Source organism: Corvus cornix, chromosome 13, assembly GCF_000738735.6.
Source record: "Corvus cornix cornix isolate S_Up_H32 chromosome 13, ASM73873v5, whole genome shotgun sequence".
NCBI lineage: Eukaryota > Metazoa > Chordata > Aves > Passeriformes > Corvidae > Corvus > Corvus cornix.
This window is the reverse complement of record NC_046343.1, coordinates 7,139,409-7,208,760: the sequence shown is the minus strand read 5'-3', so window position 1 is coordinate 7,208,760 and position 69,352 is coordinate 7,139,409. Positions and strand designations below refer to the sequence as shown.

At 47.7% G+C, this 69,352-nt stretch overlaps 3 protein-coding genes and 1 pseudogene across 5 annotated transcripts; 3 read left to right on the top strand and 1 right to left on the bottom strand.

The window, feature by feature from the left end:
* The first annotated feature begins 2,589 nt into the window (after window positions 1-2,589).
* On the top strand, window positions 2,590-10,226 carry LOC104689584 (neuropeptide Y receptor type 2-like). Its single transcript, XM_010399767.3, has 2 exons — window positions 2,590-2,845; window positions 8,563-10,226. Exon 2 carries the CDS (start codon window positions 8,584-8,586, stop codon window positions 9,766-9,768), a length of 1,185 nt encoding a protein of 394 aa, XP_010398069.2. The 5' UTR covers window positions 2,590-2,845; window positions 8,563-8,583; the 3' UTR covers window positions 9,769-10,226.
* Window positions 10,227-17,570: 7,344 nt separating this feature from the next.
* LOC104689583 lies at window positions 17,571-22,064 on the top strand (annotated as a pseudogene).
* Window positions 22,065-28,590: 6,526 nt separating this feature from the next.
* HMGXB3 (HMG-box containing 3) lies at window positions 28,591-48,633 on the top strand. 3 transcript variants are annotated; one of them, XM_039559412.1, is made up of 20 exons: window positions 28,591-28,697; window positions 29,342-29,489; window positions 29,909-30,083; window positions 30,529-31,092; window positions 31,764-31,862; window positions 33,400-33,531; window positions 35,577-35,992; window positions 36,344-36,513; window positions 36,816-36,913; window positions 37,490-37,588; window positions 38,128-38,277; window positions 39,923-40,224; window positions 41,586-41,713; window positions 42,272-42,403; window positions 42,671-42,855; window positions 43,440-43,659; window positions 44,728-44,861; window positions 45,248-45,364; window positions 45,773-45,982; window positions 46,692-48,633. In XM_039559412.1, exons 2-20 carry the CDS (start codon window positions 29,344-29,346, stop codon window positions 47,160-47,162), a joined length of 3,948 nt encoding a protein of 1,315 aa, XP_039415346.1. In that variant the 5' UTR covers window positions 28,591-28,697; window positions 29,342-29,343; the 3' UTR covers window positions 47,163-48,633. The 3 variants fall into 3 exon arrangements, with proteins under 3 accessions (XP_039415346.1, XP_039415345.1, XP_039415344.1); XM_039559411.1 differs by having other exon boundaries at window positions 36,344-36,519; window positions 39,926-40,224; XM_039559410.1 differs by having other exon boundaries at window positions 36,344-36,519.
* Window positions 48,634-48,832: 199 nt separating this feature from the next.
* On the bottom strand, window positions 48,833-68,757 carry CSF1R (colony stimulating factor 1 receptor). Its single transcript, XM_010399764.4, has 21 exons — window positions 68,563-68,757; window positions 63,662-63,907; window positions 62,561-62,845; window positions 61,685-61,821; window positions 60,849-61,008; window positions 59,900-60,089; window positions 58,801-58,916; window positions 58,426-58,546; window positions 57,549-57,739; window positions 56,846-56,958; window positions 55,292-55,418; window positions 54,712-54,816; window positions 54,279-54,389; window positions 53,953-54,115; window positions 53,315-53,415; window positions 53,052-53,170; window positions 52,178-52,300; window positions 51,943-52,054; window positions 51,533-51,632; window positions 50,842-50,947; window positions 48,833-50,403 (listed from the first exon to the last, which is right to left on the bottom strand). The coding sequence occupies exons 1-21, from the start codon at window positions 68,609-68,611 to the stop codon at window positions 50,272-50,274; spliced, it is 2,907 nt and encodes a 968-aa protein (XP_010398066.3). The 5' UTR covers window positions 68,612-68,757; the 3' UTR covers window positions 48,833-50,271.
* Between the last annotated feature and the right edge of the window lie 595 nt (window positions 68,758-69,352).

Below are 69,352 nucleotides of genomic sequence, written 5' to 3'. Positions count from 1 at the left end.
GCCCTCTTCTCTGCCCCATTTCTCAGCCTTTTGACATCATTTTTGCTCCCTGGAGTACAAAATTCATTGTTGTATTTCTCAGAAGCACGGGTGAGCAGACTCGCTTTTGCCTAATCAAAGCCCAGCCACTGGGAAAGGCTTTTGAGCTGCAAAGATCCTTTGAATGATCCCATCATGTCTGGAAGGACACGAGGCTCCTGGGACACCTGTGCAGGCATTTGTGTGTGAAAATACCCCAGGCTTGAGGTTACAACAGTGCATGCAGTGGGCCCTGGCATCTCTGCTCGGGGCTGCACAGCCTTCCACACCCCAGGACAATGTCAGGCACCATCTTTGTATTCTCCCGTCCTCCTCCTTTAGAGTGTTGCTGATTGGGGCTTGGAAGACCCTCAGCTGCTTTGGGATCTGTAAGCTGTGTGGGGAGGTTGTTTCACACCTTGGTGTTCAGACTGCTGCAGTTTGTGCCACGATTGCTCCTCTCAACCCACCAGGAGTGTGAGGGGTCTGGCACTGCAGCCCCTGGGTGTCCCTTCCCTGTGGAGGAGCCAAGGCTATGCTGCACTCGCTGCTGGCTGTAATTCTGTTGTAGCTGGGTGAGATTAGGCAGACTGGCAGGGAGCCTGTGTGTGTGGTGATGTAAGAAGAGCCTGGCTCCCAGGGACAGGGCTGGGGAGCACCAAGGGACCGGGAACCAAACTCCAGGTCGGTGGGTGCCAGTTGGGGTGACAGCCCAGGTGTGCTGAGAGCTCAAGTGTACCTTTCTGCACGGCTCTGTCTGGTCAAAGAGCTGAGCTGATGTTTTGGAGCACAGCAGGTTTTGGTGCTCCACTGGACCCCTTAGACCGTGGGAGAGGACATCTTGGGGACTTGCACTGACTAATCCATGATTTAAGAGTTTGCATTTGCTGTCATCCAGCAAACACCACGTGCCAAAAATGACTGGAATTCACCCCATCGTCCTGCTGAAGGTTCACAGCCTAGGGCTGCACAAATTTCTCTCCTGTCAATCACTGCCTTCTCCCCAGGCATCTTGTATCAGCCTGGGAAGGGAGGAGTGGGGAGCGGTAGCAAAGGAATCTGCGAACAAGCAAAAAAAAAAAATCTTACAAAGAAGAGAAAGGAGGAAAAAAATAATCTTGAGCAGAAATCAACCATCCACTGCTGTCAAGGACCCTGGAGAGGAGGAGTGTCCATCCACCAGGAACAGAGGGAATAACAAGCACCACTGATTTCCTCTTAGCCGCTCTTTGCCTCTCTCTGCAGACCACTGGGAGACAGCAATGGCTCTTTCCGAGCAGTTTTGTCATGTCCTGCTTCCCTCCACTCCCAGCTTTCCCAAGCAGCTAAATCAACAGCCTTAGGGAAAATGAAGGGGGAGAAGACATGAAACTCCCACAAAAATCCAGTTAGCACAGCTGGTGGATTTAATGCGTAGTCCTTTCCTTTCTGAAGGGGACACAGGGAGAGGAAGGATGGGACTTGTGAGGACTCTTGTCCAAATCTTGGGTTCAAGTGTCACTTTCCGTGTGATTTCAGGAATGTTCTCATTCCTCTTTTTCTGCTGAGCCATTGGAGTGTTTTCTTTTTCCTGGTGTATTGTGATTTTTTGGCACAAAAGGGTGGTTGAAAAGCCTCCCTGTTTCCGTTCTCACAAAGAAAAGGAGACCAAAGTTCACTGTGGGGGTAAAGAGCAAGACCCTGATAAAATTCCAGCTGTAGGTTCTCGAAGCCAAGGAGAGCTGTCCTTCTCCCCAGCCTGTGGGAGCATCTCCTAGCCCAAGTAAGCTACAAATTCACACCTTGCCCGAGTTAGAAATCCTATGCTAAGAACACATGACTTCTCCTTGAAGGCAATATCTTTGAACAGGTAGGACATATCTGTGCTTCTCTGCTTCCCTGTGTTGCCTTTAGAGTGCTTTCCTGGGCTCCAGAGAGCTTGGATTTTGCAGATTAGGACATGAGGATGCTGCTTTTGTGTCTTTCCCTCTTTCTTGCTTCAGGTGTGTGCACAGTGCTGAGCATCCTAAAATTGAGTCACTCAGTTTCCATATCCACAATGCATCAGACTCTGGAATCTGGCTCTGGAGCAGACCAAGCTCCTGCCAAGTGGCTAAAACTTTTCAGCATTACTTTTATCTGCATCTCAGTAGTCCCTGAAGTCCCATCCCACAGCTGAAGATTGCTCTGTGCACTGTGCAAACACGGAGGCAGAGGAGGGTGGAGGTTGGTCGGTGAAAGCTCTGCTGAGCTGCATGACCTGCAGGCCTCTTGCTGCAGGGGAGATCCCCCTCTGGACATGACAGTGCCAGTCCCAATGAGTTTAAAGCCTGAGGGGATGGGACAGCTGTGGAGTGAGGGCAGATAACACTTGCCCAGGTCCGTGGTATGGACGAGGAGCCTGCAGAGCTCCAGCTCCCAGCACTTCTCCCTGGAGGGGAAACTGGATGTGGTGGAAAAGCTTCTCTCTGCTCGGTGCAAGAAGCCCCTCAGTGGCTGAACACTGTATAAACAGCAGCAGCACGCTCCCTCCCCCTTTCCATTGCTGTTTGTTAAACACACGCTCTCTGCCTTTCTCTCATTCAGAAGCGAAGGCAGCATCCAGCTTCGTGAGACAGGGCTGTCAGTCACCCTGCGAGAGGGGGCTCTCCGGGTGCTCAGGGAGGGGTTCCAAAGCTACTCCCGGCGATGAAGCACTCTCCAGCAGCCCAGATCCTCACCTGACTTCCTCTCTTCTCCGAGGACAGTTGCAGAAAAGTGCTTTTCACCCCTTTGCCACAGGTTGACTTCCAGAGAGTGGAGAGGACCAAGCGCTCCGTCCTGGCCAGCGATGAGGCAGTAACTGGAGGTGAGCAGCTCGGTTCCTGGAGGAGGAGGATGCTCTGGCCTTTGCAGGTGGGTCAGGGAGGGCTCATCTCAGCAGCAGGGCTGAGATGGGGCCAGGTCTTGTCCATGCCATATGGTTCAGGCAAAAAAGGTCCGAGCATCTTTGGGAAACTGTATTTGGACTGACAGCCCTGAGAGCTGGAATAGAGAAAGCAAACAAGAAATACTGGCAGGAGAGTTTTGAAAGGTCCCTGAGCAGAAGCAGGGAGTGTGGAAAGCAGGATGCTGAGTGAGAGTAATCAGGGGAGCAGGTTGCTCCAGGGTGCTGCAGAACCTGGCCACATACAGCTCCAGAGGTGCAGGTGTGGGGCTGAGGTGCACGGCTGTCTGAGAAATCCTGATCTCTCCTGCAGTCTGCCTCCTCGTGGCTTCGTACAAACCTCTGTCAGCTCCTCCGTGCCGGGACTGCACACGCTGCTGGCACTCGGCTCTCTGCCACAGATCGGTGTCCTTAGAGAGGGAGATGAAAGAGGGATACGGGATACAGGAGGAAAATCGGTGCTTGCCTTCTCTCAGCACCAACTGTATGTTAGTCCTTGAACAGGGAAATCCTCCTATAGTCCTGCTGCAGCTGCATTTCACCTACAGAGTTTCTGGTCTGTCCCAAAGCAGGATACTGGGTTTTCTCCCTGTTTGTTCTGTTAGTGAGTTGTTATTTCCCTCTGCTTCGCTGTCTCACCTGTCCCAGACTCCATAAATTTCAGGAGGTAACAGATTCCCCAGGTTAACCAGGATCCATCCACCACGCTGTCTCTTCCTTTCCGCAGCCCCAGAAACTGGTGTGTCTCCATTGCCGTGTCACCCCTTGATCCCTGTGTCCCAGCCAGCCTTGCTCTGCTCCCATGGCACGTCACACAGGGCAGAGGGCCCTGCACTGCTCCCCCTGCGTTCTGTAAGATAAATTCCCATGACAAATCAAGTATCCCTGCCAAACAGATCTCTTCTCACCACCTCCTTTTTCATCCTGTCCTGAGCTGACTGACCACGGCATCCTCATTGGCCCCTTCAGAGTCTTCCATGGCTCCAGCCTAGGCAGGGACATGAAAATATTTAGTGTGAGGAACCACAAGAAATCCCTGGTGTATCTCCTCCTCCTTGCACTTTGTCTCCAAGTGCCAGTTCTATGCTGGGGTCCCCCAGGAGCAGTTCTGGGTGGCAATGAGCATCTGATGCCATGAGGTTTCTGCACCAGTGGCCCTGAGCTGGATAGATAACTTAAAAAGCTGCAGCAGATGGTGGGCAGGTCAGAGAGTCTTCCCTTTTGCCAGAGTGTCACAGCAAGGCAGTCACACCTTCACTGGAGATGGAAGGACCTGGGATAATTTCTATCTGTTCTTTGGCTTCAGAAAATCCTCCAGAGCTGCTGTTTGTCCTGAAACCTGCCCATTCCACAGAGAAGACAAAATTCATTCCACTCCATCAGTCACGGTTTGCATTTTCATGCAGTTCCTGAGATCTATGTTCAGGTGTTGTGCTGAGATGCAGAGTCCTCTCTGGTGGTGAATGCAGGTGGCTGGAGTTAGAAAACTTGGGCTCTGTCCAAGCCCTGCTGTGGATGTGCAGTGTGGTCTCTGGTGGGCTGGTTAGCCTCCATATCTCCATTTATTGTGTTCTCCTCCCTTAAGTGTGTGCTGTGGGGTGCAGGGACACTGAACACTGCTGCCTCTTGAGTGTTGGAAGGGAATGAAGGTGGTAGAAGGTGGCTTGGCCCAGGGTGACCACTGGTGATGAGGGATGGTCTCAGACTTCCTTGTCACGGACATCTGTCTGGATATGGGTCTGGGAATGGGATGAGTCAGTGCTCCTGACTGGGCTGCTGGAGATTAAGGGATTTGGTGGAGTTGAGCTGCTTTGGAGGAAGGACAAGCATGGAATAAATCAATGAGCCAAGCCATGGAAGTATCCATCAGCCTTAGCCCTCACACTCCAGCACTGCTGTAGAAAGAGTTTGTCATTAACCAAAGAGCAGAGACTGGCCCAAGTCCCTGCATTCCCTCCTTTTGAATCCATGGACTCCAGTCCCACTGCTTGGACAAAAAGAGAAATTCTAATTAACAAGCTCTGTTTTCTCCAGCCCTCTGCCCACCCCTCCAGCCCTGCTTTCTGAACCATGCCAGGCTTTATGGATGGCTTTTCCAGGTCTGAATGTGCCTCTTCCAGTCTGGCTGACTGCCTGGGGCTGCAGCAGGGACATGGAGGGAGCTGGAGTGTCCCCAGGAAGCAGAGGTGGGTGAGTCCCAGGGCACCTGGTCTAGGTCCTCTGTAGGAATGGATTTTGGAGCTGTCATTTTGGTCACTGTCCCAGTCATTGACAGCAGTGTGCGGAGTGAAGGGCTCCTCTGTGCTTCCCTACTTCCCAAAGGCTGAAGCCTGCTGGCACAGGGAACAGCTCTCTGTCTCACTGAGAGCCATCCCTGGGTTCCAGCCCTGCTTCAGGCTGAACCTCAGCTGGAGGAGAGGGTGAGGGTTAAGGTTATCTTGGTATGGGCAGCGCCCTGTTTCTGAATCCCTTCATGACAACTCAGCACAGAAGAAAGGACCTGGATAGTATTTCTACCTCCTCCTGGTCTCTCCTGCTGCTTTATTGTCCCAAAAGCAGTTGGCTCTCAACTCCAAGGATTTTTTCATCTAGTCTGGCAGACCAGTTAGGCACAGGGCCTGACAGCAGCCTACACATATGCCAGCACTTCCATTACTTGCTGGAACAGACCTCAGTCCACTCCTAGCAGCATCCCAGCGATGTCCAGGCAGCCCCTGGAGTGGGAACATTTATTGTAACCATTTTGTCTCTTAATTAAAATGTCTTAATTGATTTGTAATAGTTCCCCTTTGGAGAAAAAACAAAACAAACAAAATCAAATAGTAACTCCATTAAGGACATTTTGTTAGGAAGTGAAACAGCTCCAGTAACCATGATGTTCCTGGCTCCTCTCAGATGGTGGGTAGCTGCCAGTCTCCAGCAAAAGGAAATGGGCTGAGATGTGAGTGCGGGAGCTGGCAGCCAGTTGGTGGATGAGATGGAGAAAAAGAGAAGGGAGTGTCCACTGATGTGGTGCCAGGGCTTGGGTACTGAAGATAAATGGAACAGGCAAGCCACAGAAAAGGGGATGACAAGTGATAAAGTAACACTGGACAATGCAGAAGGTATAAATCCCAGATGGAGAGCGAGCAGGGAAAGTACAGCCACCCCAAGCGTCCCCAGCACTTGCTCTGTTTGCTTGGCTGACCTTGCTCTCTTGGCAGTAGGGTTTGCTTAGGGCCAGCGGCAGCAGCACAGGTGTCTGCCAGGGGGTCAGGCTCTGCCAAAGAGGCTGTGGCTGTGCCACCTTCCCAGTGCCCTGCTGTTCCCCTGCTCTGCTTTCCACTGCACCCACTGTATGGCATGGCTCTGAGCTGCCCTGTCCTGCCTTAAAAGTTGGAACCTCCCCTTGGTCTTTCCAAGGCTGGGGCAGCGGTGTTGTGGAGGTCTGAGACCACCCTTAAACAAACCCTGACCTAGCAGATCCACCTATTTTTTCCTCTGCTTCCTACCCTCCTAGCAGTAGCTACACAGTGTCCACTATCTCACAGTGTCTGAGCCCAACAACCTCATTTACAGGAACCACTGGCATACATCAGTCTGCAGAGTGAGATGATAGGCAGGCAGTTGCACACAGAGAGGGAAGGAGAAAGAGTGCCAGCAGGGGTGGTTTTACTTCAGGCCTCTTCTGCTGGGCCTCTGCAGCCAGCCAGGCAGATTCCTGGGAGCTGCTCCTGAGGGGGAATCACAACCCTTGCTCTGAGGAGGGATTGACAGGACAAGCAGCCGTTTTAGTTTAGGTTGCAATGTAATTGCAAAGCATTCTCCCTTCCCAAGGACAGGCTGTCCTTAAACCTTTGGCTTGCATGGGACTTGCAGGAAGCCCACTAACATCCAGTCAGCAGTGCTCACATCTTTTCTGGGAAAATCCCAATTCCTTCCTCAAGGAGCCTGAGAAGATACCCAGCAGTCTGCCTCCAATTCCCAATTCATTTAAGCCCTTTGCCTCCCTCCCTTAGTGAAAGGGCATTTTCCCCGCTCTCTGCAGGTCAGAGAAAACACAGTGCTTTGCAGACCTCCCTGCCTGGGCACAGTGACGACTTTTGCTCACTTTTGTTTAAGTCTGCAGTGGGAATGGGGCCCCACTCACGGTGCTGGGGAGAGGGGGATATGTGAGGGGCCATGTCCACCCCTCTCCACGTAGCCCACAGCACTTCTGAGCCACGGAGGCTGAGGAGGAGCCAGTAACAGAGCTGGCTTTTCTCCTGCCGTGTTTGGATTCAATGAACACCCTGCTGTGACAGCACTCTGCTCTTCCAATGGCACCGAATGCCAGCCAGGGGTTCCAGGCTGCATCAGTCCTGGCTCCTTGGGCTCCCTGCTCCCAAAGCTGTCTCACACAGGCATTTGAGCACCACGTGGCAGGAGGCTGACGGACACTGGGGCTCTGGCTCTCGGTGCCTGGATGTGCAGCAGCAGCTCCGTGGGAGGCTTGTTCACAGCTTCAGTGGTTTATGCCCTGCACATGCATGTCCCTGCAGGAGCTCCCTCCTCTGCTAAGCCAGTGGATGCCTGGGTGTCTCCAATATTGACAGGACAGAGAGATTCTTTCAGGGATCCTTGGCAGAATGAAGGTGGCACTAAATCATGGTGACAGTTAAAGCTTTGTTTCTTTATCAGGGTATTATGATTAGTGTAGAACAGAATTTATCATTGAAACAGCACAGGATTTCTACAAGCAGAATCAACATAGTACAATCTACAAATAGCAAAATACAGAATTTATAAATAATTTATGATTTCTAATCACCTAAGTAATACAGAATTTATAATACAACTTATAATTTATAATCACCTGGACCCTCTTCAGATTGGGCCAAATCCTAGTACATGATTTGTTGTATCATTGTGACAATCATAATGTAGACTCAAAAATCTTATAAAAGAATATGAGCTACTCACTGAATCTTTGGAGAAAGCAGAGGATGGTGGAGGTGTCCCCTGGCCATAGGGTCCATGGGTCTCACTGTCCAGTAGTTCCTTACTTAGGACTTGTAACTGTGCTCTGTGTGCTGTCAACACTTCCCGGTTCTGTGATGGGGACACAAACAACACCTGCCTGGCTGGGTGCCTGTGACCTTCAAAGCCAGCAAGGAAGGCAACAATTGCCTGATGCCTGGGAACCCTGAGACTGGCAGGGGAAGGAAGAAGAAAACTGGTTTGTCTAGTTGGTTCACAGGACCTTGAGGGGCTGATAATGAGGGCCAGGGAATGACTATGTGGCACATTTGGTCATAGAGAGTGGCTCATAAAATGGCATTAGTTGTGCTACCCACATTACTGGGAGGGAGAGCAGGCAGAACTGGGTGGATTGGGTGGTAGCATCACTAGCAGGTCAGTGGCAGAGACTTGTGCAGAGACAGGGGGAGAGATATTTTCACCTGGAGAGGTGAGAAATAAGAGACTGAAAAAAGCCTGGTACACAATCTGGAAATAAATAAATTGTTATGGGGAGGTGGAGAAGAACACCTTGACTTTGAGAGTGCCTTGTTTCTTGCCTTTCCTAGTTCTTAAAGCACTCAGGAATTTTTGCAGGCAAGTAAATCTCATCAAAGATGAGTGTCACCTGTACTCTCACTTCTGCTATATCTGTGTTCCAGACCTCCTTCTCCTTCCTCCTTATGGAAAGTCTCAGGCCAGGCACGGGACCATTGGAGGGAGCCAACAGCACATTCACCATGGAGAAGACAGCATTAGATGAGAAGCTGCCACATGGCTGGCATGCCAAGGACTTTGTCACTCCTACCCAGGGTCTCTCTGGGTCCCGCAGTGTTATGATGGACAGCACCAAGATCCTGGGGGTCCAGGTCATCTTGATTGCTGCCTACTCCCTCATCATTCTGCTGGGCTTCATTGGAAACTCCCTGGTCATCTACATCATAGTGAAGTACAAGACCATGAGGACTGTCACGAATTTCTTCATAGCTAATCTGGCCCTGGCAGACCTGATGGTGGACACACTCTGTCTGCCTTTCACCCTTGTGTACACCCTGCTGGACGAGTGGAAGTTTGGAGCTGTCCTTTGTCACCTGGTTCCTTATGCTCAAGCTCTGAGTGTTCATGTGTCCACTCTCACCCTGACTGTGATTGCCCTGGATCGGTACCGCTGTATCGTTTTCCACCTGGACAGCAGGATTTCCAAGAGGCTCAGCTTCACCATCATAGCTGTCATGTGGGTGGCAGCAGCTGTCCTAGCAGGGCCTCTGGCCATCTTCAGGGAGTACCGATATGAGGAAATCCCATCCATTAACCTCAAAATGGCTGTTTGCTCAGAAAAATGGCCCTCTGGTAACAACAGAGATGCCACCATCTACAGTCTGTCCATGCTCCTCCTGCAGTATGTTCTTCCACTTGCAATTATTTGTTATGCCTACACCAGGATCTGGTTCAAGCTGAAAAACCATGTCAGTCCCACTTCCAGGAATGAAAACCAGTGCCGAAGGAGGAAGACAACCAAAATGCTAGTGATGGTAGTTGTGGTATTTGCAGTCTGTTGGCTCCCCTTCCACATATTTCAGCTTGCCATCGATCTTGATCTGGTTCTTATCTTCCATGACTACAAACTCCTGTACACTGTCTTCCATGTTGGGGCCATGTGCTCTACATTTGCCAACCCCCTGCTCTATGGATGGATGAACAAGAACTACCGGAATGGCTTCCTTATGTTTTTCCGCTGCCAGAACAAGCCAGAAAGCATCCACACTGAAGGCTCGGTTAGAGGGAGGTCATATGTCTTCAGGGCCAACACCCTAAATGGGAGCATCAAACAGACTCCTGGCAATGGATCACTGCCCACAGAAGTTTAGGGATGGGACATCCACCTCCAGGATTGAGGCTGGCTGGGCCCAGAGACATTCTTGGGTGAATGCCTTTTTTTGACAGAACATTGTGCTGCCAATTATAGCTACAGCAGCCATGTAGAAATACCCCCTGTATCTCTCAAAACAATAAATCTGGTGTATTTTTGTCTGACCAAAGAAATGAAATTTTCCTTTTGCTGCGTTCAAGTTATGCATGAAAAAATAACCCGCAGAGAAGGCTTTCATTTAGCCAGAATAACACACCCTTCTTGCTATTTCCATTTGCCAAAGTGGGTTGCACAACCTTTTACCCCCGACACATTACACATTACAAATGTGGAACTGTGTGTGATTGTTCATCTGCACGTCTCCCACACAAAAACCTTAATGATCCATCTTTAGCTAATGCCTCCAAGGGGAGGAGGACCTGCACTCTGTTCTGCAAACATCTGATTCTTAGTGCCATCACTCCTCTGACCTGGGGAGGGAGTGGGCTGGCACAGACTGAGCTGGGCAATCCATGATCTCTTGCCCAGCATTTGCATAAATGTGCATTTGCAGCCCACGGGATGTGCTCAAGTCCTCAGAAAGCCCAGGAGGTGGCAGTGGCACTACTTACCACAGTCTCCTTTACAAGTGCAGAAGCAGGGCTTTGGGAATGCCTCATTAGGCAGGACTTGAGTGCCAGCACCCGGGAATTAGCAGGGAGGAGAGCAGGAAGGGAAACAGATAGGAAAGAGCTGGAGCAGCTGATTAACAGGACTGAAACTGAACCTAATGGATTGCTAAAGACCCTAAGATGTGGCTCCTGCCATGTAATAACTTGACAGATGCCAACATGACCAGAGAGGCAAAACTGTCAACGAAACCATTCTGCAAGGCACTCAGAGGGTTTAAAGCTTTCCTCCTGCTGAGGCTGGCAGTAGTATGGGTCTGTACACGGCTGCTTCATTTCAGAAGACAGATGTAACCTGCTTGCACGGTTGTCACAGATGTGGTGTCCTCTGGCAGAAGGCATGGAGACTAAGGAAGATATATTCTTTCCAACCAAACTGTATGTTCTCCTCCTGAAGGCTTGTGTCAGCTGGGGAGTGTATTTTTAGCTCTGCCATCAAAGGAGCCTTGATTGCTACTGTGATCTTGGTGTCATCTCTAAAAGTCAGTGTTCATCAGATTGGAAAGTAACTCCCAGATGTAGGAAAGAGACTCAACAGACCTCCTCATTAAAAATAAAATGGAAATAAAAACTTTGATTTGTAGGTCTTCACTGAAGCAAGGACAAGAGGTAAGAAGACCTGCAGTACTGAGTACATTGGCCTGGATCAGGCTGCTGGGCTGTCACATCTGGGTCCTCAAGAGATCAATTGCCAAAGGGCTTATTTGAAATTCTGCCTCCTCTCCAGCTTGACCTGCCTCTGGCCCTTGTTCTCCAGCTCAGCTTCCAACTGCCACACTAGATTTTAAGCTCTTTGTTTATTTCTGATCTCTGATCCTCTGCTCCATTTTCCTAAATAGGTGTAAGAAAGTTGTTTCTGGTTCCTTCCCAAGAGACATCGGTGCCAGGCAGGGGCTGAATACCACACTTCACACTTGGAAGCATGGGCAAATGGATGCCTAATAACCTCTTCAGCACCTGATCCTGCAGATCATAGCCTGGCTTTCTATTCAGGGAAATTCAGGATCTATGAAGATCCTGTCAGGAAGTCATTGGTGCTCCAGTAAACGGGTCCTCTGCTTCCTGACAGGCCAAGACATGATGGGAGAACCAAGACACAAGTTAACCCTGCTCATGTGAGTGCTGTGGAGTGGCAGAGGGAGTTTGCTGTTTCATCCTGACGGAAGGGGGAGGATATTCTCCTCCACAGCCCTGGTAAATTCTGTCCCTACTTAATGAGCTGGTCATTTCTACAATCTGTCCCTACTTAATGAGCTGGTCATTTCTACAATCCATCCTCCTGAGGAACTCTCCCCACCTTTCCATCAATCTCCAATATACAAGGAAATGTTTATGTTTCAAAAGTAGCTCAAATGGGTGGAAAGAATTCAACTATTACCAATAAACACTTCAAAAAGTGATTTAACACTCAATAATATAAGTCAGAGTAAAATAACAAATTTAGCAGTGCAAGCTTGGAAGCCAATCATGCTGCCAGGCAAGATGGATGAGGAGCTAAATTGCTCTTCTAGAGGCCTTGCCAAAGGTTTTGTCCTGTGACACCACACACGGTATCTGACTGCAGAGCAAGGCAGATAATGACATTATGAATGACTGTTTAATTTTGAGCCCAGACTTTTAAACTAAATATGGATAAATAAATAAACAGATCCAAGTTCTTAAAAAATAAATACTGGCAGTGGCATTTACAGGGCAGAGGAATTTTTATGCTGGAGCAAACTGAGAAGGAGAAACTATTTACTTGAAGGGTAACAGCAAGTTCTTGTTTGCTCTGTTTAATACACTTGTGCAGCTTCACTGATAGATTTGTGCCAGTGAGCTCGCTGTTTTTTACTTGCCATTGGAAAAAGTTACAACCTTCCACACCCACTGCTGGCAAGGAAAACAGCTCTTAGTTGTGCATACCCATTCCTGTGGAAAACCACGACGCCTCTATTGAGGGAAAGTGGCCTTAGTGTCCAGTACCAAACAGAACAAGAGAAGGCGGGGAGCAAGGAAGAAAAGCTGCTTAACAAGGGGTGATCACAGCAGATAAAGAGTATGTTTTGACTATTGTGACTGCATAGAAGACAAGAATTAATTTGTTTCCATGAAACAGAAATTGGTTGGAGATGAAGGTTCCCCAAATATTAACACTCTGCTAAAGATGGCCTTACTGCCATGATGAGCTCCATGAAACCAAAGACCAGCAGCTTTTAAAGCTTTTTAACTATTTAGAGCTCAGGACAGGGTATGACCCTGCTCTATGGGTGTCAAGGGCGTATCCTTTAGTAGTTACAGATAATCTTGGAGTCATCTTCCCATGCTTGCTCCTTGTCAAAGGCACATCTGTGACTGCCTGGCCAGCTGGGCTCCTCTCTGCAGTGCTGGCCCTGGTGTTACTGACGTGGGACAGAATGACTCCTGTCACTGGCACAACAGCTGACAGGGATAAGGTATTTCATTACAGAGCTGGAGACACAGTGACAGAAATGAAAATGAACAAGTGTTTCATGAAAGCTTATCTGGAAGGCAGTGTTGTTCCTGGTGGGCAAGCAAATTTCCTCTAGGGCTCTTCCTGATTCTTGCTGACATCCTTCTCAATATGCTGCTTCACTGAACTGACCCGAGGATATTTCACAGCTTTTAGGAAGGAGATTCTGAATTCCCTTAGAAATATCCTATTTCTTATGCTAGGACACTCCTTCTGGTCACATCATACAAATCTTGTATTACAAAATGTACCACGGAACAGTTCTTAATTGCCTAGAAAATTATTAACTTTGAATAGACACAACACATGGTAATGCCTCTAGCTATTCCATGCAACCATTCCTCACATGCCAGTCAAATCCAAGAACAGCTGAGTTGTGGCAACTTCTTAGTTTAAAACCAGCAGCATCAATAACTGTTGTTGCCTAGAACAGGATGCTCTAAAAGCTCTTGAGAACCAGAGTCTCTTATCAAACTTCCAGCCTTGACAAAGTACACTGAAATTCACAGAGCACAGGCTGTGCTTTGGACACAGGAGCCTTTCTGAGCACTAGAAATTTTGCCTCTAAAACACTTAGCTTGTTCTGAAAATCCCTTCACATTTAATTTCCAAAGCATACATGTCTGGAACGAGGTAATGCACGTACAGAGAGCCAAGGTTTGGGCTTTTTACTTTTCCTTGTTTTAAGGCAATATGGACAGCTGGCACTTAAATCAATGCAGGGCAAGCTGGGTCCTTTGGTCAGGGCTCTCTCAGAATCAAAAACGTGACACACTCCTGCATTTTTCTGAGCTTCATCCTGCTCCTAGAAAGGCCAAATTCAGCCCCTCATGGCTCTCTGCCTTACAGTAATAGGTGCCCTCTCCCATTCTCCATGGAAGCCCAAGCAAACAATGTCAAATGGCACATGTTTTATTCAACACACTCACAAATGTATCAGCAGAAACACTGCTCTGAGCTTTGCACAAAGGCTCTATAGGGAAATATATACTAGTCCAGGAAAGAGGCCGTTCCTCTAGCAAATGCTAATATGCCGGAGGGGCTGGAATGAGTTCTGTTCTGCTGAAGGAGATCGAAGACAGTTCAGCCTTTCCCTTGATATCAGGTGTTAATCTTATCATTGTTAACAGCTAACATGGTCTGAAACCAAATTAGCCTTTGGGCAGGAGCTGGGGAGTTGGCGCTGTCTTCGCATGCCTTTGTCTTTCAGTTCTGTTATTGTGTGATTCCACCAGGGTCTCTGAATGTGCTGGGTTTTAAATAAGGCCCCATAATCAGCTACTCTGGTGAAAATCAGGAATTACTGCAATAATCTGGAAAAAAAGAAAGGATTCTGGGTTCATGTGGGTGAGCAGAATTTGGTCCCTTGCATTTGAAAAAACCAAAGCTTTGTCTTCCTTTCAGTTTTCCCTTATCTAGCTTGAGATTCTTCGAGTGCCAAAAATAATATTGCATATTACTGCCAGAATATTTATCTTTTTGAGCTCATTTCAGAGACAGGATTTGTTCAGGAGAGCCTGGGAGGGGACAAAGGCTAGGGTTTTAAAGCTCATCCTTATCTCTAGTCTCAGTGTTTTTTAAGTTAAAAGACAAATCAGAAAAAGACAAAGTCACTCACACCGAGGGAGGTACCAGTTTATCTTCAGACAACACAACTTCTATTTAATTTTCCATCCAGACACCCCATCACCCTTTGCCAAAGTGTTGAATGTACACGGGGCTGGATGAGGTTGGGGGAGGAAAGCATTTTTCTGCTGCTAATAGCAATATCTTAGTGTCACTCGTGATTTATAGCCAGCAAAGAATGCTTTTTCTGGTCTATGTTCTGTTCACTGTAATGAGTTCAGAAGGAAGAGTGCAGATGCCTCATGGAGCTCACAGGAGGAAATCTTCATTAGTCCAGTCCTCTCCAGTGTGGTAGCAAGGACTGGGAACATTAGAGGAGAAACCCTCTTGTTTATAACTAGCTTATTGAAGTGCACAGGCATGAAGTTGTCATTGTGTCACTCTGCTAATGTGTCACCAACTTTCAGACACTGCTCATCTTCAAGATTCACAAGCAGCTCAGCCACATGGTGCTTCTTGCTGGTGTAGGGAAGGAAGAAGGAAATTAGGACACAGAACAAGATATTCAGGAGAGGATGAACCCTTGGATGAAATCTGGAGGTTACACGGTTCTTCATGTAACCTGGGGTAGATTGCTGGCTCTGTTGGGAGCAGGATCAAAGGGGAGTGAACTCTGCCATGGTGCAGGAGGAACAGAGCCTCTATCAGATTAGAGACAAGTAAGAAATAACAGCAAGCCTGGATCCATCATGTCCAGTACTCTGTTGTAGATTGAGGCAATAAAAGAAGCTATTTAGGGAAAGCACACTTGCTTGGCCACTTTAGTCATCTGTTCCCCTCACATCTCTAACAGCAGCCACAATTGTCACATCAGCTGTGTTAAAGTGGACATCCCTGCCGAGGGCATTTAGTGTCTATGTCTAGACTTTTTGTTTGTGATTTTGTCTAATTACTCCCTGACACTGACAGTTCTGTCTGCTTCCCATGGCAGCCAGTTCCAGAAGTTCAATTCCACAGTGTAAAAAAGCACTTCCTTTTATCTGTTAAAACCAACCCCCTATTAGAGTCAGCAAATGCCAGCCGGTTCCAGGACTATGAACTTCCTGAGCAGCAGCTCAACCAGAGCTTACCTAGGGCCTTCTTCATTTTACAAATGTTGATGCTGTCCTCATTTTCCAGCATTCTTCTCTCCTGCCTCAAGTCATGTCTCCTAAGCTTCTTCATCCCTCATCATCTTGTTTGTCCTTCTGTGGACCTCCTTTAGTTTCACAAATACCACAATAAGCTGAATTTTGCTCCTAATTCCTGTGAAGGAGTGGGATCTATCTGCTTTGTTCTGACCTTGCTTGGGATCAACCACATGAGTGCTTTTCAGTAGGTGAGGAGGAAGGACACCTCTTGAAAAAAGTGTCAGACTGCCTCTCTCTGGCTGCAGCATCGCTGTATTCTTAATGTAATCTCATTACACTGGTCACTGAGTCAGTTCAGTGAATCGTGAAATGCATCCCCAGTTTTGTTTTTGAAGGTGAGAGACAAAAGGGCAGTCAGATCCCTTCCTCACCCTGAACTCTGTATCCAACAGATTTATCCAGGGGCAAGACTGGAGTCTAAATGACCCTGATACTGAACAAGTGTCATAGATCACAGCTTCATCCATCCATTCCATGAAACAGAGAAACGAGGAATTATGCATTTCAGGATAAGAGTGATGAGGTTTTGTTACTTGGCAACTGTAGCTCCCACACATTTTGGAAAAAAACTGAGAACATCCTGTACCTTGGAGAAATCAACCAGCTTAGGTGAGGAGGAAGGGAGCTGGCAGCAGATCCCCAAAACTTTGAGCTGGAAAGATCTCGTGAGGCTTGTGGAAGTAAAAATGTGCTTTATGTCTTCATGCTCCTCAGTTTGTCTCCTCAACATGACTCTCTGCATCAGTTTCTGGGCTCTTCATGATGAAATAATCCATTGTTCTGCCATTTCTGTCTCGCAGAGGCATTTCACAGACATCTGAATGAGCTCTAATCCACCTGCCAGCTGCAATCAGCACACAGCATGGCTGCACTCCTGTCAGCCAAGATTTGAGCACCAGAAACAAAAACCTTCAAAGAGGAATCAGCAAGAGATCTGCATGTGGAAACTGGGGAGGGGGCAGTCAAACCTGAGGGTTTGGTGAGTGTACATACAGAAATAGCAAACCCAGGCAATGAGGCCAGGGTAAAGTTTGACTTGCCTTCAGCAGTGGCAGCTGACTTCAGATAAGAATTCAGACATGATATATTAAAATAATAATTTAGGGCTTCAGTTGCTGGGAGCCAATCTCCACGGCTGAGCTCAGCAGGCGGCTGTGTTGCCAGACCCCAGCTAATGCTTATGCAGTGGTTCAGCATTTTTGGTCCAGTTTTGTTACTGACAACTTTGCTGTGTGAAATCCCGTTTCTATTTCCTAGGTTGCATATAAGAATCCAGTGGTTTCAAAGAGCAGATCTCAGGTCTCCAAGACAACCCTGCAGTAACCAATTAAGTAAAGGTAAGGTAACAAAACTACCATGGCAAGAACTGATTGAAACGGTCTGTTGCTTCAAGGAGTGCAGCAACATGAGATTGCTACAGTGGCAAAGATGTCTTATTACAGTCTTTGTAAGGTCTGCCTGGCACTGCAGTCTGTTGTGTGAAATTCCAACTGGCTTCATGTAAAATCAGTGAGAGCTGAGTTGCTAATACCCAGTATAATATTCCAGTTCATTTGGAATCCTGGTTTTTCTAATTATGTCATTAAAAGGACATGTGCTAATGTCACTGCAACCCAAGCAGCTAGAACAGCCCAGCAAGAGCTTCTCTCTGAGACACAGCTATTAAAGCACTGCTCACACATCTCCCAGAGAGTGGGGAGAGGTTCTGGTGTATTTTCATCATGTGCATAGTATAAGAAAAGATCATAGGAAATAAATGTGAGGGAGATGGAACTTCTTTGGCTAAACCATTCCTGATCACAGGGTGTCTCACCTCTTCCAAGGCTCATATGATGGTGGTTTCATCTGCTTCCCACACAGTCTAATGTGAGCCCTTCTTAATTGTAACCAAATCTCCCTTACTGCAACCTATCACTTCTTGTCTCCTGGCAGACACAGATAATAGTTTATTACCTTTTATACTGCAGTTTTACCTATATGAAAGGTATTATCATGCACCTCTTCCCCCAGACTAAATCAAGTCACTTTTTTCTGTGCCTCCTTGCAGGTCTCATTTGCTGCACCTCTGGTTGTTCTTGCTGCTGTACTCTGGACTCCGTATTCAACAGCCAGGGGCCAGGGACTGCGCTGCCACGATGAGCACGGAGCAGGTGATGTGCAGGTACTGTGTGCAGAGAGCACGTTGGGAGGGAAACAAGTATCTGTTCTCACATGATTTGCCTACAAGCAAATCCTCCACTGTCTTCAAGTATTACCAGAAGGGACAGTGTGCCTACAGCGCTTGGTACAGGTGTGATCACATGAGGCTCACAGCCCTGGGGGGAGCCACAGCCACTGTGCTGCCCCTGGCAGTCCCCCACAGCCCCTGAGCGTGGGCCCACCACCACACGGAGCAAGCAGAAGAAGAGGGCGCTCAGGGACAGAAATCTGTGGCTTGAATGAAGAGCAGCAGAGGCGTGGTGCCCTCAGGGTTGTGGTGTGGTGCAGTGACCAAAATAAAAATCAGGAAGTGAAACCCCATTACTACTTGGAAGCACTTTGCAGTGGACTGGAAGATCCGGTCGCTGGGAGCTCCTGTGGTGACAGGGAGCAGCTGTGTCTGTACATGTTGGAGGGAATGTGGCACTTGGGAGAGTGCTGCCTGTACCTCCACAAGGTCATGGGTGAGCTATGTGGGCTGCAAGTGCTTCAACCTTCCAACCAAGAAGAGAGGAAAGCTCACAAGATGATGTGCATGGCAACATTTGAGCTCGACATGGAGAAGGCCTTTGCTTTCCAGGACAGTCAGGCCAAGGTGTGCAGCATCTGTATGGAAGTGGTGTATGAGAAACCACCAGCCTCTGAGAGGACGTTTGGGATCCTTTCCAACTGCAACCACATGTACTTCATCTGGCAGCGGAGATGTGCCAAGCAGTCCAAGAAATCCATCATCAAGTCCCGTCCAGAGTGCCAAGTAATATTCAAGTTTGTCATTCCCTGTGTGTACTGGGTAGAAAAGCAGAAGAAAAATGAGCTGATTAAATAAATAATTTAAGCAGAGTGGGGAAAAAGCCCTGCAAGTACACTGAAAAAGGGAAAGGAATGTGCTGGTTTGGAAGAAAGTGTCTTTGGAAGGAAGTTTTGCAGGGAACAAAAGGGCTGAAGGAGGTAACAAGGTTCTACAGAAATGTTAGGTTCTCTGAACAGTTGCTCTGTATAGTGGAATGCACAGCTGGGAACTACTCTTTCCAAACACAGTGACTACTTCTACACTATGGCAGACCAGGGTCTTTGTTTCACTGTCAGCTGAGCTATTTCCATGTTCTGACTCATCCATGGCTGTTTCTACACCAGTAAAAGCAGCAGCATTTGCAGCATTGTTCAAGCCCTCACGGGTGAAAATAATTATGAGGCAGAAGTTTCCACCAATGTGGAGTTTTTCACTTTTCACCTTGTGGGTGTTGCCTTGTGTGTGCAGCTCTGGGTATGTTCACAGCATGACCATGGTTCTCTAGGACAGAGGGACACAAGTGACAGGAGGCCACAGTGATCATGTCCAAACCTGCCTTTCCTCAGGAACCTGGTGCCTCACAAATTCTCTGAGTCAACCTCAGGACTATTTCTTGTGCTGCCTTCACGTTTCTGCGCTCCCCATCCCTGTTGTGAGTGCAGCAGTCACTTTCTTCTCACTGTCCTGTGTAGCTCCTGTTCAGGCAACCTTCCACTTTTCCTTGAAGAACAGCACTTACATTATACTTCCTTGTGGATATAAAGTACAGTTCTTTTCAGTTAGTTCTCTCTTCCAGTTTTGTTAAATCCCAGATGAGCTGATCTTAGACTGCTGAGCCTTGCTTTCCTCTTCTGTGAGACAGGACAAGTACAGCACCCAGAGGCTTGTAAAACCTGTCATCTGTGCTGCAGCAGCAAAAAGCATTGTCATTGAACACACTGCCTTACAATAATTGTGTTGCCATCAGCTGGGGATCTAGGAGGAAGACCTTATGTGGAAAGTGCTGCTAAATACTCAGAGAAAAGCAAATTTTGAATTCTCAGGGGTAAATATTTATTCCAGACTCTCAAAAAAGTAGTGGTTTGTAAATCCAGGTGTGGGAGGGTTTTTAGTGGTGACAGTGCCTGGAATTTTTCAGCAGCTTTTCTTTCTCTTGTTGAGACTTCTCATTAACAAGCCCTAACAGTCATGGCAGCAGCTACACAGGTGTTCTGTCAAATGGAAGAGCTGGGGCAGAAACTCCTTGTTCCTTCCAGTGCACTCATTACTGTTTTGTCTCTTCAAGTTCTCTTTCAAGTCATAGATTCCCCTTGGATCCTTATGGGGCCATTCCACGGATGAATGAGCAGCTGCTTTCTGTTTCTCCGCACGTATCTCCCCTTTGTTACATTGTTCTCATCAGGTCTGGTCACACTCCCACATATTCTGATATTTCTGGTACCCTGCACCATTTTAGGAGAAATAAATTAATAATCTTCTTTCTTGCATGCACACCTTTCCCTGTGCCCACTTAAAAACTAATCCTGTGGCAAAAATTCTTCAGCTCTGCATTCAGATAACCGGTCATCTATGAAAGCAAGTTAAAAATGAGGTTCCTAAACAGAATTTAATATACCGTTGTTGTTGCAGTGACTGTAACGCAGTGCAGATTTGATGTTTTAAAGCCAGGGTTACAAGGGCGTGCACTCTTATCAGTCTATTTGATTTTAAAATCCTTATCTCTGTTGTACTGTAGGCATTGGGGTAGCTCAACCTGCTGGGTTAATAAAATGTCTCTTGGATCTCTGTAGCCCTTTTATAACATCTAAGACTATTTGAGTTTCATGGTCACCACAATGCTATACAGGGCTCATTCCTTCCATTCACGGGTCATTGTGCTAATAAATATGAGATAGATGCCTTTGGGCATTAACAAACAGGTGCAGCCCTACAGTGTGACAAGGAAATTATTTTGGCTGGGACTTTCCAACACTATATTATCAGAGAGGACTGTATAAACAAGTCAGTGCTTGTTGGAAGGAAGCATGGGTATGGGACTTCATTCCTGGTTGCCATCCTACTTCACAGTCCACAAAACCTCTCTAGGACTGTGGATCTCTGAAGGCTGGAGGCAGCTTGACTGTGTCTCTCCATGCAAACTGTGCTACTCTGGGTCTGTTCAGGGACACTCCAGAGTGATGAATACGCCAAGTCACTCCAAGGTATTATATGAAAAGAGACCCTGGCACCGAGTTCAGCTTGACAGAGACTTGCAGACATTTAGAAATGTGGTCATGCACGCCAAGATACAGCTCCAAGTTCCTTTAATTCCTGCAATCATCAGACAACTGCTGAATGTGATAAGGCAAGGATTTCAGCTCAAAATGGACTGGGAACAGGGAGAGGAGTGGAGAGAGACAGTAGACAGATACCAGGCAGGAGGTGCAGATGTTAAAGCTTTGATGTTCTCCCCGTCAGTGGAAAGAGTGGAGTCGAGATTAGCAGCATTGTGCTCAGTAATGGCATTATCCTGCTCAAAACACCAGGAGATAGAGTTGTGCTGAATGTCGCTGTGTCAGGGTACTTGATCCTCCACTCAGTTGCTGTTTGAAACCAGATTAACATCTGAGACTAGGATTGCACCTTTTATACTTGACAGTGGGAGCTGGTTATTGTTTTCAAGCTAAGTGCCTCCTTGCTGGGGTGGCATTCCAGTACTTGTCCCAGAGCAGCAGTGTGGTGTAAGCCAGCAGCCCCCACTGAAAGGGAAGCTGGCCCATTTCTCCCCTACCTGTGCTCTGATGGTACAGCACTGCTGCAACACTGTCAGCATCCCAGACATCCCTCAGACATGACACTGGACAGCACAACTGAGCCTCCTTGTTTTCACAGACACTGCAGAGCAGGAGAATGAGCAAGACTCTGGAGGGATTCAGATGTGTTCTGTATTTCCCAGACAAGCTCTCCTGTTGCTCATTGCATCTCCAGGGGAAGATATGAGTGCAAGGAGTGGCTTGTTCTGGTGGCTATCTCTTAAAAATATGTATTTAATTAGTTTGTAGGAGGCAATATTGAAAAACCAGTGCTTTGGGAGAAATTAGTGGAATTTATCATGGATCCCAGGTCCTGGGATCCTGTTCATTTTGCATTCTGAGATCATCTTTGAGAAGACTCTGATGTCTCCTACCCAGTAAAGCTCTACCATTATTGAGACAACCAGCTGTGGTGTGCCAGGAGAGAAACTGCTGACTCTTGCTTTCACCCCTGGCACTGTGCTGCCCTTTGCTCCTGCAGTGAAAAATGTGTCCATAACTGTTGAGCTTGGATGGGTTACCCTTCCTTCTCAGACCAGGGCAATAGAGCAGAGGAGGCTGCTGTTCTGCTAAGTTCTTTATTTCATAGTCTCATAGCTTTCTTGAAGGCAGAGTTCGAAGGGGGTTACATGATAAAGGCAAGCAGTAACAGCAAACAGCAGGCAGAAAACAGCTTCTTCTTCCATATGCTCTCTATCTTTTCTTACAGAAGTGTGGATTATATTTGCTAATTAACCAATAAGATTAACACATGATTCTAGTTTTCTTTTTCTTAACCTATCCTGGTCTAATTCTACCAGTCGTAAGCCTTACACTAGTGTTACACAGGTATTACACAGATTTGTGTATACAGTTTCTATCAGCTCTTATTGTTTATGTGAACACTCTATCTAAAAAATGTGAACAGTATAATTCTATCTATATTTTGTCTAAACTAAAGAGTTCTGTGAAAAGGTAACTCTGCTGCAGTAAGAACTGTGTTTAAGGTCTCTGCTACAGCTTTTTAATGTTTAAGACACTTAGCATATATTTCTACTAAAAGTTAAAAAATCTGTATTTCTATTTCACTTTGGTGTGGCTTCATGTATCTCAGCTTGTCCAAAGGTTTTAATTCAACCCCTGTGCTTTGGCTTCCCTCTGGGCCTGAGTCCAGAGGAGCTTTCACTCCAACACATAACTTCTGTCAGCCTTTTGAGGGAACTTTAATCAGGCAGGGGTGAGGACCAGCACTGCTGAGATAGTGAGGCTCAGTTTTCCCAAGGAACCTTATCCCACGCTCCCAGAGGTCCTTGCTGCTGCAGCTACACAGTGACCAAATCCCAGCCTGTGCCAGGTAATGTACAGCTGTGTGTGTGATGTGTGGGCCTCCTGTCCGCACTGTAGGGCAGAGACTTCAGACAGGGACAGCGAGAGAATATGGGCCAAGACCTTGACTTGAAGATTCTCTTTCCTTGCTGGGTCTAATTTCCTGAAAAAAGATTAAGTTATGGTATGGGACCACCCTGCAGTCCTGCTGTTTTGGTGACAGCTATGGGGCAGCTGTGCTGGAAGATGCAGTTTCAGAGAGACAGGAACAGATGCTTATCTCAGTCCAGTTCACTGGTCTTGGGTTGAGAATATTTTAGGGCACCCCAAGTCATGCCTGACTGTTCTGAATTTTCAGGAACACTGAACAGTGAGTGACTCTGCTGGGTTTGGGAGATACCCATCTTCAGGTATTCCTTTTAATCTCTTTATACCTCACTTCTTTCATCATTCAGGTGGGAAGTGAGAAGCAGCCTTTACCTGCCTCCCATCACATACATAATTACTGTTGTTGAGGAGGCTTCACTGCTGCTGCTGGCAAAATCTCAGTTCAGAGCTGCACCCTCAAGTGCCAGAGCTTTGGGTAGCTTTTCCTTCACAAACCACATAGATCAAGTCAGGCTTGTCATCGTGAACAGGCTCAGCACAAAGGACACTCTAATTCCACCTGGTGATGCCTTCATAAGGGGCAGCTCCTTATTAATGAATGATTTCACCATTCAGTGAAACACATTTCTGTACTTCACAAGTTGTGAAGGGATCTGAGCAAACACACTGCGTTGGGAACAGCAAAAAACACCCAACATGGATCAAAAGCATCAACATGCTCATAAAAGGAAGGAGGGAGTTATCCTGATTCATTTCAGGAAGATGTCGTGAGTGTGCCACAGACAGACCATACTCAGGGCTCCACAGGGGTTTGTGCAAGTAAATAGAGAAGACAACTTACAAACAGTGGGAGAAAACTCAGAATCTTTCTTGAGGCAAGACCATTTTTCTGGCTCACTGGGGACAGCTCCAGCTACATTGGGAATAACGACACATTATTCCTGATATTCCTAAGGAAAGAAATGAGTAGGACCCAAATGTTTACTTAAAGGAAATATATTCTGGATCCTATGAAGAGTCAGACTTCATCAAGACTTTGCCTTTAATAGCCACCAGCACTGGATTCAATCCTCTCTAATACACTCCTAGGGTGATACAGGGCCTTGGGGAACTTTTCCTAGCCTTTTAGACAGTTTATTCTTTAGACAGGAAGTTGTTTAGCTCCTATTTTTTTTTTCATCCTGACACAGTTTTTTAGATGGGTGCATTATCCATGGGAAGTTTTAGTGGATTTTTGGATACTTGCAGATATCCTGTGGTGCTCTGTGATCAGCTGGCAGTAAAGCTGGAGGTATTTCTTCCTCTGAGCTTTGAATGGTTATATTTCCATTTCACTTTCCAAATCTGAAGAAAATTAGTATTTCCAATTTCAAAAGCTCTCCCCATTCCTTTATCATAAGCAAAGAAGAAACGGGAACGCTTGGTTGGCCTGTTCTGCACTGTTCATTATTTTACACAAATGTATCACTAGGTTTCTCCTCTTCATAAAGTCTCTACAGACATGCTTTTAAACTGTACTTCTGATAGCTTTCATTATTTTCAACACCTAACATATAATACTTTTATGCCTCATTTAGTAGAAAACTGTAAAGATCAAATTTCCATTTAAAATATGGAGCCTTGTAACAATTTTTTTAAACAACTAAAATAGAAGTCATATGAACCATTGCTTCTCTTTTATTTCTTAAGAAAAAAAAGAATAAATATCTAGAAAATGTTTTCTGTATCCTTTTTGAAAGAAACATATTTCACTGACTGTAAAATAAGTGCTTGTTTGCCTGCTGAGGAAAAGATTGTTTGGATGGCGACTAAGGAGCCAAAGCAATTTCAAAGAAGAGAGGTGGGTTCTGTTTTATAAACACAGAAATCTCAAGTGCTGTTTGTGGCTAGAACAGCCCCACAGAGAAACTGAAAGTTTTATGATCCTAGAAGATTAAATGAGAGATTGGTGCAATAACTCTATTGGTTTAATGTATGCTTTGTTTCGGATAAAACGAGAAGAGATGTTTTGCTGCCTAAATCAAATACTTTTGGCCCCTTTTCTTGTTGATTTTGTGCTGTGACATCAATAACAGCCATTTTTAAAAGCCCAAGGCTTATTTTGTTACACCCACCCCCCAAAACCTGTGCATATAACCAGAAACACTGCAAATGTTAACATTTCTGAGATCCTTGATGTTTGTTCTTGCAAAGAGCTCCCAAACAGACCAGCATTCATCAGAAATATAACAAATCCCTTTGTTGCTTTTCCACTGGTGCCATTTTAAAAATAGTAATATCTTTATTGCAACACTTCTGAGGGAAAAGGGCTCCCTTACCCTTCAACAGCCAGACAGATACTCCTTCTGTGTCTCCAGTCCTTTGGCTGCTGCTCTCACACCATGGTGTTACTGTCAGCACAAAGCCCACGGATGGCATGGTGACATGGGAGTTCTAGCGGATGTGTGCAGAGCAAGAGGGATACGCTCAGTGTGGTTTTACTCTCAGAGGAAAGAAAGACCCCCACAGTCACCAGTGCAGTGTCAGAGCAAGTCTCAGGGAGGTTTAAAGCAGCGTAGAAGGACTAATGGCAACTGTCCCTGGTGACTACAGCTGGCAGCAACTCCACCTGGCTACTCTTAAATCCCCTCCCACAACTCCTTTACCACAGCAGGGCCCACAGGGGTTTAAGCTCTCCACCTCCACAGGGAACACAATCCCCCAAAACCCTTGGCAGTGTTTTTCTCCTTGCTGCCATGCTGTCTCAATCTCACATGGCTTTTGTTTCAGGGGATGGGGTCATGAAAGTCTCCTGGAAACTGGTGTTGTTCAAGGGCTGACACAGAGACGATGTCACATCGCACTCTGAGACGATGGCTCTGCCCCACAGCACTCACACGACAACATTGTGGTGATTGAATTGGAGCCGGGATGGAGCCTTGGAAGGCTTGCAGATGGGGGAGCTGGAGCTGGATGAACTGTTACAGAATAGCTGTTACAATTTCTCGTCTATTTAAGCAGACTCTGAAGTCAACTCTTCAGAAGTAAAGGCTGGTACCTGCTGCAGTTCTGTGTGCCTGCCTGTCTTTTGAACTCCTTTCAAAGAGGCCCTTGTACTTTGTCAGGAAAATGAAGAGGGAGATCCCTGTGTAATCTCCATCAATACCTTTCATTTCCCAAGGTAATGATGCCTAAAGTGTCGCGGGGAGAGAGCGCCTTTCCCCTCCTGACACAGCGGGGACTCCTTTGAAACCCTCCTCAGGCTCACAATAGACACCCCGATACAGCAGCTTCCTCTGCTCCTCAAAATGCTATTACAGCATAGTTAAAATAATTTACATGCTGTTAGTATTTTTTTTTCTGAGATAAGGCCATGTAAATGTCCATGGAAAAGTCAAAATGCCCAGTTTAGGAAGGAATTTGAGTTTCTAATGCCATTGACAGCATGCACGTCGTCAGAACTCCTCCATGAACAGAGAGAAACGTGGCTGCTTTCCTTCAAGTGTTTGTCTCTTGAATTATTATTTTCAGTTGTTCATTAGTCCTGTAAAGTCAACCAGCCATTTTGTTCCAAATATTTGGCTAGTTAATAACTCCAAGAAAATTCTAGTGGTCGTGTATTGATCCGAATAAAAGTATGGAGCTTTGGAAAATCAGAGGGGTTGGATGGAGTGTTTCATGCAGAACAGACAGTTTGCCTCCAATTAACTTCAAACACTAACAGAGCACAGAAACGGCTGCAGGACTTCAGGAGAATAAATAACCATTTGCAGATTGAATACTGGCTGTTGTATCACTGCTTTGTGGGCTTTATTAATGACTGGCTCGGTGCGAGGAGCCTTTTTTCTGCTCCTCCACAATCAGAGGAGGCACGAGACAGATGTGGTTTACATTCATCTAAAGTTAGAAGTCATGATGTAAATTGCAGAAATAGACATGAATAGAGAAAAAAGCCAAAATGTGTAATTTGAAAAACATGTTAGAGCAATAGCTGTGCAATATCCTGCTTCCCAAAAGGTTCAGAGGAAGAGGGTTATGGGTAGAGACCCTAATGGGGCCATTTGTTTCCTGGGGAGCAAAGCACTAAGTTTTAACGTTCATGAAAACCAAGAAAACAATTACTTGGTTGTGTATGGAAACTTTCAGCCTTCAAAATTCAGAGAGAAATGCTGATAAAAAAGTGCTGGGATCCAAAGGTCCTGGGAGTACTTGGGAGCGGCTGCAGGAGCTGGGGTGATGCCATTTCCCAGTAGGGAGATGTCTGGCAACTCTTAAGACAGTGGTGACACAGCACTGGCCCTTACACCCAGCACTGAGCTTCCCTGGATTTCCAGCTGGATTTCTGCTTGTCACTCCACCTGCCTCATCACTGGGACTGGGAAGCTGGACTGACTGCACTGCTGACTGCAATGGACTGACTCTGGGCCCCTCAGTTCAGGGAGGACATTGAGAGGGTGGAGTCTGTCTGGAGAAGGGAACAGAGCTGAGGAAGGGTCTGGAGCACAAGTCCTATAAGGAAGGAGTGGCTGAGGGGGATGGGGGTGTTTAGTCCAGAGAAAAAGAGGCTCAGGGGTGACCTTATCACTCTCTACAAGTCTCTGACAGGAGGGGGTCAGCCTCTGTTCCCAGGTAACTGTTGGAAATGATGTAACTTTCCTAATTAATTGTTTTGATTAACTTTTCTAATTGATTTTTAAAATTACATAGATATGTATTACAGTGACATAACCAGCAACCCCACAAGAGGACAGAGTCTTAAGCTGTCGCAGGGAAGGTTTTGGTTGAACAACAAGAGGAATTTCTTCACAAATTTAACAATTAGTCCTTCTAACCCTTTTATAGCTTCTAATTTTTAAGTGTATTGTTTCTGCCTTACCAGTCAGGTTTCAGCTGTATTCTTACTGGTTCTGCTGCTTTTGATGTCCCTGGAAAACTATTTTATTAATAGCCCTGAGATTTTGTACTAGCCTGTATTCATTAGTATGAGGCTTCTTTACCAGTAAGAGTATTATATTCTGACGCACATTCCCCTAGTAATCCATGTTGGACGAATTTTTTTCACAAAAAAAGGTGATTAGACATTGGAATGGGCTGCTCAAGGAGGTGGAGTCACCATCCCTAGAGGTGTTAAAGGAAAGACTGGATGTGCACTCGTGGTCTGTTTGACATGGTGGTGTTGGGTTATATGAACCCAACCTAAATGATTCTGTGATCGCTGGGACGGCATCACCGGAGCCTGGAGCAGCGCTTTGCCCCGGCGGCGCCGTGTTCCACCAGAGGAAGGGCCAGGCCTGGACCACTGCTCCAAGACGCGCACGAGGGAGAAATGCAGGAAAACGACGCAAGCACTGATGAACCCAAGAGCTCAATGCTGTTCCTGCAGAACGCACAGCCACAGCCCAAGCCGTTCGCCAATTAAGCGCTCATTAAGCACCAACTGCACCGCGCTGCCCGTACCGCGCCCCCGCCCCGCCCCGGCCGCCCTCACGAGAAATGGCGGGAACGGGGCACGCGTGCGCCGTCCTCTAGCCACGCACGCGCACGAAAAGTGACCCCTGCCGGCCGCCGTCCCGCCCCGCCGTGCCCCGGACGCCGTCTCCGCGGTCACTTCCGGCGGCGGCCCCGGCGCGGAGGCCCCGGTGTAGCCCCGCTCCGCCCGGGCCCGGCCCGCAGCCGGCCCAGCATGCCGGGGCGGCCCGCCCCGCACAGCCCGCCCGCTCCGCACCGCCCGCACGCACTCTCCCCCCTGCGCGGCCGGCCCGTGGCCCCGGCGCTGCCTCCTCCACGCCGCCGCGCCCCGGCGGGGACGTGACCGCAGCTCGCCGCCTGTCTGCCCGCGCGGCCGCGGGGCTGCCCGGTGAGTGGGGACACCTGGGAGGGGGCCGCGGAGATATTTAGCAGCACCGGAGGGAGCCGCGCCGCTCCGCTCGGCCTCGGGCGGTGCGGAGGAGACGGGGCTCGGGGTAGCGGCCTGAGGCTCGCCCGGGATCACCGGCTGCGCGGGGCCGAGGTGCGGGCTATGCCAGGGCTCTGCCTGGCAGAGTGGTGCTGCCTTGATCTCCTGTGTCCTCCCAGCGCCCCGGGGGCTGGAGCCCCGGAGAGCTGCTGGTGGGAAAGAGGATTGTGAGGCTTCCTGCTTATTCAGCCTCTGGCCTTGCTTTTGTAGTGTGGCTGTGATAGGGCACCTTGTAGCCAGACAGCTGCTGGCTGGGTGTACGGCTCCTTCTGGGTGACCAAAGTTACCTGAGAGCTCCCCGTAGAATTGCAGGTCTGGAAATGCAGACGCGGTGTATCTGCACTGAACTGATGGTATTGATGTAATAGGAACAGAAATTTCCTTCTAAAAGTAGATAAATAGAGAACACAGGTTATCTTGGCTTAATTAGAGTCAAACTTATATGGCAACAGTGCTGTCAGTTTACTGAAGTGATTAAAAGTGCTATTCGTTGGGAGAAACGTTGTATAACTTGGCAAGAGTGTAACGCAGAACATGTGTTTTAGCCATGGAGGCTCCCTATGATGGCACTGAGGTAACTGTGGTGATGGAGGAGATAGAGAGCACTTACACTTACGCATCACCGGTGCCATCCAAGAAGAAGAAGAAACATAAAAGTGCTGGCGATCATGGAGAAAAAGCCAAGAAGCCTCGGTGAGTTCTTTCTGCCTTCATTTAGCTCCTTTGTAGGGTGTGGGAGCAGTTTTCCTTGTTTCTGACATGAGTGAGCTTTGCCGTGCGCTTGGAACACTTCATAGAGTAAAACATCGTATGTGAAACATCAGCTTGACACTTTGGGCCTGCTCAGACATTCTTTACAGGTGCCACTGTAGCTCAATCTAGAGTTTGTGTGCTCCAGAATAATTTGCCTTAGGCTCTTTCTCAGAGGTTTTCTCAGAGGCTCTCCTCAGAGAGAGAGTTTTCATTTGGTCAAAAAATGCACTTACAAATTAAATTAAATGTAACTTTCTTGTCACATGACCTTGCTACAAACCTAAACCTTGTGGATTTATTTTTCCCCAAGGAATTTATGTAGAATGACCTTAATGTTTCAATTTCTGGTTGTGTTTCAGATCTGCTTACCTTCTCTACTATTATGATATTTACTTGAAAGTACAACAAGAGCTTCCACACCTCCCTCAATCTGAAATCAACAAAAAGATCAGTGAGAGCTGGAGATTGCTCAGTGTGGCTGAAAAGAGCTACTACTTGGAGAAAGCCAAGCTAGAGAAAGAGGGACTGGACCCGGTAAGTTGCCTTTCTGGAAGTTCTTTGGCTGCTGAAGAGAGAGGCACTTACCTGCTTACATAGCACTGTGTGGGAGAGTTGTTTAACTGCAGATTCCAGTTTGTATCCCTGCTCAGGGCAGCCTGTAAAGAACCTGTGTGAGGCCCCTGCCTCTTGCCTTTGCTTTCTGTTCGTTTGAGGGAGAATGTTTTGTAATCCAAGATGGATACGTCTGGTACCCGCTCACAGCAGTTATTTTTGTGTCCTGTCATCAGAGTGAGTGATGGTAAAGTGGGTGATAAAACCAGGACTGAGAGGGATTCTGTAGGCTCTGTCATGTGGAGAAATTCCCAGCAAACTACTTCAGGAAACCGTTTGAACCTTAGGGATTAAAATAGCAGGATTGAGAACTGAATCTCTTCCTTTTCTCATATTCATTTATTCCATCCTCTGGTTTTGCCCACAGAACTCCAAGGCGTCCACTCGAACTGCAGTAGTCCCTGACATTCCAGGCTTTCGTAAGATTCTCCCTCGCTCTGATTATATAATTATTCCCAAAACCACTCTTCAAGAAGACAGGAGCAGGCAGTCGCTGGAGCTGTGTGTGACACAGAGCCCGGCAGCATCCGAGGGCTTGGCGGCTCCCAGGAATGTCACCAGCGTGTCCCGTGACACTGTGCAGAACATCCTTTCCGTGGACTCGGGCCAGGCCGGTGTCTCAGAGCAGTGCATTGCCATTGAGGGGCTGGCAGAGGACACGGCAGCCTTTGCCCAGCCCAAGGCTGCGGAAGAAGTGGTTGCCTCGGAGGTTCTCTCTCATTATGTTGGGCCTGTGACAGAGAAAGTGTCTGGAGATATCCTCTTGGACGAGGCTTCTTTGGAAGTAGAAGGACAGCCATACCAGACAGCCCGGGTGGTTATTGAGGAGTCTCTGGTTAGCAGCTCCACAGACACCTCCAACGGGAGCATCGCTGTGGCCCGTCCCCAGGTGCCCGATGGGGTGTCTGTGGTGACCGTGGTGACTGGGAGGGTAAGTTTTTCCAGTGACACTCAGACTCCTGCCAGTGTCTTGCCTGAAACATGTGAGTGCTGTTTCTTGCATTTTACTTGAGATCCTCGGTGGGTGCAGCAGATCCTGTATTATCCAACCTGCTGGTGCTCAGTGCTGAGAGAAACAGAAACTTTTGTAATCGATGATACAAAAGTAACTCCGTGACTGAGTCGTCTCTGCTTGCAGATTGACTCAGCCCTGTGCTGATATGAATTGTGTCTTAACATGACTGAGTTTTTTTAATTGCTTGTTATAGCAGTATTTGGGGTATTACAGTGCCAGTAACTGGGTTCTGCAGTTGCACTGCAAGATTTTGGTGAGGAAAAAATGCTACTGCTGTGCTCCTGATAGCTGTTTTCCTGCTTGCAGTGAGGTAGAAGGGAGTCCTTTCAAGCTGAAGTGTTAATGATCACTCATAGAAAACCTTAGTCTGTGAAGAGTTGGATTCTCTGTTTTCAGTTTCAAGGTGTGAGGAGTTTGGGAATTTCCAGAGTACATCTGGTAAGGCCGTTGCTTTTGAAACGGTTGCTGCTCTGTCCTGTATTCTGGTCTCATCAGTCCTTAAGACATATTAATGTTCACGAGAGGGGGGATAAGGGTCACCCTGTCTTTTGTCTTCTGCATGTATTTTGCCTTTGACTTCATTTTAGGATACTGAAGAGAGTAGCTCCTCCACACCTGCAACACAGTTTATTATGTTACCTCTGCCAGCTCATTCTGTTGTGGAGAACCCAGCATCAATTAAACTGGTAAGAAATTCAGAGTCTTGTATGGTATGTTAAGGTTTGGATGTATTGTCACAGATTTGTCTTAAAGATATTAGAGTGGGAAGGATTTGCTCATGGTTCAGTTCTTGAAGATAATCCAGTTTGGAGTCATCATATCAGTCGATGTATTTCTTGTCCCTGGTGTTATGTCTTGTGTAGGCAAAGGGGGGTCTCTGACTTCCTACCGTGTCTTACAGGGGCTTGTTTTTGCTGCCTTCTCCCTCAGGGAATTCTTGGAAACAGATGGAGTAGATAAAGCTATTGCAACACGTCCAGCCAACAGCAATTTCTGTGTAGCCATCTACTTCCACTACTTGGACGCATATTTGTTTTCATAAAAAGCCAGTGCCTATCCCTTTAAGGGCAAGGATCTGCTCTTATGACAGGAAAACATGAACTCCAAAGCTCTTGCTTTGGCCACATGACAGGGGGAGCCACATGAGGGGGGCAATGACCTAAGGTTTTGAGAAGCCATATAAAAGGTTGTGTGGCCTATTGCATGAAGAAAAATAGTATTATTTCTCTAATCTAACCACTCCAGCCACCTGTGTTTTTGTAATCATTTTGGGACTTCATTTACAGCCAGTACTGCAGCTCCTTCTGTTATATAAGCTAGCATCAAATCCTGTTTTCCAGGTTCTCTATGCTTCCAGCTGGTGGAACACTGCAGATATTTATAGTGGTGCATAGCATGATGCTCTTCCAGTTGTCTCGGGGAGAATGGAAATACTCAGGTTTTTGTTCCTGAGAAGTATCTGGCTTAAATTGGTTCATTCCTTTGACAGCAGCACTTGCACTTCTAGAAAAAATCTGTACCTAGTTAGGGAGTTACAGTACAACAGCTCCCTCAGGAGTGTTGAGAACAGGATATTGGGAAGTGCTGTGCTGACAAAAACTCAATGTGTTGATGCAGTTGTCCTGGTGAAGATGACAGGTTCTACTTCAGTTGTTTGTATAAATAGTGCCTGGTGATGCTGCTCGTGTTTCAGTAGTTCATAGCAAGTTACAGTGAAGGATCAGGGAATACTTGACCGTCCCATACAGCCACAAATTACTGACAAAACTGCTTCTGCATCATGAGTGCTTGTCTTCAAGGCTTGTTGCTCTGGTGTTGAGTGTTAATCATATCTTGTCTCACTGTGGATTGCTGTTTGAATCGTTTTTGTGCCATCTTACTATGACTTTTTCATGTTCAAAAAGAACTGTTATATCACTGTAAATGCAAGATTAGCTTCTCCAAGAGGTTATGTGCGTTGTTCAGCTCTGCTCTGCAGGTTGATCTAAATTCTAGTAATACCAGAGGCTGTTGTGTAGACTGAGCATTTAGACTCAGAGTAGTTATGGTGCTGACTCACCCTGACCCAGCTGTGTGGTGGTTGTTCAATAAAATTAATAATAGTGGAAGGCTGGTGATTTGCCAAATAACATTTCTAAAATGCTTATGAGGAAAAGAGAGGTGATCAGCACAGCTTTGTGGTTTTCGGGTCTGTAGACAAATTCTTGACAATTCTTGTTTCAGACAACCACCTATACTCGCAGGGGACATGGAAATTGCACCAATCCTGGCTGTTCCTTCACTTATGTCACCAGGCATAAGCCACCAAAATGCCCAACATGCGGGAACTTCCTGGGAGGGAAATGGATCCCAAAGGTAAATTTTTCCTTTCCTGACTTTGAGACAAAAAGTGCTGGTTTTGTGAATGCCTGTGATACTTCTAGACCTGTAGATCTAGCACAGGAGGTCAGATACACCAGAACTGATCCCTGCACTTGTGTTCCGGTGCTTGTGCTGGAGCAAGTCACCATTGCAGAGGACACTTGGCCAAGGTGAAACCTGAAATCACCACACCTTGGGTAGAGATGCTGCTTGCATCTGTTAAAATAGATGGGGCTGCATTTGGTAACTCTCTCATTGAGAGGATACACATTCTTCTGGCTCTCTGCCTGCACAGTTCGTGTTACTGGAAGGCATTGCCTGTTCTGCTACATCCCCAGATAAGCTCAGGAGGTTGTTTTGTGGTAATTTATATCTGCATTTGAAGTTCTTCTACAAATTTAGTTTTCTGTGGTCTTTCAACATTGTTATTTTAACAGAAAGGAGGAACTCTCAACTACAGTAGGTGTATGATCCTTTAGGAGCTTTTTGGTAAAGTTGATCTAGTGGAAGCTGAAGTGGTGCTGGGTATTTTTTGTCTCATGGCCATGTGTCTGATCATTCATAATATTCTGACCTCTGGCTGGAAGGAAATTTCCAGGTGTTGGTAGAGTTGTGAAGCTTGTCTGAGTGGAAGAGTCTTTCTCCACATGCCTACTCTGCTTAAGATATTGGCATATCTGCTAGCTGTGTACAGCAAAACCCACTTGATCCTTAATCCTTGGCACTATCCTGGTAATTAGTCAGCTCTGATCAGCTGTGTGTTTCTGTCTGAAGCAAGACTCCACAGGCACAATTTAAAGGATGTTCTCAGTGTGAGAATTGGCATTGACATTCAGTGGGTTTGTATGGATTTGTTCTGAACCTCCTTTGTTTTGTGTCTGGATCCATTAAACATTCAGGGGTGAGAACTTTTTTGGGCAGCTTACAAACTGTGGTGGCTGAGCTGAAGGCTGAGCTTCCTGTGTGGTAGGGCACAAATAGTGATGGTGACATCTTTGCTTTTGTGTGGTAAACTTGCTGAGGTAGAGAGGTGGCTGAATGCAAAGAGTATTTCTGGATCCTGCCTGAACATGGCATGTCTGCTCCTGTTCAATCCTACACTGGTTAGAACTGAAAGGTTTTACAGGGAGTTTTCCTTTTTATCTTTCAGACTTAGTCTGCTCTGCTGGGAACAGGTTTGCAGATACAGTTCCATTTGTTTGTGTGGTGTCATACCTTGGGAAAAACATGCACCAGGAGTTTTCTTTTTAACTGGCAATAGTATCAGTAGAACTGAAACTAAATATATATATATATATACCTTCCTGATCCTTAGAAAGGTTAAAAGATATATTTTTTAAAAAACTTAGATTATTCTTCTGAATATGCACTCTGCAGTGAGCTTAGAATTAATGTGTTTATCATGGCAAAGACTCTGGATTCTATGTCTGATATATTTTTGTGTGTTCCAGTTCAGTGTTTGTTGTATCTTTGTTGACTCCAGTACAATGATTTCTGTAGCCTTAGTCTTGGAAGTAACTTTTTTTTTAAAGTCAAAGAAACTTCCTAAGTAATCCTGTTTTCTGGCTCACTCACATGCTTGCTTTTCTGAAAGCATGTATCCAAAAGATGCAAATTCTCTGTCTTAACTCCCTTTGATTCCTCAATAATGTGGAAGAACAGACAGCATCAGAGAGCTGAAGCCGTGAAAGAGGAGTGTGGGAGGTGGGTCCTTGCTACGGAGAGTGGTGGGTGACTTTGTGGTGTTGGTGCTAATGGTGATATTTAAGGGAGTTTAAGAAAGATTGATTCTTCAAAGTAAACAGTGTCTAAAAATAATACACGAAGGGCCAAAAGGCCAGATACAATGTTAGCAGGGCCTTTGCTGTTGTAGGAGATGCTGTCTGTCTACTCCCATACAATTCAGTGCTTAAACATTTAGGATTTTGCTGTTTTGATCCAGCATTAAATAGGCCATGGGAAACATGGCGTATGTGCAGGGAACTTGCTTATCTGTGAAAGCTGAAAGCTCTGAAATGTGACTCTCTCCTTGTTTCCAGGAAAAGCAACCAAAAAGCAAATCTGAGCCAAATTCGGGCACCTCTCTTAAAACTCCAGCAGCTAAAAGAGGTCAGCAGTCAGTCCTCACAGAACCCACGGCCATTAGCGAGAGTTCCTCCAAGTCCTCCTTGGAGAGCTCTGAAGCTGTCAGCCAGCTGCTGAATGCTGTGCCTGTCGGAGGGCAGATGCCTGAGATGGAGTGGGAGGAAGTGATCATCTCTGAGGGCCACTTTCTTCCAAATAATGTGCTTGCTGAAGACAGGAGGAGCACTGTTGGAGTGATGCTGGGCCAAGAGAGCCAGCGGCAAGCAGACGCTTCTTCGGAGCAGGCAGAGAAAGGAAGTGTAGGGCTGGGAATGTCGACATCTTCTGAGGTGTTGAGTCCAAATGCCTCTGTGAAAAAGCCAGTGGTGGGGTGAGTCAGTTTTCCATGTGTTAAGGGAGCATATGATGTCTATTGTGTGCTCATGGGACTAGTCCAAGAAGTTGAAGGCTGTTGGCAGTGCATCCTGTCAGACTTACTGTGTTTGCTGTCTGTTTTGTGCCAGTTCAGGATTGTTCCTTTTAGTCTTTGTCCATCAGAACTAATACTTTTTTAAGTGACAATTAAGTTGTAGTCACAGGGCAGATGCAGCCTTAGCATTGTCTTTCTATTGCAATAGCTGTGATTAGTGTGCTAACAAAGTGCAGTTCAGGGAAAAGAGGAAAACTGAAGCTGAGGGGAAAGCAATGGAATATTTTTCCACTTGTAGCTCTTGTTTTTCAGAACTGATGCAACAGCTGCTACACACAAGGGACAAGAAGTAAAGAGTAAACCAAGACCCAAACCCTCCTTGCTGGCTGCAGCCAGACCCATGCGAGCCATTCTGCCCGCTCCAGCCAGCGTGGGGAGAGAAGCCAGCACGGAGCAGCCAAGCAGCAGGCAGGCCTTTGCAAGTACTGGTAAAAGCAGCATTCTCTGGTGTGCTTTGGGAGCTGTTGTCTTTCCTCACCATGCTGAAGTGGTGTCTGTCAATAATAAGATAGGTTTCAAGGGAGGTGGTTACCAGTGCTAGAAAAAAACCACTTTGTCTCTGCCTGAGTGCAGTAAATGGGCCATGAAACACCTGCTTGGGTCATTTCAAGCTCAGAGGAAAGTTCTCACATGGCTATCTATAGTGGCATTTACCAAAGATGTCAGAAAGAAACAGAGCCTGTTTTCTCTCATTTAACCTGGTGCATCTCTTTCTTCCTTCTAGACAAGCATTCCCCTGTGAGAACCTCAGGCTTGAAGCCCAGTACATTGAAACAGTTGGGCCAGTCAGTTCTGCAGCCACCAACTGCTGAGGAGCTAAAGGTTGTTCTTTAAATGCAAATTGTTTTCTTGGATTTTTTGAGCGGAGGGTTTTGTTTGTGGTTTTGGGTTTTGGTTTTTTTTTGCTCCCAGGTGAGTGATATGACCTGAGTGAGAAATAGAACATAAAAATGTAGCAGCTTTATGATGATGAGATCTGTGAGTGGCAGTTTTTATGATATGGCTGGGTAGCAGAATGAAATATGATATGGCTGGGTAGCTTGGTGGCTGAGTGTGTGAACTGAGCTGAGAGATGCTGTTGGACAATTTGAGAACCTCCCAGCTACTTCCAGAAGATCTGTTGGTACTTTGATAATGACATGCAATATTGGATACTGAGATTTTCACCTGTAAAGTATGACTGAGTATGCCAAGATGCTGGAATGAATCTGTGTGAATTGTAATGTCTTAGCATGCAAAGCTGTTGTAATGTGCAATGTCTTGTGGTATTATGGATATTAAATGAACATTAATTAATTTCTTGGGGGCAAGAATGCTAATAGATATTGATTATTGATGCATGCTTGTATTTAGTAGTAGGTGTCTGATGGGTGTTGTTTTTCTGCTTTCAATCTCTAGCTCCACAGTGCTGTGACAAGCACGGCATCTCAGGTTAAAGTTGTGGAGGTCAAACCAGACATATTCCCTTCCTACAAGTACAGTTGCACAGTTACTTTGGTGAGAATATTTCTAATAGCGTGACTTCTGCCATGGGGAGCGTCCTCTCTGGGATGAGAATGTTCTGGGACTTCTGTTTTACTGACTTGCACAAATACATCTCACTTTTAGCATGAAATAATCTGTACTTTGTGTTGTCGCTAGACCTAATCCAGGGTGATCGTGCTCTGTTTTGTAGTTATGTTTGGGACCTTGTTAAGAGATGGATTTTTAACTCATGTCCCCATGCATAATCCCCATCCCCTCCTTGAATTCAGCAGGGAGAATCAGGGGTTTCTGAAAGAATGTAATGTGCTTCTGGTCTGGAGAACTGGCCCCCGAATGTTTAAGTGCCAGTTAAAGGATTCTGTGCAAAGTGACAGGGCTTGCTATTGATGTTTAAACAAGAAGTTATAAAGTGGGGAAAAAGCACATAATAATCTTTTTTAGGATCTTGTTGGCTTAGAATCATAGTCATTCAGGCTGGAAAAGACGTTTAAGATCATGGAGTCCAACTATTAAAAGTCAAGGTCAGCAAACATCTCTTTTATGTCATTCAGGATTTGGGATTAGCAACATCACGTGGCAGAGGGAAGTGCAAGAACCCCTCCTGCAGTTACGTGTATACAAACAGGCACAAGCCACGCATCTGTCCAAGCTGTGGATACAACCTTGCCAAAGACAGGACTGAGAAAACAGCAAAATCCCTGGTAAGGTTCAGGCTGGCTTGTTTTATCACATCTGTTGTGAGCTGGGCAGAGAAGTACCTTAGTTTGCAAGTACCTGTGGGAACATGATTTGGGCTTTTTTTTTTTCATTATGATAAACTTGTCTAGCAGAATGGTTCCTATTTAAAATACCTGTGGTGATGTTTGTACTGTCCAACTCCTGTAGCAGTGGTGCTTCAGGCTGAGAGTAAGTCTGAGCACACCCAGTGCTACCACTGGGTGTCTCCTTAACTTAAAAATGCTTCTGTTGTGTCAGTACATGCTGGGAAAATTGACCCTGAAGTCACAGTATTGCTGTGTCAGCTCTGCTGAACTTTGGACTTCATCAAGAAACTCCCAAGTATGCTCTGCTTTGTGGGCAGTTTGGGGCTAGTGTCAGTTAAGTCAGTACATCTTGTATTTGAGCTTCCTGTTTTTAAGGGTTTGTAGAGCAGCTTTACTTCCAACCTGAATTTATTTCTGGTTGTAGGGTTTTTTTCTGATGTACAAATACTTTTTCAGCTGTCTGCTGTTCTATGTGGATGTAATTAATTCTGGGGTTTTTTTGGGTTTTTGCCTTTGCAGTCTCAAAGTTAGCTTTTCTCATACTGAATTGTCATGTTTTTAAAATAATAAATGAAAAAAAGGAGCTTTCCTGCTCTTAGCTGAAATGCCTACTCAGCTTATAGACAGAATTTTAGTCTGTGTAGTAATGACTCATCCACTTGCCTTTTTTTTTATTTTGAAGAACATAACTTTGTTTAGTGGTTTTGTTTTTTTCTTTAAAAACACAAACAAACTGAGATGGCTTGTGTGAAACTCACACACGAACAGCTGTGTAAGGAACAGCAGTGTGCTTAGCTCAGCTTGCGTTCTGAGAGGCATGTGGCTTGTCTCTTCCTCATTTAGGTTGGGGTTTTTTTTTCTGGTTCTGGATGTGTTTAACATTCCTCTCACACAGTTCATTGTTGTCTCTGGGCTTTTGACTGATCATTTGTCTCACTGCTAGACTAGTCAGAAAACTAAGCTGAGATGTTGACAGAGGATTTTCAGGGATTTAACAGATCAGGCTGTTTGTGTTCTCTGTGTTCCACCTGGAGTTTGGTTCTCCTGTGCTTGTGCATTTTGTTGTGATAGCATGTGAGCTGGAGAAGGGTAGACTGTAGCTGATCAATTGTTATTGATTAGTGTGTTCTGTATCTCACAGCCCCCAGTTCTCATTTAGTACTTGGCTCCTCCAGCTTTTGGACAGCTGTGCAGGCTGCCCTGAGCCTGTGCCTGAAAACCCATGGAGAAAGACAGTGATGATTGGGGGCTCAAGTGATGAGGGTTATTGAAGTGTTTCTATACCTGTTGGTGGTTATCCTTAACTTCTGGATCCCCAGTCCCTGCACTGAACAGTTAATGGCAAATCCATGATGGTCTGGCAGCGCAGGAGTTCCTGAAGGGCTGGGCTGTAATAAAGTGTTTTTGTTAAAGTAATTTGAGCTTGAAGCTCCTGTGTGGGGTCACTGATTCAGCAGTGGAGTAGAAGTCAAGTTTACTGCGTGCAAAGGTTACTACTGTGTTTCTTCTGCCTTTTATGACTTCTTTGGGCTTCTTAATGTTTCATCCCCATGCTTGCCTAGTTGCATATGTTGCTTTCTAGGAGGTCAGTCCAGGTCAGTCGGACGTGCTGAACACCAGCGAGCCGCTAACACCATCCCAGAAGGAAATCCAGCGTCAGTCCACGCTGCAGCTGCTGCGCAAGGTGATGCAGATCCCTGAGAACGAGTCGGAGCTGGCAGAGATATTCACCCTCATCCATGAGCTCAACAGCTCCCGGCTCATCCTGTCCAACGTGAGTGAGGAGACAGTGACCATCGAGCAAACCTCCTGGTCCAACTACTACGAGTCTCCGTGTGTGCAGTGCCTCCTCTGTAACAGCCCCTTGTTCAAAGGGGGACAGAAGTAAGATTCTGCTTTGGACTTTGACTCTTCCACACTCATGCTGATTTTCTTTGTTCTGAGTCTGCCTGAAATAGTACTTGCTTTAGCTGCTGGTGATGAAGCTGGTGAAAGTGACACTGAATAAGCTAAATGTGTGTGGAAAGGGTTTAGCAGGATCAAAGAGTGACTGCTAAGTCTAGATGTAACTTTTGTCATACTGAAACAGAGTATTTTCATTAGTCATCCCCTCTTTGTTTTCCATTCTGATGCTTTGAGGCTGAGAGAGGAAAACTTGTAGGTTTACAGATGTGCATTATATGATTTCCCTTTTCTCTCTCTCCCTGGCCTGAATATTTCCTGTGTGGATCTTTTTGCTGATGATATTTTCATTCCTTCCATTTCTTAGTGTGTGCTTGAGTGAATCCTTTTTTGGAGCAAATATCCAAATTGAAACCTGAAGGACTTTCAGAAACTCCCAGTGCATAAGCTAGATTACCTTAACTAGATTTGTATGAAAGCCTGTAGGATATCTCCTCACTGAGTCTGCCAGACATCCCTGTTTCTAAAAGCATGATCTAAAATATTTCCCACAGCAAAATGTCAGGGAGTTTAACATTGTGTTTCTTTCTTCCACAAAAAAATTCTTGATACAAATGATGGATGTTTGCTTTGGTCAGGCTAGAACTAACTGAGATCTTCCCAGAAGAGATACTTTTTATGCTCTTTAGTTTTTTCAGAACAGAGCAATCCCACACCTTCTCCCTCACCTTGGGACTTACCAACATGTGCATTGTAAATCCTTGCCTGTGCCTGAGTGCTTTGCAGTGCTCTCTGCATGTTGGACTCTCCCATGTTCCTGCACAGGCTTTAATTGAAGCCCTGCCAGTGGGAAGGAGGTGACTTTGGCTTTGATTCCTGTTTTCTCAGATGGACAGCAGTATTTCAGCCACTGGCACTTTCCTGTCTGAACTTCCCCCTCAACAGTTACACTGTAGAGGAGCAGACCTTTCTGAATCTTTGTGTGCAGGGACAGGCTGTCAGGTGGAATGTGTTACTGATCACCACAGCAATGGGACAGATACATCTCCCAGGGCAGCTGGGGCCACAGGTTTTCTCCACCTCTCCAATAGTATGTGCCCAGTGTATGGAGCTGGAGGGATGCTCTAGTGCTGTTAAAAGAATGTGAGCAGTGACCTGACTCTGCCAGGGAAATCTGCTTTAAAATGTAACTTTTCTTTTCTTGGTGTGAAATGATGTGGTGGTCTGGCTTAGATTTACACAATAATTAACTCATGTTAACTAGAATGTCTAAAGTTACTGCAGGGCTGGACTAAAAAACCCATTGGCTTCACTCGGAGTGGTTTTTTTGTTGTGTGTTGCAGTTCCCTTGCTGGTCCTCAGGAGTGCTGGCTGCTGACAGCCAATCGGTTACAGGTGGTTACAGCTCAGGTCAAAGTGTGCTTGAACCTGCAGTGTCTGGCCCTCCATAGCTTCACTGACATTTACACAGGTAGGAAAGATGTGAGCGTACCAACATACAGCATGACTATGGTCTGAAGCCTTGGGATTGTATCAGGCCATTGTCCAGGCACAGAAAAGCTTGTTCCCTTCCCAGTGTACTAAATGTGAATTATTTTTTAATTGCTTCTGCTTATTCTGCAAGTAAATCTGTATTTATGAGAGAAAACACATGAATGTTCTGGTGAGGAAGACCTTGCCTTGATTCACTGGTATAGGTCTCATCTGTGTGAATGCTGAGTTCTGCAAGGCAACCCCTGAGATCATAGTCAGAGGTATCTCTGGACAGTGCTGTTTCTCAGTGTTGGCTAGTGAGGAGATGGATTGGCAGCTGTTCCTTGTAGCTTTTTTAATTCAAAGACAAGTCTGTGAAAGGAGATAATCTTTCAGCAGGGAACTCTGCACTTCAGAGGTGCAGAAGCACTGTTTGTGTTTCCATTATCCTCTAAACTGTACTCATGTGAGTATTTTGTGTATCAGTAAGGAATATATTTCTTTGTGAGGAATATCTGGGACCCTACAGACAATAACTATCTTGTTTTAACTGCAGGCCTTTTCAATGTGGGTAACAAATTGTTAGTGAGCTTGGATCTTCTGTTTGCAATCCGAAACCACATTAAACTTGGAGAGGACCCCAGAGTGGCTGTTGGCACTATCCTTGACTCTGTTCAGGAGCAAACTGGTGGGTTTTCCTTCTTGCTTTTTACCATAACACACCAAACTGTGACCTGGTGATGATTGTTAGGCTATAAAAAGGCAACCCTCACCTATTTTAGTGTGGTATGTTTCTATTAAATCACTTCCTAAACCAAACAATACCTCTGTGACCAGTTCTTTGTACCAATTCTCTGGAGGGCAGGTTTGGTTTTATCCTGCATAGGAGAGCCTTACTGACTCTCCATTGGCTTTAGGAAGTGAGAACTGTAACAGTGGCATGTTCTCTTTTCAGAAAAAAGCCTGAGCCCTGATGAGCAGGGTCAGCTCCAGGAACTGCTGTGCAATGGCTACTGGGCCTTTGAATGCCTGACAGTCCGGGATTACAATGATATGATCTGTGGAATCTGTGGCATAACCCCCAAGGTGGAAATAGCCCAGAGGAATACGGAAAATGTCCTAGCACTGAAAAATATAGAGGTAGGTTTTTCCCACAATCCACATCCTGTTCATGTTCAAAGCAAATCATAATGATTTTTTGCTGACTCTGGTCTTCGTGATGCACAATAAATACGTGAGACCTTTGTGAGTGGCTTTCTGCTGATGTGTGACAGGAGGATGTGGCTGGAGCAGCAATGCCTGTGCTTCCTCTTAGAGGTGTTGATGTGTAGTTCAGGGAAAACAAGATCCTCTGTCCCTGGACCTCAGCTTTTGTCCAGCATCCTCGGGCAGTAGGAACCTTGGATGGAAGTTGTTGAATGTAGTCTTCTTCCTTTGACATGAACACATTCTTTTTTTCCTCAAGTTTCCCTGAGGTGCTGTCTTCTCTAATGGGGAAAAAAGCCCTAATAAGAGAATGTAGTGTGTCTGACACTTGTGTCAAATTTTGAGTCTTACTTGATGCAAAGTGGTTGTGGCAAGCTTTAGGAGATTGAAATCATCTTGTTATATTTGGGCTGAGCACTCTCCTGTATAGTCCTCCTGCCCTGTGTGAGACTGACACAAAACTGCCAAATGTACTGTGGTTATTTGTATTTGACCACTGTGTTTCTTTCTCTCTGTAGTTTACTTGGCCAGAATACTTGCCATCAAGTGAAGTGAATGTAGAAGACTTTTGGTCCACGATGGAGACGGAGGTGATTGAGCAGGTGGCTTTTCCTTCTAACATCCCCATCACAAAGTTTGATGCCTCTATTGTTGCTCCGTTCTTCCCTCCACTGATGAGAGGAGCAGTGGTGATCAATACAGAGAAGGACAAGAACCTGCATGCACAGCCAGTGCCAGGTAATGGCTCAGGCTGTGCTTATTAAGGGAGAGCTTGATGTGTTGGTGACTTGAGTCTTGGTGATGTTTAGCATTAAGAATTGCTGATTGCATGACACTTCAAAAGTTGTGTGTTGAGAAAAGACAGGAACATTAAGTGAGTTCAGCTGTTCTCATACTACTTTGCTGCTTGAGGCTTGGCTTTTCCTGTGAAGTTTGGATGCACTGGTGGGCTCTGATACATTTGAGACATGGGAGACATGAGAGCATTGCACCCCAGATGAGATAGGGTCTGATTGCAGAGGGATGTGTGCACATCTTGAATGCCAGTCTGTGTTTGTTTCATGTTAGACTGACGCTTGGAGTGTGAAAGTTACAGGTAGTGCTTGATGTCTCAATGTTACAATCTCAATAAAGGGTAAGTTTTTACAGAACTTGAGAAAAGACTAGGAGAGTGGTGTGCTAGTCCTGATCAGAGTCGTCAACGTTCAGTGTATCCACTGCATATTGACTGCCTGGAACAAGAAACAGTGAGAGGAATAATCTCAGAGCTGAGAGCTAAGATCAGTTAGCACCCAGTTCCCTTAAGAATTTAGGTATTGGGTATAAGAAGCAAAACTGGCTTTGCAAGCTTAACAAGTATGTGAGTTGGCTTTACAGACAGGGCTGCAGCTGCTTCAGTTCTGCAGAAGAGCTATGTGGGCTTTTGTGGAAGTGAAGCTCCAGAGAAAGAACCAGGGAGATGTGAAGGCTCAGCCTGGAGCTGCTCAGTCCAAAGGCTGCAGTCACATTTATCTCTGCTCTTCTTCACTTGGTTATCCTTACATCAGTCATTTAAAGGTTACAAATGACAGTATAGATAAGTGTTTATGGAGTCTGCAGCTCTGCTGGGCTCAGTCTGGTGACCTCAGCAGTGAAGGGCTCGAGACAAGTGTGGGCTGTGATGCACTTTGCAAGTAGGACTGTTCACAGCCTTCTCTTTCTGGCTGTGGGTTGTGCAATCTCTGCTTCTGTAGTCTTCGTAAGAAATTATTTTGGTAACTTCCCTTCCTGAAAATGAGTGCTGAGACCTGTTTCCTGCCTTTGCAGGTAATGGGAGTGCCTTGGTCAGGCTCCTTCAGGAAGAAGTCTTCAGGCCTGAGCTGATAAACTCTTACAGTGAGGAAGAGCTGCGGAGCTTTCTGACACAGTGTGGCATCCCCTGGGAGGCATCACATACAAAGGTAATGGCTTGTTTGCCCACATACAAGCCTGCAGGAGTGGAGCTGTTCTTCACTGTCTTTCTCTCATCCACTCCTGCCCTCCTAGACAATTGGTTTCTCATCTGACTGCACTAAGGGCAGGGATGGGTGCCAGCAGGTTATAAGATAATTTACACATGATGAAATAAATTGAACCTTTGTGGGCTAGAAGAAAGGAAGCCTGTAATTACCTTGTCATTGGCTCAGCATTGTGTAATTGCTTGTCATCCTCACAGTGCTGAGTGCGGGATTAGGAAGTTATTGGATGATGTGCAAATTAGGATTTGGGAGACCTTGCATGCAGCCTTTTCCCGCTCTGCAGGAGTCTGTTAATTTTAGCTTCTTTCTCTGGGGCCTGTCTTTTCTAGGACGAGCTCTGCTACTCCCTCCTGGCTCTCTGTGAGTTTGTACAGAATGGGACAAGCATCACACCACCTTCTGCTCATCACACAGGAGGGAAAATCTACAAAGTGTGTCCACATCAGGTAAGGAAGGCTGGAGCCACAATGTTTGTTTTGTTCCCTGGCTATTCACTATTTGACTTGCCAGCATGGAACTTCCTTATTGAATAGAAGCTATGGAATGGGCTTCTCTGAGCCTTGGGAATGAAACATGTTCCTTGGGGCTTGGAAAATGAGTGGTCCTGCAGGAGATCTCACGATCTGAAGCCTGGTTTTAATGTTGCTATTGAGGTACAGTTTAAAACCATCTCTTCCTGAACAGGACAAAGTGAATGTGTATGAGGAGGAAACAGAGTATCTTTAGAGAAAGTAGCTGTCTGGTTACTGTATAGTCTGGAATACCTGAAAGGAAGCTGAATTTTTTTAAGATTAGGGCTTTTTTCTCTAAGTTTTTGGTTTTATTGTGCTGCTGATGTTAATCTTTTTTTCCAGGTTGTGTGTGGCTCAAAGTACATAGTACGAGGAGAAAATGCCCGGGATCACGTGGACTTGTTGGTATCCTCACGTCACTGGCCTCCAGTGTATGTTGTTGATACAGCCTCTTCAGTGGCACTATGTGCAGACCTCTGCTGGCCTGGCCTGACTTCCCAGATGTGGGGGAAGAACCAGGGCTGCTTCTCTGACCCCATGGAGCCTCCAGCGGTTAGTTATGTCTTTACTCTCTGCTGCGCCAGTCCAGTATGGAAACGTTTCAAGGGAGATTTAAAATTAACCCCCCACTCCTATGTAACCTGCATTGTGCCTCAAGATGATTTCATAGAATCACAGAATGGTTTGGGTTGGAAGGGCCCTTGAAACTCGTCCAGTTCACCTCCCTGCCACAGGCAGGGTTACCTTCCACTAGACCAGGTTGCTCAGAGCCCTGTTCAACCTGGCCTTGAACACCACCAGGGGTGAATTTGACCTGATAAGTGTCTCCTGATTTAAGCTCTGCCAGTGAATCACTTCTAAGCATAGCAGAACGTATTGTGTGTTGCCTGGGGCATTGTGTTTGATTAATTGTCCTTAATAGGAGGAGCTGTGCTGGGAAGTGCATTGTAACGGTTCCAATCATGAACTGTGGAGCACATCACTGATTTTGACACAGCAACTCACTTTCAAACTCCTGCTATTCCTTGAGAAGTGGGACAGGAAGATGGTTCCTAGTGCCTTGGGGTTATCTGAGGGCACACAAGTGAGGGAGGGAGTGTACAGGCCACCTTTGTGGCATTTAGGGGACTCCTGGGTCATTTAGCCCTCCCTCTGTACTGGGTCGTAGTGTTGGTTGGAGTTTGGCCAGCCAATAGTTTTGTCTTCTCAGCTGTGGGGAAGTTACTTGTTGTTCTACCTGGTGTGCGTGTCTCTCCCCCAGTACGTGTCCTGCCCTGAACTGCTGGACCAGCACTACAGCGTAGACATGACGGTGGCTGAGCACTCCCTTCAGCATCCAATCACCAAGTCCTTGGCGCGCCGAATCGTCCACACGGGCTCGGAGCAGAGCAGCCCCTGGGATCCCACAGCTCGGCACCACTGCATCTCCCTGTGCCGCGAGCTGGAGCCGTACGGCGCCATCATCGCCGCCATCGACGACAGCAAAACCAGCAACGTGCGCCAGAGGCCCATCACCTTCGAGAACCCCACGCACTATTACCTCTACAACCGCCTCATGGACTTCCTCACCAGCAGGGAAATCGTGAACAGGCAGATCCAGGAGATCGTGCAGAGCTGCCAGCCGGGGGAGGTGGTGATCCGCGACGCGCTCTACCGGCTCGGGGTGGCCCAGATCAAAACAGAAACAGAAGAGGATGAAGAGGGGAAGCAGGAGGAGGATAGAGGTTGCTGAGTAACAAAACAGCCTGTTGGTGTCTCTCTCTGGTCCTGTGGATGGGTGGGCTGAGCCAGCTTTTGCAGCTGTCTGGCTTGAGGGTTTATTTTTACAGGTTAGAGATGTGATGCTGGTGGCTTTGACTGCTGTTACTGACCAAAGAGCTCTGTGCTTCCATAGCATCGTGATAGCTGCTGCGAGCATGGGTCTGTCACCCCCTTGCACAAGGCTGCAACTGCCTTCAAGGCATGTGATGGACCTGCTGTTCAGGGCTGTGGGATGTTGCTCTCCCTGCAGCTGGAGAGGGAAGAGGAGTTGCTGGTAGCAGGGAGTGTGTGTGGTCAAGCACACACAGGTTTTTTAATTCTGAATCTTGCTTGCTGACTTCTTTGTGCTTATTGGTGGCAGGGCTGGGGGTGTGGGACCAGGCATGAAAGGTAGATGGCTACAAAGATTTCCCCCAAAACATTCTGAATAGGTGAATTTAGGATACTGACTCCTGCTTGGTCATCTTGCAGAGCTCTCATATGCATTGGCTGCAAGGAGTCTTGAGCAGGAGCTGTGCTGCTTTAACGTGCTGTATCTGAGGAGCCTCCCTGGAGGCTGCACACCTGGGTCCAGTATTATGGGTGCTTTGGCTGCAGGAAGTTTCTAGAATTGTTTGTCCCTTCACATGAGCACTAATAATTTAGAAGCCAAAAGGTGCAGTGAGTGGAGTGTGTTCTGTATGGTAAGGTAAGAACTGAGCGCCAGGGCAGCCAAGGGGTTAGAGGGTGGTTTGAGTGCTGTGCAAGGGGTGGCTGTGGAGAGGGGAAGGACACTCAAACACTGTCTGTGGGATCAAGGAGGAATGATGAATGCAGTGTCACCAGAGTGAGCAGGGTTCCATATTCCACCCTCATGGATGTGCTGGGAGAGCTGCACCCACGTGTGCAATCTCATCACTTTGTCAGGTGTCACACCTGCCCTGCCCCTGCTGTCACAGCGCTTGGGGGGTTGGAGGAGTCTCCTGCTGCCCAGGTTGCTTTGTCAGCCCCTTGAAAGGAGTCAGGATGAGACCTCTGCCTCTGCAGCACACCTGAAGAACACCTGGGGCTGCCCGTGCAAAGCTGTGCTGTCATTGCTGCAGCTCCCTTTGGCCATGGCTGGTGGTGAAGCTGTTTGGTGTTTGCTGTGACCTGCAGAGGAGAGAAGCAGGATGCCAGACTGCTAAGTTGCCATCTTGGGAGTTTATTTTGTCTGAGTGAGCAGTGGGGAAGATTCTGAGGCTTGCGGTGTGGTTGAAAACTCCCTTCTGTGAAGGGGAACCTATTGAGTACCGTACTGTTAAAGTAAATGTATTAAGTCTGAGCAAATGCAGTAATCATGGCTTGGGGTTTTTCTGTTAAGAACATTAACTTATTATAAGAGACATTAGTGACTTTTTTCAGTCAATGATAAAGTTTAATAAATTATCTCCAATTTTTGGGGTGAAACTGTGGTCAAGTGACTTGTTCTTTGGTTTTTTTTGTGTGCAAGACCTGCATGGCTTTAGGGGAAAGGGCACAAACACTGCTGAATCTCTTCTGCATTTACCCTGGCATTACACTTCCCCCAGAGACTGCTGCCATGTGCCACATGGTGACTTGTCAGGTGTCCCATCATCACAACTGAAATTACATTCCATTATATCCATGCACAGGGTCTACTTCAGAGCTTTAAAACCTTGCTTTTAATAAGTTTTTCACAAGAATGAGTGGTTTTGAGAGCTGGTACTGAGGAACAGAGTTGCAGGGTGAGTGGGTAGGCCAGTGCATCACCCATGCTCTGAGCTCTTCCCCTCTGAGAACAGTCCTTAGAGCCCTGGAAGAGACTCATTTTGTTAAACATCTTATTTTATTTTTTATAATGCTGACAGATAAGAGTTATGTTAGCTTCTCATTTAGTAAGGAGGAATGAATCACTTGGTGTTAGCATAAAACCAGGTTTAAAAGGATCAGAAATGGCCCACAGTGTAATTGCTCACAGTGTGACAAAGGCCACCTGTGGTGCAGCTGTAGTTTCCCTGAGCCGTCAGTTGCAGTTTGCCTGTACCTGGAATGGAGATCTTTTACCCACCGAGTCAGGTGAAGCTAAGAAGGTTCTTTAGCTACTTCTGGTAGGTACGCAGGACTGGATGGCCAGGGCAGTAGTAAACCTGAGCAAGAGCTAGCTGAGAAATAAGTTGAAGGGCATTAGGCCCTAGCTTATGAAAAAAATCACCTCAGTTGTACTAATAAAAGTACATTTAGGAAATTTAGTACAAGTCTGTAATAGTGACAAAGGCAGTGATTGCTACATGTTCAGTAACTCAGAAGTTCTGTAGGATATGTGTAATACTGATCATTTCCAGACCTCTTTAAGCTGCCATTCTTTCCTGGATTGGGGTTGTGTTCAGTGTTCTCATGGCAGAGCACTGGTTTCTGCTGTATTTTACCTGAGAAAGTACTGTCCCTCTGTCCCATTACTGGGCCACAAGTTCACATAACCCTGGGGTTGGCTCTGTGGCTCACTTCACCCAAACACTCCCTGCAGGTGCATCAGCTGCAGCGAAGTGGGTTGCACGAGGAAGTGTAGGGGTTAATGCATATTTAATGCTATGTAGAAGCTTTACCTATATCTAAACACACTGCAATGTCCAGGGTCAGACTGACAAAGGGAAGAGAGCAGGACCACCAAGAAAAAGAGTGTGTGGAGTAGTTCCAGTGCCAAGACCTATTTCAAGATGTGCTTATAAAACACAAGGGTTCAGTAATGTAATGTAATGTGAGTGACACTTGGAACTGTCTTACTTGGCTGTGACTAGTATTTTTTAAAAAACTCAAAACCCAAACTCCCACAGCCTTCTCTGGGGCATGGGGAGGCAGGTGCTGGGGATCTCTGTGTACCTTGTAGAGATGGAGCCTGTTACTATCCTGACAGCTCTATGCTATGTGTGAGATAAGACTTCAGGGACCCCACAGTGACTCCTTTGCTCTCCTTTTGGTGAGAGAGTTGGCAACACTCACACTTCAGAAAGCACAGAGAAGGCCAAAGCAGAAGGTGTCTGTGTCCTAGGGTGAGCTCTGTGGAGCCAGGACAAGGATCAACCCCAGGGTGAAGGTCCCATCTAACAGAACTGGTAGTTGTTGCCCTTGAGGAGGGGCTGCCCACTCTCCTCTTGCTCGCAGGACTCCTCACAGCAGCCGGAGGTGTCGCAGCCACTGTCTTCCTCAGCACTGGAAGGGAGGTTGGTGTAGTCCTTGAAGGAAAAGGAAGAAGCACAACACCCTGAGTGTGTTTTGGTCCCTTTGATGGTGTATGACCCCTGTTGCCGTGCAGGTGACCAGATGGGGATGTGCTCACTCCACATTACCACCCTTTGCTGTGCCCACAGGGTGTGACTAACAGGCAGGGCAGGCTCGTGCCTATGCTTTGGTGGACAGCTAGTCCTGAGGGGATGCGCAGCAAGTCCAGGGCCATGGGGCAGGGTGCTGTGCTGGTAGTATATCACTGCCTGTCACTGCTTTGTCCAGCCCTCTCTGGTTATGGTGGGGAGTCAGCCCTTCAGCTGGATGCCTCTCTGCACTTTGCACCAACACTACACTGCTCCCATCAGCTAATGGTAAGGGATATGACACAAAACTTGTTCAGAAGCTGTGTTCATGTCCTCCCCCTTCTCCTCTCCAGAGGTCCTCACCCGCTCTTTATGCACCTCCAGCTCTTTCTGGATGAAGCAGCCTATCTGGTCGAAGGTGGGTCTCCGTGTGGGCTCCAGGCTCCAGCACGCCTGCATGATGCTGTACCTGCAGGGCCAGACAGGGACAAGCTGGTTGCATGGTGCTGCTGGAGGGTCTGCAACCCCAGGCTCTTCCCTGCAGCACTCTGTATGTCAGGGACACGGTACTGAGCAGTCCCTTGTCTTCCTCCGTAGAACCCATGGTGAGTGCATGTGCACTGCTCCAGGGAGTGGTGACCACTGGAGTGGATGGAGCAAACTAATCAACAAGGAGCTTGCCACCAAGACTTCAGGCTTACACTCATTACCCTCCTCTAGCCTACTCAGGCTTGTCTTCTCATAATCATAGAGCCAAAAGCAGCTAACGAAATAGAGAAGAAAACCCCACCAAGTTCAGGAATGTAGACATGTAATGTGAGCGCTCTCATCCTCCTGCCCATAAAGAGGAGATAGTGGATAGACTGCCCCAGGGCTTGTTTTCCTACAGGAGCAAGGAGCAGCCTGGTAGGATCCAGCCTTAACCTCAAGGCAGACACTTGGGAACAGCAGGCAGAGCTGTGGACAAGGTCCCTGTGTCGTGTTCCTGCCTGTTGCCATGAGGCAGCTCCAGCCACGCGGTCACTGCTGTGTGAATCTCAGCACATCCACTCACATTTCCAAGGGAGCGAAGTCAGGCCTGGCCATCTGGTACCCCTGCTTCACCATGCTGTAGAACTTGCTGTTCACCACCATGCCAGGATACGGGCTCTTCCCTGTGACAGGAACAGAAGCAGAGGTGGCTCTCAGACCACAGTGTTCAATACTCCAGCCTTGAGGGTGGGAAGAGGCAGCCTGGAGCATTGCCTGAGCCACTGTTACCCAGGGAGCTGAGTTAGAGAAAATGATGTGGGATTCTTCGTCTTAAATGCTCCCTCTGAAAACACAACACAGTGTTTTATAGCCCTGATAAACCTAGATTTTGGTCAGCCTTCCTCCTTTCTTGGAAATTTTTTCTGCAGACACATTAGGCCAGTAGTGAGCCATGGAAAACAAAAGAGGTTTGCAAGCTCGCGTCTTTCTTACCGAGGGAGAAGATCTCCCAGAGCAGGATGCCATAAGACCACACATCACTCTGCACTGTGTAAATGCAGTCAAAGATGCTCTCTGGGGCCATCCATTTCACGGGCAGGCGAGCCTGGAAGAGCAGAGAGTCCTGCAGACTGGGACACACTGGCAGCTTATGCTGCACCCTGTCTGTCCTTCATGCTCCAGCCCCCCTACCCTTGTACCTTCTCTTGTGCCCATTTTAATTACTTACATTGCCTTTCACAACATAATTGGAGTCATTCATGATGTCCCGGGCCAGGCCAAAGTCACAGATCTTGGCTACACGTCCATCTGATATGAGCACGTTCCTGGCTGCTAAGTCACGGTGGATGCACTGGGGAGAAGAGAGCACAACTGAGACCCAGCCACTGGCCCCCAGCAGTCCCAAAAAATTCCCTACAGCCCAGGCCTGCCACCAAAACAATGCTTGTAGGGGCAAGGGAAACAGGTACTGCTTGAAGAGCCCCTGTCTGAGGCACCAGGTCATGTACAAGCCACGGGCTCTTTTTCAAGCACTTCATTTGTGGTGTTAAGACACTGCGACATTTCATGCCCCCTCCTTTAATCACTCACGGGGCTGTCATCTTCCCCACAGGAGGAGGCTCAGAAGCTTGGGCTGTTGACACTGTGTCCTCATCTCTGAAACAGACACAGTGTGACTGACAGCCTGAGCCAGCTCTGGCAGACAGCTCAACGGCCACTTTCAGTTCCTTGTCCCTGGGGCAGCAGGGACGCTGCCAAAGCGAGAAAGCTTCACAACAAGGTTCCTGACCTCGTGTAAAAGCAGGGGAGAAAATGTTGAGACCAGCATGAAGCACAGCCCTGGGTTCCCTCTGTAACACTGCCCTGCCATGACGGCCGTGGAAGACAAAGGCTCTGACAGGAACACCAGACACCAGGGCCCAGCCTGTCTGGACCCAACAGACAGAGCAGAGAGGCCCATTTCCAGCAGCAGCTTGCTTGAGCTTGGCTACCCCATCCAAAGACATCCCAAGCCTTCTGCAGCCAGGATGGGTGGCTCCTGCTTGGCTGGACTGGTGTTTCCCACGTGGTGTGCTGGGGACAGTGGTTCTCTTGGCACTCACATTCTTTGATGCGAGGAATGCCATGCCCTGGGCCACCTGGCTGGAGAACTGTAGCAGGTCAGAGAGATTGAGGGGACGGAGATCCTCCCTGGCTTCATCTTCTTCCTCTGAGCTTCTCCCTGAAATTCAAAGCAGAGATTTAGACTTGCTGCAAAGCTGGCGAGTAACACAAACTGTGGTGTGCTGTGATTCCCAGAGCTAAACCAGACAGGATGGCCAAAAGAAAGAAATCATGAAATCCCAGAAATAAGCCTTTGACTCACCCCTGGCTTGCGCAGAATCTGATGCTGCTGAAGATGATGATGATGGCACAGGCCTCATTTCAACATATGTTTCCAAACCCTGGCTTGAGAAGCCACTGTCACTGAGTGAGAAGCATCAGAGAGGGGGGCAGACTGTTAGAACCCTCCAGCAGTACCTTCTGCCCTGCTCCATCTCCACCAAGAGGAGAAACCACTTCCCTGCCTGCAGAAGGTGACTTAAAGGCTTAAAGGCAAAGGTAATGTGGAAGCTGATTCAGAAAGGGGACCTGGGCCCCCTGTGTTATGGGGCTCCAAGGACTGCTCCCCTTTTTTTAAGTTCTTGGCTGATGGGGAGCAGTCAGCTTCATCCTAGAAAACCCATGTGCCCAATAGTGCAGGAAGCTAAAGTTTTGGTTCTGAATTGTGGAAGGACAGACTGGGCTGAAACCTGGATTTATTGCGGGATATTCAATGACTGCTGTCAAAGTCTTCGAAAAACTTGCAACTATAACCAGCTCTGAACACATACAACCCCAGTGGCTTTTACATCCTGGCATCGACCTTGATCTCTCCCCAGCACAGTGCTCTGCATGCTTCTCCCAACGAGTACCCAGGCCCAGCATTGCTCAGCCCTGCAGCCACCCGAGCTCTGCTCCTACCTGCGGATGTATTTTTTCTCTAGCTCAATGTTTTTGTAATCAGCAGCACTGTCTAAAGAGGTGTCCAGGGCAGAATCCTGGATAATTATGGATTCAGCCTTCTTCCGCAGGAAATTCAGCAGGTCTCCATAGCGACAGTACTCGGTGATGACAAGGATTGGGCCTGGCAGAGCAGCAGAAAGGGTTCATTAGGGAGCGATGTTACTGTGACCTGTCCTGGGATTGCTTTCCCTGGGAGGGCAGCAGAATCCACACAGCTCACGCTGCGCCTCAGAGGAGGGGCCATGGCAGGGGTCTGGGGGGGCAGCAGGGCTGGGGGATCCTACCTCCACAGGTACATGCTCCCAGCAGGTTAACAATGTTCTCGTGGTGTCCCAAGTGACTCATGATCTTCAGCTCAGACATGAGAGCCTCCTGCTCGTCCGTGTCTGCTGATGCTGCAAGGTGAGAGAAGGACTGTGTGAAGGAGTGAGGGAGGGACAAGGAGGAGATTAAGGGAGAGGACAGAGAAAGATGTTGACAGAGTTATGGAACAAAAGGAGGAGACACACTTCGAGTGAAAACTGCATCCTCTAACTGTGCCTCTGGCCTCCCCTGTCCACAAAAACGACAGTAATGTGATTCCAGCACCTGGTACTTGGCATAGAAACATCTTTAAAACATAGCTGTGGCAGCCTGGGAGCACCAACATGTGTTGAACACACACTACATCCTGCCCAGATGGAGGATTTCAGCCCTTGCAAGTTGCTCTGTGCTTACACTTTAGCATCTTCACAGCCACTTTGAGCACTGAATCTTCTTTGCCCAGCCCAAAAGCTGTGGCTTCTACCACTTTTCCAAAGGCTCCTGCTCCAAGAGTTTTTCCTGCAGAGAGAAGAAAAAAGGGCTTTTAAGATATGTTATAGAAAAAGACTGAGCAGTTGTCCTACATGCAGCCTTGAGGATGGGGATTCCTGCTGGGCTCACACAAGATGACATATCCCTTAGTCAGGAGCCGGCAAACATCTGTGGGGAACTCTACTGTGAGCAAAGATGGTGAGTAAGAGGCCATCTCCAAACTTCGCCTCACCAGCTCTGTGCCTTAGGAATGACTCCACATGCAAGAGGAGGGACATGATCCCTGCAGCCTTCCTTGGAGCAAAGGAGGAGGGAGGGAGCCTACACCCTACCACTTGCCACCCTGCGTGGAAGGGGGCAGCAAGGCCTGGTTTAGGATGCTGCCAGAATGTCTGGGTGTAGTTTTGGATATTGCCCAGAGCTTTGGCTCTGACCCTTGGAGCGTTTCAGCTCTGTGATGAGCTTCATGCCACCAAGGCAAGAAGCAGGGAAGGTTTCTTACCAAACTGGAGGTTATTCCTGGGAAACTCCCATTTTTCATTGTACGGCAGCTGAGTGGGATCGATAAAGATGTAGTTATTGCCTTCACAGGCCTCAATGATCTTCCACCGCACCTGGTACTTGGGTTTCTGTAAGGAAGAGACTCCAGTTATTCAGTGTTCCCCAAGTTGGGAGGGTTCTTCAGCCCCAGCATCCACTCAAGCTCACTCTGCAGGCACAGAGGGAAGATACAGACTTCAGCCCATCAAGTATCTTTTCAACCTGGACTGAGTGAGAGAGGCTTTTTCTGGACAGCCTGGTCTCTTTGCAGTTATGAAGTCCCCCCAAGTCATCCCCTATGACTGAGGGAGGCTCTCTTGCCACTAGAAGCAGCCTGTTGCCATCATTTGGGATGGCAGAGCTGGGAGATGCAGCACGTCCCACCAGAGCAGTGGCTGACAGTGCCCAGCTGGTGCTGGAGGGAGATGTCCCCACTGTGTCTCCTTCCTCGGTCCTCTGGCTGCTGAGCACAGCAGAACAGTGGAGCTGGTCCTGCCCCACTTCCCTTACAGGGGTAAAATAAAAAAGGAGAAAGAGAAGTAAGAATTTCTCTTTTCCAAGAATGTCATGGCAGAAGTAACCAGGCAAGGCAGAGAAGCAGTGCAGGAGTCTTTGAGCAGAGAAGGCTGGTACTTGTCTGAGATAGGTAACCATGTTATTTATAGCCATGTCCTGCTTCTCTGGGGCTTGCAAGCCCTTCCAAAAAGCTATTTGCTTCACATTTGTGCTTACACATTGATCTATCTTTCTGTGTCTCTCGACCACTGTCCAAAGGCAGCTCTGCCTGCTAAGCTGTAGGTGCTTGTCTGAGAGAGGGCTCTGATGGATCTTCTGACAACCAGCACCAGAACTTAGCTGCAAAATTTTCAGCCTTGATAGGCTGTCAAAGGAAGGGTGCCAAAAGGGAGAGATGAAAACCAGATTTTCACCCACTGATGAAGCAGAGGTGGCTACTGATTGGTTCAGTTTGTGGAAAAAACAGAGAAGGATTCCAAATGCTGGAAATGAGCCTTGCAGAGAAAATGGGGCAAGTTCTTATATAAAAATAGTGACCAAGTCTTCCTGGAAACAAACTTCTTCTAACATCATCCTGTTTCCCCATAAAACCAGTTTATTATAAAGCAGCGAGGAGAACAAAAAGTAGATGCAAACTGCAAACCACTTTTTTTCCTCCCTTAATTCAGTCCGTAGATTCATGGGACCAGAGCAAAACAGCTGCAATTGACAGCGCAGAGTGAGCACCTTTGTCTGACACCAAACAATAGCCACACTGACCTCTGTGCTACCAGACTGAAGGACCAGGGCAGGAGAGATATTAATACACTGGGTTGGGTGCATGAGCTTTGCCCTGCAGCAGGAAACTCCAGGGGGAAGCTGAGAGGCAGGGGAGGTGAAGGAGGCAGCTTGCCTGGTGCCTCCAAGCTGAATGGTCCCTGCCCTGGCTGACAGCAGAGGCTGTGGGGCCTCTGAGACCAGGCAGCCCTTGCAGCCCTTGCCCTGCAACAGGGAGTCTGACCTGGTTGTACTTGTAGAGCAGGAGGAGGAGTAGGAGGAGCAGCAGCACCAATGCACCTATGCAGGTGGACAGAACAGGGCTGAAGAGCTTGTTTGGAAGGGCCATGACACTCCCTGGAAGAGGGAAAAAAAAAAAAACAGAGAATCAGTAAACATCCTTATTTCAATCCCAGCTCTGGGAGCATTTTGCCCAGCTATTCACTTCAGCTTCCCCTGTATGCAACACTGCCCTCAGGACACCCTTTTGGGAGCTGCTGCGAGCTGAGGGAAGTTCTTGATGCCAAACTCAAGGCTGCAATGGTTCCCCTCATGCACCCCAATTTCGACACAACCAGCACCAGGTGCAGCTCAGACAAACTGGTGACCAAGATCTGTGCAGCAAGAACAGGCCCACCAAAAGATGCAGCCCCTGTACTTTGGTGGGCTGAGAAACTGCTGGATGCACCGTGCCCTGGAGCTGAGCCCTGCAGTTATGAGATGTTCGTGGTGTGGCTCAGCCTTTGGCCCCAGGCTATAACCCAGCCAGAAATTCCCACATGGCTCCTAGGACTGGTGAATGCCAAAGCCTCACATCTGTGAGGATAAAGGGCTTGTGGAATCTGTTCCAGCTCTCTTGCAAGACAGTGGGGATATACATATAGAACGCAACCCCAAAGTCCCCAAATTCTCCCCCACTCTGCCAACTCTGTCAGTTTGTATCTTACGGGTGATGGTGAGTGAGTGAAACATGTCAGAGGTGTTCCCTTCCCCGTTAATGGCCATGCAGCAGAAGGTGAAATTGTCACCCAGCTCCTGGAAGAGGATGGTGCTCTCCACCTCCATCTCTTGGAAGGGCAACATATTCACCACCTGGGGTCTGGAGTCATTCCGTATCAGTCTGTAGTCCTCACTGTACCTGCAGGGATGGCAAGAGGAGGCAATGAGTGCTCCTCTGCAGCACAGCAGCTCACAGCTGAGTGGGTGCCTGTGTCACACTACAGAGGAGACACAGGGAATTAGGGTTGCAGCTCTGTGAGGTGTGTTACTCTCTGCCCAGTTAAAGATGTCTCCCTGAACACCACGGCCCTGCACAGACAGAGCCCTGACTGCCTTTATGTGGCTCAGCAGTGTTCTGCCATCAGTCCCTTCAGTGGGGCTGGTCCTGAGACACAACAGCCCTGTCCAGGCAGCTGCAGTTGCTTCCCATGACTGTAGCTCAGTTAACCTGTGCTCTGCAGAGCCTCAGACCTGTGGAGGTCCCAGAAAGATGACTGGACCAGCCAGGATATACCTCTACAGCAACATACACCAGGGCATTTCTCCAAGGGATCCACGTGTTCCTCAGAAAAGCATGGGGAGAACATGAATCACAGGTGGATGATCTCTTCAACCTCAGGACTTTAGGAATAGAAAGTGGTCCCTCTTCGCAGGCAGTCCCCAGGAACCTCTTTTTCAGCAGAACAACATCCCTGTTGCTGTTACTGGACAGGCTCTGCTGTATGGCCTGCCCGGGAGCCCACGCTCAGCGAATGCCAGCACAGCAAGGGCAGGGGCACAGCTCGGAGGTGCTCAGTCAGTTCTCACCTCTAGGGCAGTTCTCACCTGTCCGAGTGAACGGGGCACTGGTACCACTCGATGCGTGGGGCAGGGTACCCGATGGCCATGCACTGAAGGATGCTGGAGTCATTGGCTGGCACTTTGATTTTGCAGACCCTTGGAGAAGCTGTTGGGGAAGTCACATAAAAAGTGAATGCTGTGACCAGAGGAAGAGCACATCCCCCATGCTCTGGTTTACTTTCCATGTGTGCAACAATAAACCAGAAGGAGCCCCTGTGCTAAACACAGGCAGGTTTAGGCTGGGTCTGTGTGTCCTGTGGGTGCTGAGCTGGAAACAGCCTGGTACCCCAACCAACTTTTTTTGCTAGCTGGGAAGCAGCCCCAGGGGCAAGCAGGGTGAAAGAATGGGCAAGCACTTACATTTCAGAGAGATACTGAATGTAACTGATTCATTGGTCACATTGTTGAGGGCATGAAACGTGTAGAACCCTCCCTCTCCTTCCTTCAGGCGGTTCAGGAAGAGTGTGCTGTTGTACCTGCTCACAGAGAGAAACACTGTGAAGAACACACAGGCCTTGCTCAGTGAGATTCTGCTGCTTCCTGTGCTCTGGAGCAGTGAACAGTTCCAGCACTAATCCCAGCCCCTCAGGGAGCCTGCTAGTTGCTTCTTCAGGGGAAGCAGGGAGGGACCAATCTTCCTTAGAGGAAACACCTTTTGCCACCAAGTGCACTTCAGCACTTCTGAAAGGCTACAGGTGGGTGAATGCTCAGAAATAATTTAACATGTAAATCATTACCTTTCAAGGATAAGGGGATGCTGGTTCTTCTGCCTTTGGCAGAATGAGTTACTCCATGAAGATGTGCTCCCTAGTAGCCACTCCCCTCTGCCCCCTGCCCATTTCTCAACCCCCAGTGCAAGAAGTTCACCCTAAAGCCATAATTTTTGCCAAGTGGCACAGTTCCTCTTGTAGATTGTTTTTTGTTTCTAAGAAAATGAAAGGGGAATTGCCAAACACCCCAACAAATGGAATGTTTTTCTTTCAGTCTCCTCTTGGTCTCAGCTGGCTGTAGGCTTTGGAAGAGCACACCTGTGCCCTCTGTTAGGTTATATTCACATAACAATGTTTGTGACTTCTCTTGGTGTGGCGCTCTCAGTGCCTCTCAGTGCACACTCTCTCAACCTCAGAGCAGTGAGGGAATTAAGTTTTTTGTACTGTTCGTCCACTCCTGAAATTTCTTCTGGCAAGGAGAGTGCAGACTTGAACAACCAGATCACAAATGTGATACTAACTTCCACAAGGCTGTCTAAAGAGAAGGCTGCCAAGTTAGAGAAGGGTGGTGTCCCCCTTGATCTGATTATACTGTGGTTTGCTAACAATACTGGAAAGAGAAGATAGAAATGCAGAACAGTTTCCCTCTTTGAAACCAGAGAGTTTTCTGTAGAATGGGGCCTGCCTGTCTCAAGGAAAGCTCTCTTGGAAACATGCCACAGCCAGTATAGAAGACAAAGAGCACGTACCAGTTGTTTCCAGAGATCATTTGGCCCTTGAATATGGTGGGTTTAGAGTTCTTCAAGGGATTCGTGTGTTCCCAGACCCACTGGAGAAGTTTTGGGTAAGCCTTAATGTGGACCTGCAGCTTCAGACTCTCGCCCAGAGCAACCTCCTGGCTGGTGGCTTGCCCTGGGATCAGGTGCACGTAACCTCTCTCTGCAGGATGGAGGAGAGCACGACCGTCAGCAGGCGTGTCCAGAGACCTGGAATAAGCTTATGCCATCTCCATAAAGGGATCATTATTGGAAAGAGCAGCCCCATCTGGGAGACTGCAGGAGGGAATGAAATATTACACAGATATGTTGCCAAAGGAATACTTTTAAATGACTTCTTTGTCATGGCACCTTGGATTACACTGCCTGAGGAGGGCTAGAAAATCTTAGTGAAGTCTCACAGGGAAAGAGGTTTTACATGCTGTATCCTAAGAAGTGATGAGGCTAAAACAGTATCTCTTAATTGTTCATAAAAGACAGTTATGCTTTAGCTAAAATCCTGGCTTCTCAGCTGGAAACAACTCAGACTGAGCCTTCTTTCTGAGCTGTGGTATGCAGCAGCTTTGTATCATCAGCAAACTCCAGCCTGTGAGCTGTGAGGATGAATTTTCCATCTTGAGATACAAACAAGTGTGTAATAGACCTGAAGCCCCTTATGTGAATCTGTGACTGGAAGAGATGAAGATCCATACTTTGCTCATGTGGCTTGCCCTTCCTTCTAAAACATGTCCTCTGGGCCCTCAAGATATGAAGGGAAAACCAGTTCCTTTTCTAGCAGCTCCATAGTTCTCATGTGAGCCCTCAGGCACAAGTGAGAATTGTGTTTTCAACAACAAATCTAGGAAGAGAATGGAGGCAGAAGCAGCAAATACTCAAGGCTACACATGATTCAGCCTTCCTGGTCTTTTGGGGAAGCACTCACCTACTACCTGAAGCATTGTTGAGGCATTCCTGAATCCTACTGTATTGTTGGCTATACAGATGTATTTCCCACTGTCTTCCATGGTCACGGCTTCAACGAACAGGGTGTCATTGATGATGTAGTTATCATTTTCAAAGTCAATCTTTCTAGTTCTCGTGACCTGTCAGGCAGAGAGGGAACAGCACACATTGAAAGGGCAGAGCAAACACACCTCTCCTGCTCTGGGCTAGAGAGCTCATCACTGAGAACAACCTGTGAGGAGACCCAGAGTCATACTAAACCCAAGTATCCAGGGCAGATATTCCACAGCAGTGAGGTTATAGCTATTGTCAGCCTTCTGACTGCAACTTGACCTTACACTGTGTGATCCAAACATACCTTGTGTGTTGTTTCAATTCCTTAATAAAGGCACCAGTTATAATAAGGACTTCTAGCAAACCTCATCTAACCATCTGGCAGTTAGAAGTCAGCATCACAGAGATTTTGAGATGTATTCCTTTTCTTCACACATATCTTTTCTCTGGAGAGCTCTGTCCTGAAAATATTTGCTGCTTTATAAGCCCTGGCAGGGATGGGTGGCGAAATGCTGCTTTAATAGGTACTGTGGCTCTTGTCCAATAAACTGAGGTGAAATAATATAGTGTCCTCTCTCACAGCACGATTCTGACAATAGGCAGGTGTTTCTTAATCCTGTGTCATCCCAAAGAAAGGATATTCAAATCTCTACAGCTTGAATAGCTCATTGGTTGGGTAGTTCAAGGCTTTGCTGTGGGTCTAGGCAATTCTTACCACCCTATGTCCCCCAGTTTCCAGGAAAGCTCCACACCCCAACTTACTTTTTTTGCTGCTGTCACCCATCTGATGTCATACTTGTGGGAAGGAGCAATCACTCTGCAGGTGACTTTGAAAGGTTCGCCCACAATTCGCACGTGGTCTGCAGGGTCCATCATCACTGACACAGGTTTCTTCAGTACTGCACAAAGGCAAGCAAGGAAAGATCCAGTGTCAGCTTGTCCAGTGATTCCATGTGCTTTGGAGACTCCCCAGGAGCTGGCTACCTTCGGAGGTGGGGCAGAGGCACAGGTTGCCCAGAGAAGTTGTGGATGCCCCATCCTGAAGTGTTCAAGGCCAGGTTAGGTGGGGCCTGAGCAACCTGATCTAGCAGGTGGCATCCCTGCCCATGGCAGTGAGTTTGGAACGAGATGAATTTCAAGGTCTCTTCCCACCCAAACTATTCTGTGACTCTATTCTATGATTCTACCTTCTCCTTTCCATCCTCTTTAGCCTCTTTCCTCCCGGCCTTCCCCTTCCCTAGTGATCTCCACTCCCTTTTGAGCATGTGTCTGTGGGAAGCAGTACAGAAGGGGAGAACACAGCAGTCAGGACTGTGGGTTGAAAGGGAAGGAGAAGCTTCTGCCCATGATTACAGATGGAGCATCGGGGCCCGAGGACTTGCAGAACATTGGAGAGATTGGTGGACGTTTTTCTCTGGTCTGTGACAGTGTCTGCAAAGATTTGAAGACTGCTGAACCCATAGAAACCCATCTGAAGGAAGCAATTAGCCAGAGGCTGACGGAATTTGGCCTCCATTAAATAACCTTTAGAAACTGCAGAACCTTCAGAAGGTCTTTCCTGCCGCTGGCAAGGAGCTTTTCCTGTGGCCAGCTTAGCTATTTGTGGCCCTTAGGATAGCAACAACCTCAGTTCTTTACCTTCTTCCATAATCAGTCTTATTCTTGATGAATTCTTTATTTTTCCATTTATCTGTGCTTGGCATCGGTAATAACCTTTATGCTTGCTTTGCACATTGTACAGTCTTACTCCTTTCTCAGCACTGAAGGAGTAGTTGGTCCCAGGTGGGAGAGGAGAGGCATCATCCATTGTCAGAGTCACGTTGGATCCATACTCGGGGGCCGTGATGAGACAGGGAAGATCAACATTCCCACCTTCAGTCCCCCCGACCCGGAAATTCGGGGTGTACCACACGTTGTTGGGATCTGAGGAGGAGACAGGACAGGCTTGTGAATGGGGTCAGAAAAGGCACTGGAGCTGAGAAACACATTCCAGCAAAGGCAAGTCTCCAGCATTGCTGCCCAGTGGGAGTTCGATGCTGGGGCAGCCCTGCTCAGCGCCTGCCTGACTCAGCCTCCAAACACTCACATGACAAACCCAGCTCCAGCTAAGACATTTGAGGGGATCACAGCAACCAGCTCACAAATGTCCAGGGATAAGAGAGGCTGAGAAGTATGCACATGTCTAATTAAACTTTTCACCATGGTGCTCGTTTCACTTATGAGGCCTCCAGCTTCCCTGCTCAGGGCAGCACCTCTGGTACAAAGGAAGGGGTGAAGTCAAGTGGTAGAGCTATCACAGCATAGCTTCTTCTGGGATAAAAGAATATTTGGGGTTCAGGTCATGTTGTGAGGACGTAATTCATGTGTCTCTCTCCCTTATCTGATGTACTGCCGATACGGTTCTCTGATTTGCAAATCTCACTGCTCACTACAACACTGAACAGACTTACACCCCTGGTTTTTCAGGAAGGGAAGCCACAGTGGGAGGAGGGAGAGATCCTGGAGACATCCACATATACACGAGATGCAGCTCTGTACTTTAGCCCAGTGCTTTAGTCATGGGCCCCATTTTATGTGGACTCACGTGGTTGTGGGTGAGGCACTGCCCCACCAGGAGCCTGCACTGCTCCCCAAGTACACACACAAGCACAGCACAGCAGAAAGGACCTGTGCAGTGGCCGTGCTCCCTGGAAGGAGGCTGCTCTGCCAGTGGATGTGGGAAGGGAGAAGCAGGGTTACCTCGCACAAACAGGTGGATGGCTGCAGTGCCCTTGTCACTGCTGTTGACATAACCACAGCTATAGGTGCCTGTATTCCTGTAAGTGGCCTTGGGGATACTGAGCGTGCTGATGGTGTGGTTGCTGAATGTATTCTTTTTGCTATTCCATGCAACTTCAGACTCTCCTGAGCAGTGCAAGAGGACTGGATCACCCGTGTTGACAACCAGAGCAGGGAGGTCAGGGCTGATCACTGGAGATGCTGAGCCTGCAAGGGAAAGAGAGAGTGAGAGTGCAAAAATGATCCCTAAAGATTCTCTGCTGGAGTTCACACTGCTGAGAATGGAGTAGCTCAGCATCAGGAAAAGGCTGAGCTTGGGATTCAGACTGGCATTTTGGCTCACACCACTCCACCCATTCTCTGTCCCACCAGACCCCTACGGCCTTATACTCCAAGGAAAGAATTTCAGGGAAGAAACACCACCCTCCACACTTCCCTCTTCCCTGCCATTTGAACATCTAGAGCAGTGGGACAGGAAAAACAATCATCTGGAGCTGATTGGGGCAAATGCCAGCTTGGAAATTGTTCCTGCTGATTTTTGCCTCTTCCTACAATAGTTTTCCTTTTGTGGCAGAGCGGGACCTGCTCTATGAACTGGGTTAGCCCACGGCACCATTTGGTGGAGTTTAAGCCAAGTTTGGTGGATGGGGCTCTCTGTTGCATTGGTGCTGTGATGAGCTAGAACAGACTTGGGAAGCTCCTGGAGAGCAGGAGGTCAGTGCATATCCATTGGGAAGACTGGCTTTTTGTTGCCAAGCACTGGATTCTGAAGGACACCTCCTCATGTGTATCATGGAGTGACACACTGCATTCTCCTGGAAGACACCAACAAAACATTATGAAGTGAATCAGCATTATTTCCATTTGGGAGAGGAAACTGAGGCATGGAACAGCTGAACAGCTGATGAAAGCCCATAGCTGCAGTTGTTCATACAACACACCTGTCCTGCAGACACAGGTATCACAACCAGCAGGAATTCTGATGCATCTCTACTTTGAAGATGCCTTCTCTGCTGGCTGAATAAAGGGGAACCAGGGTCCTACTCCAGCCTTGGTGTCAGAGGGAAATATTTTTTCCCCATTTTGTCCTGTCAGCAAGTTCTTTGAGTCACCACCTATATTTAGGGTGGGGGGAAGTGCACAATGAATCAGTGCTGTGGGGTTGGGGAAGAAGTGGTACAGCCACCCCACGTCAGGCCCTCAGGGAGGACAGGAAACACATTGCAAAGGGCTATCTGTGCTTGAGGGGCTCTGCACCCCCCTCCAGCCCCTATCCAGGGCTATTCTCCCACTTCTGCTTTCCTTCCCAGTCTCTAACCCGTCCTCACATCTTAAAGGGACACACACCCTCATTCAAATAATACTGAGCATAAGGGACCTGGGCAATTTATCAATTCACTGCTCTGCAGGCGGTGATCCTCCTGCCATGGACGCTGTCCCTGTAGCAGCCAGCAGAAGCACACCCTCACCGTCATCCACCCCTGATCACAGCTCTTTTGGGGAGGAAGGCGATGCCCAAGGTACAGCTGTGTGTCCTGTGCTACCAGCTGTGCTCAGGGCTGTGCCACCCAGAGCACACATCAGAGCCCAAAGAGCAGCCTTTATGCCATCTTGGGCTGGTGACTCCCTCCTTGCAACAAAGGGTGGAGAATATGAGACTCAAGACCCCGGAGGGCATTCTGGTTGTAACAATGACACAGTTGTCATGGGGGAGCTCAGACAAGGCCTAGATCAAACTCACTGGCCCCGTGGGGAGAGGCGGAGGACAAGGATCTTCAGAGCATGGAATATTTGACATTTTATCTCCCTGGTTTTTTGTTGCTGTTGTGTTGCTTTGTTTGTTGTTGTTGTGTTGTTTGTTTGGGGTTTTTAGGGGAGGGGGGGGTTGATGCTTTTATCTTCCTATGGAAAGAGGAGAAGCCTCATTTACTTCCAGAATGGAGAAAAATATACCCCAGAACAATTTAAAAAGCTGAGTTTTCCACATATCTGAGGCAAAACATTCCTCCCTTTTTGCTAAGCTGTGCTTTCTAGTGGGGCTTGTTATTTCTGTTGCTTTAACTCTTTGTCACTGGATCCTTTTCCCTCACCTACTCTCTGCTTTGGCTGTCAATCCACATCCAGGGCTTTGGCACCATTTCATGGGGAGCCAAACTCTTTGATTCAGAGTTGTATTCAAACTTGTTCGGGGAAGGACCATGTTGTAACTTGTCCTTGGCCGCAGCAGGAGAACAAGGAAAGTAAATAAAACAAACAAGAGTCATCTCATCTTTGTTGTCACCAGCTTACAGTTATGACTGAGATGCTATGGCAGAAAAGGCGCTGGGTAGGTGCTCTCCAGAAGGGTGATGAAAAAGCCCTCAGGCTGTCACTAGAGACTCCCACCAGCAATACAACCACCACACGAGTGGAGTGAGGACAGACAAGGCAGAGACACTAAATGCGGGACAAGGCAAGGTGAAGGTCACCCAAGCACCCACTCCTTCATGTGTGCTGGGGGAAGAGTCAGAGCAGTGGGTCCTTCTCCAGAATGGGGAAGCAGGGCTGCAGGGGGACGCTCTCTCCCTGCTGACCACTGTGCAATCTTGCACGAAGGCCAAGGATGTCTCCCTTCTGCTCTCCAGCAGCTTCCGCAGCACTGCCAGTAACTGCTGGCCAGAGGTTTTACCACGCTTGGGTTGTGTAACCATGACCTCTCCTTACAGCTGCAGACTCTGTCCCTGCTTCTCCTATGCCAGCCAAAACATTGCTTTCCTCTGCTGAGCGTTTGGTGAGGAAGGAGAAGTGAAGGCTGGTATGGCAGAAGTGCCCAGGATCCTTACCACAGAAGCCAGCCCCCAGGATCTTGAGTTAATCCTGGGGAAAAACTAGGCTGAGGTCTGGCCCTGAGAAGGACCCATACCAGACCTGAGCTCCCTTTGTCCCACCCTCAATGATAGCAAGGAAAAGTTTGATTTCTGAGGACCCCTTCCCTGGAGTCACCTACAATATCTGCGGACCAGGGATAGAGAAAAATGTGCTCATCACAGCTCTGCTTGGGGCTTCTACTTCAGAGGTTTAGCTTACCCACAGTAAGAAAACAAAACCCCTAGGAATACATCTCAAGATGGCCAAGAATACAGATACAAGATGATTTGGTTTAAAACATTTCCTCTGCTTGATCTGAGCCCCTTATCAAGTCACAACAATCACATTACATCAGCCCTGGGTGCTCACGGAAGATGCACTTGCAATCCAAGAGGTAGGAGAAGGAAGTCAGGCTCTGACTCCAGCTGGAGGTTGGTTACTTTGTAGAGCCCTGGCATGATGCAGCTTTGTGCTGCAAATGGCCAGCAGTGCTGGTACTCACACTAATGTGTGTCCTACAGCCTGACATGGCAGACAGTGCCTCATGAAGATGTCACAGCTGCAGACCTGCATTGGCCAGTGGCTCAAGGAACCTTTGGAGAGATCCTGACAGCTATTGTTACAATCTCTCATGGATCTGTATTAGACTTGCCTAGTCCCTATTATCTTTAAAAACCACAAGGAATTAAATACCCTGCAGCCTTCACAACCCATTCCCAGCACAGCAGAACTAGAAAATTCTGCTCAACATGTTTCAAATGTCACTTGAAGTGAAACAATAAGCGAGAGGGATGCAAATTTCCTGGGCTGAAAACACGAGCACTGCAGTGGCTCAAGAAGGATTTGCTGCCCACCTGTCCCATGCTGAATGCTTTCCCCACAGGCTGCCCCCTTCCAGGGAGGACTTCACACCACAGTCTCATTGTGCCCCCAAGCATGCTCAAAAGGAAAATTAAGGCAAGTGCCACACAGGACCTGAGAGGTTCCCAGCACTTCAAAATGCCAGATTAGTAATACTGGTTTCCACCTCTTTGGTTGTAAACCTCAAAAATGGCTTAGTGACTCTTTTTTGAGGTTGGTGGGTTATCACCTCCTGGCCATCTCTGCAGCCTCAAAAAGCAGGCGTGTTCAGCTTTCCCTTCTTGGCTGCCTGAGTTCTGTTTCAATCACATCCTGGCTCTACAGCCCTGTTGTGTGTACCAGCACCATCAGAATCCAGCAATCCTCAGATACTCCAGCTGGGCATGAGGTCCTTTGGAAGGTGCCAATGCAGCTGATTTTCTGACTCCTTTACTTACAGACCAAACATCTCCAACTCCTTCCTCATTTGAGCAAAGTGTTATTTAGGAGACAGCTTCCCTCAGGACACAGTTGCTGCTGAACCATTCCTTCATTGTAAACGCTCTCCAGATCCGAGGAATGCGAAGTTTCCCTCTCCCATCTCCCCACAGCCAAGGCTCTGCCTATGCTAAAGTGCACCTCTCCATCCTCCTTGGCCTTACCTTGGCAGGGCTGCAGGCAGCCAAGAGCAAGCCAGGCACCAGAGCCAACACAGACCAGCAGCACACCCTCTTTCCACCACTACCCTCCCTCTCTAATTGCAGCCAGCTCTGGATGACCTGCAGAAAGCTGCTACAGCCAAGTCTGCACTGAGTTCCAGTGCTGGTGTCTCTTCCCTGCAGTGCCACAGAGCAGACACATTCTCCCTACCCATGCCAAGGATCCTTGAACGTGCTCACAGCAGTGTCCAATTCATGCAGCAGCCTCCAGAAACAGGGACCATCCCAGCCCATAGCAGCCTTTTGGGACACATGGCTGTGAGCTCAGCTTTGCCCTCCACCTCCAGGAGCTGCGTGCCTGTTAGTCCAGCTTCAGCACAGCCCCATCCCGCCAAGGCCATGACCCCTCCTCACCTGAGGAGGAATGGAGCACTCATACCAGGCACCCAGGAAACCCTCACCACATCCTAAAATTCCCCTAGAGTGATGTGGGGCTTTGGGAGTCAGTACACTTACCATGCCAGAAGCCAGCTGCGGCGAGCAGCAGGAGGAGAGCAGGACCCATGTCCCCAGGGACCGTGGTGTCCCCAGCCTGGAGCTGATGCAGCTGAAGGATCCTCTCGAGCAGTGGGTGCCTCTTCTAGTGGGCACCGTCCCCAGTGCTCCCTTGTCGGGAGCTTCTCCTTTCTGAGCTGACCACAAGTTAACAAATTCCCTATTTTGTTTGTTTTTGAAACGGGGGAAAAAAACAGGCCATGCTTTGTCACGTCACCAGTGGCAAGCCCCACGGCAGAGGTGGAGCCATGCACACACCCTGCTGCACGGTCCCCCTGCTGGTGGGGGTCCCCCTCAGGTCTCAGAGAGGAGTCCAGCCCCAGACCAGTCCCCAGGGCTGGCAGGGGCCACTGCACCATGCAGGGGTTTGGGATAATCCTGTTCTCTGGCTTCTGCCACTCCAGTCCCCAGGGACATTTACACACTTTTGTCTTGCTTGGGAACACAAAGTGTCCGCACACTTGCTGGCAGTGAATTCCATTTTACTTCAGCAGGACAAGATTTACCTCAGGCCCAGCAGCTCTTGCTGGCTTTGGGACCTGAGGACCCTCACAGAACATGGCAGACTCCCTCACAAGAGGCCCACAAAGGCAATTCAGCCCAGGGCAGGTGGGAAAAGGCCTGCGAAGATGCCATATTATTTTGTGTTAACCAAAAGTGTGATCCCAGGTGCAGAGAGGGGTCCTGTGGCCACACAGGATCACCCCCAAGCCCCATGCTAGCTTCGCTACCCTCCCTGCCAGGGAGACAT

Excerpts from the sequence above, each read along its gene's own strand:
- LOC104689584 (XM_010399767.3), top strand. The coding sequence starts at position 8,584 with ATGGAAAGTCTCAGGCCAGGCACGGGACCATTGGAGGGAGCCAACAGC.
- HMGXB3 (XM_039559410.1), top strand. The coding sequence starts at position 29,344 with ATGGAGGCTCCCTATGATGGCACTGAGGTAACTGTGGTGATGGAGGAG. Across the intron at positions 36,520-36,815 it reads GCAGGCCTTTGCAAGTACTG|ACAAGCATTCCCCTGTGAGA; the intron begins GTAAAAGCAGCA and ends TCTTCCTTCTAG. Across the intron at positions 40,225-41,585 it reads TTGTTCAAAGGGGGACAGAA|TTCCCTTGCTGGTCCTCAGG; the intron begins GTAAGATTCTGC and ends TGTGTGTTGCAG.
- CSF1R (XM_010399764.4), bottom strand. The coding sequence starts at position 68,611 with ATGGGTCCTGCTCTCCTCCTGCTGCTCGCCGCAGCTGGCTTCTGGCAT. Across the intron at positions 61,822-62,560 it reads AAGACTGATTATGGAAGAAG|TACTGAAGAAACCTGTGTCA; the intron begins GTAAAGAACTGA and ends GCCTTTGTGCAG. Across the intron at positions 52,301-53,051 it reads CATTCCTCGCATCAAAGAAT|TGCATCCACCGTGACTTAGC; the intron begins GTGAGTGCCAAG and ends TCTTCTCCCCAG.